This window comes from Hylobates moloch, unplaced genomic scaffold (genome assembly GCF_009828535.3).
Source record: "Hylobates moloch isolate HMO894 unplaced genomic scaffold, HMol_V3 SCAFFOLD_3, whole genome shotgun sequence".
Classification (NCBI taxonomy): domain Eukaryota; kingdom Metazoa; phylum Chordata; class Mammalia; order Primates; family Hylobatidae; genus Hylobates; species Hylobates moloch.
The window spans coordinates 14,516,989-14,589,077 of NW_026652278.1; the positions used below are offsets into that span (position 1 = coordinate 14,516,989).

Below are 72,089 nucleotides of genomic sequence, written 5' to 3' on the forward strand. Positions count from 1 at the left end.
CCAGTGCTGAAACCGCTGCTTTGGGGAGATTGTTGTCATTAGGACCACAAATCTCACAGAGGCCACAATGAAGGGGAACAGTAGTTAGCAACAGTGATATCACTAGGACTTGGCACGGCTCTCTTCTACATTTGCTCCTACCCCAAGCCCTAACCTCAGAGTCACAGAATAGCTGCAGCAGCTCAATCCCTCATATCCCCTCAGCTTTGAGGCCTGGAAAGAGGGGGAGGTTCTGTCCTAGGATGTCCGGTGGATGACCCACTGCATCCCATTGGTGCTTGCCTTCCCTGTCTGTGGTTGGCTTGCCACTGCTTGTTTCCATTTGACACGTAAGCTTTCTCCAGCAGGTGGACTGGTATGAGTTCAATTTAATGGGGAGTGGTAATGGGGGATGTGTGAGGGGCAGTGAGAGTACTGAGTGGGGTTACTGGCGGGAGGAAGGGCCAGTGACAGCTAAAGGGAAGCCCAGTGGAGGAGCTAGGATGTATAACAGCTAGGGGTGAGAACTGGAAAGACTCAGGAGCCACACAGATCCCGTGGCCATCAGCAGAGCCTGGGGAGGGAATACATGCACAAGTTAAAAATTACATAGTGTCCTACAAGGGTTATAATGTAAAATCTGCAAGGCAATGTCCCCCACCCCTCAATCCTGCTGCTCAGTGTTCAGCACTTTTCTGGAAATGTCTTCTGGTTTCTACTTACATATACCAATGTTGATGCTGCTTTTCCTTGAATTTTCTGTTGTAGGCATCGTCTGATGACTTCCTATTCTGAAAGACGGGGATTTCACATTCTTGTACCTCTCCACCCCAGTAGGTAGAATAATGGCTCCCCAAATACATCCATGCCCAAACCCCCAAGACCTGTGAATATGTTATCTTCTGTGGCAAAAGAGACTTTGCAGATGTGATTAAAATTAAGGACCTTGAAAGGAGTAGCCTGGATTATCCAGGTGGGCCCGATCTAATCACATAAGTCCTTAAAAGCAAAAGGCAGATGAGGGAGCCAGAGATGCCAGAAAGAAGAGGGAGGAAAGAGTCTAAGTGTGAGAGGAACTCAACCCACTGTTAATGACTCTGAGGATGGAAGAAGACTCATCTGGATGGAAGATGCAGTCCTTGACTCACAGCAGGTGGCTTCCAGGAGTTGGAAACGGCCCCCAGCCAAGAGCCCACCAGGGAATGTGACTGCAGTCAGTCCTACCCCTCCCTGCAAGGAACTGAATTCTGCCAATTCTGTGAATGAGCAAGCAAGTGGATCCATCTGCCCCAGGGCCTCCAGAAACGAACCCAGCCCTGCCGGCACCTCAATTTTAGCCCAGGGAGACCCTTGTCTGACTTCTGATCTGTAAGTGTAAGATTACAAATTTGTGTTAAGTAATCAAGTTTGTGCTAATTTGTGTTATTTATTTATTTTTTGAGACGGAGTCTCGCACTCTCACCCAGGCTGGAGTGCAGTGGCGCCATCTCGGCTCACTGCAAGCTCTGCCTCCCGGGTTCACGCCATTCTCCTGCCTCAGCCTCCCGAGTAGCTGGGGCTACAGGCGCCCGCCACCATGCCCGGCTAATTTTTTTTTTTTTTTTTTTTGTATTTTTAGTAGAGACGGGGTTTCACTGTGTTAGCCAGGATGGTCTTGATCTCCTGACCTCGTGATCTGCCTGCCTTGGCCTCCCAAAGTGCTGGGATTACAGGCGTGAGCCACCGTGCCCAGCTGAGTTTGTGCTAATTTGTTATAGCAGACGTAAGAACCTGGGCTATACCTCCCACCACGACATACATACTTTCCCTGTGTCCTCTCCTTTTGATATATTTATAACTTTAAATCAAATTTCAATGTTTACATTAATAAGGTTAAACAAATATTGTTCCCAACTGATGCATGTAGTATATGTACTATGGTTACATTTCTTTTTTATACCTTTTATTTTTCCTCTTGGAGTTGATAATTGCCTTTTTGTTTGCTTCATCTTTTGGGTACTTATGAATTCAGCCCTAAGTGTTTGGTCAGACTCTATCCATCAGGTGCTTAGTTGCGCAAGAAAAAAAAAAAAAAAAAGAAAAAAATGCACTCTAGCTAGAAGGAGAATTCATTACAGAATGTTCACTAGCTCCAGAATCCCCAGGAGGAAGGAGAGGCAGCCTTGGAGACTGCACAACGAAGGACAGTCCTCAGACTGAACTACTGGCTGTCAGGGAGATGAATACTGCCACCCATGATGTCCCTGAAGGTTAGATGCCTCCCCCTCTAACTTTTCTTGAAAATGGCTTCCCATTGATACTTGCTTCTTTACATTGTTTTATCCACAAATGAAATCTCACATGGACGCAACTGATTCCTGGAGCTAAGGTCACATGTTCACACCTAGCTGCAAGGGAGGCTGGGAAACTTCAGTTTCATCTGAAAGTTGTTCTCTAGGTCTGCTGCACAGAAGTCATCTGGGATCTCCCTGCATCTCTCTGGATATTTTCTTTGCTTCTCTCCTGGGCTGGACCCTCTTCCTGGGTTCCATGTCTTCCTCTTCTTCATTTTGGTGTAACATCTCCTCCAATAACATTCTGAGACGGGGATAAGAGATAACATTTTGGATTTTTCAAGTCTGAAAATGTCCATACTATTCTTACAAGTAATTGATAATGCAATTTAGCTAGATACAAGGTTCTACATGGGAAATGCTTTTTCTTCCGAAATTTGAATTGTTCTATTGTCTTTTGGCTTCTAATGGGGAGAGACTCAATGCCATTATAATCTCGGTCCTTTGCATGTAGATATTTCCCCTCTTTCCTGTGGGAAGCTTGTAGAATTTTGTCTCAGTCTGAAATTTAATCATCACATGCCTTCATGTAGGTGTGCTTTCATCCATTACGCTGGTACCTGGTAAGCCTTTTCAATCGGAAGCTCAAGGCCTTCGTCTTGAATTATTTCTTTGATGTTTTCTTCCTCTGTTTTTTCTGTTCTCTCTTTCTGGGGTGCCTATTATTTTCATGCTGGACTTCTTGAAGTTGTCCCCTCATTTTCTCTATTTTCTTTACCTTTTGCTCTGCTTATCTTTAACTTCTAAGACTTCTATTGAGTTTATTTCTGCTATCTTAAGGTTATTTTTGGTTCACTAAACGTTTCTTTTTTTGAAAAACAGTGTCTTGTTCAGATTTCCTGGAGTTAATATTTTTGCTATTCTCTTTGAAAATCAAAAACTGAAAAATTAGTGGTTCCTCCTCCTCCAAAGATTTTCCCTCCCTGCAGTTTGTTTTCTTCAAGTTGCTTTTATATACTTGATTTCTTTTTTTGTCTGTCTTTCATGTACAAAGTTTTACTTTGCTATCCTGGCAACCCTTGCCTATCCAGCCATATTTAAAATTATGTACTAAGATGCTGACTGGGCACTCTGATTGCAGGAGTGGGCTTATCAAGTGCAGGCCTCACTGGATGGCAGTGATGTTCAATTTTTGCTGCATGTTGGAATCACCTGGAGAGCTTCTATTTTTTAGGAGAGGGAGCTTTTCAAACCAGGATGTCTGGGCCCTCCCCAGATTAATTAAATCAGAATCTCTGGAGGGTGGGGCACTGGGATTGGTAGTTTTTAAAGCTCCCCAGGTGGTTCTAATTGCAGTCAGTTGAGAACGTTCCTCCAGGGTGATTGAGTTCAGCTGTTTTGAGAAACCACCATAGCAGCAGAAACATAAGCACATTCTGGAAACTTGTAGTCGTACCTGTCAAGTATGGTATACTGATTCCCACCCTCTAAAATAGAAAATGTGGGAAATAATACAGAGTGGGTGTAAGAAATTGTGTTTTCTCTGACAGGAGTTAATTCCAGGTTAAAAGAAAAGCAGAGAAAACTTTTTTTTTGTCTTCACCTCTATCATTCATCCTTAGAAGACAAAAAACAAATGTCAGCACCCATAGCTCTTTTCTTTTGAGTTGGTCATATTCCCCCATGAAGAATTTTCCAGTCTCCTCCTTCCTTGGCCAGCATTCTGAGATCTGAGTGGGGGAAGGAGACGATGGGTCTTGATATCCAATATGTAAGCTTTAATTTAATTTCCTGTTTTCCGTGCAGTTCCTCCCTCCCCACGGGTCCCTGGTGTTCCCCATTGCAGAGACAGCTGCGTTACTTTCTCTAGAGAATCAGGATCCAGTCTCCCGCTGGGGCAGGAGGTGCGTTTGGCCAACCATGAGGAGTGGGAGAAGTAATTAGGGTCTGCCTGCTTGCACAGACTTTCAGCTACTCTTCCTGCTTTCAATCTCACTTTCACCCCTGCCACCACGGGCAGCCAGCACTGCCCATCTCTCCATCATGGTGGGATTTCTTGGTGTAAATCAAGCTGAGTCTCAGCTTCGCCACTCAGCTTTCTTCGTTCATCAGTTACCAGATTCCAAAAAGTTGTTCCTGCTGTTTCTCATCCTTTTTGTTCTCATGTGTTTATTCCTTTAAAGAATCCCTTTATTGTGTTAACGGGACTCAGGGAGGATGGATGTGTTTCGGCCGTTATCTTTCATCACATGTGTTCACCATTACCATATAAAGAATTTGTCCTATCACTTTGTGTGGACACGTGAGTTATTTCAATTTTGGGAAAAGGCTCTTTAACAATTGCAAAGTTAACTGTTCAGATGTAATTTATTTTCTGTGAGGCACAGGTTTCACTGTGAACCTTCCAGGTCATGGCTGATGTCTGAAGACTGTATTGAACATTGATGGGACACACTTTTTTTTTTTTTAATTTTAAGTTCTGGGATACATGTGCTGAACGTGCAAGTTTGTTACATGGTATATGTATGCCATGGTGGTTTGCTGCGCCCATCAAGTCATCATCTAGGATTTAAGCTGCATATGCATTAGGTATTCGGATGGGACACACTTTCTAAGAACCAACTTGGTTCTTGTTTAGCTCGGACATGTAATGGAATGTATCAGAGACGCCGCTGAGTGGTGAGCTTGGGGATTTCTGTCACACTTCTTCCTCTGTGTTGGTTTCAAGTCAAAATGCCTGCTGGTATGTGTTTTACAGACTTTTTTTTTTTTTTTTTTGCCCCCCAGGAGAGCTAGAGTTATTTGGTTTTGTTTGGATGTAAACATTTCTTCCTCTATTGACCAGTGCCAGGATTTATAAAGTTGAACTCTGAACCATGGACTCAGAAATTTATTTAACTGAAATAAAAGAAGACAGAGTCTCCGGGCAGTGGATTTCCAGGGAGGTGTCTTGAAATAGGGATCTATGTGGTTCTATTTTCGACCAAGTGGTTCAGGCAGGAGGAGGGGTAACCGGAGGGGCCGGGGGTCCTTGGGGAAGCTGTTGCCTGTGTGGTTCCCTGGTCTGCCGGTCAAGGAGGGGGTAGGCACAGCTGTGGCCACGTTGAAGACCAGGTTTCTTGAGTAAGACCCCAGACAGCAGGTGGGGAGTGAGACGCCCAGAAATCCGGACTCTTGGCAGGTGGCCAAGCACAGTGAACTTTTCATGAACCGTTCCAGTGTCTCATCCTCCCTAAGGTAGAGGCAACTCTGAGGAAGGGGAAGGAGGCCATGTCACAATTAAGAACCCAGACTTTGCTAGTTAAGAGGGCCCTTGTCTTACTAACTGGGCACACTTTCCTGTAAAGTACGATCTGTAAAGTACTATATGGCAAACATTTTTAGGTTTTGTGGGCCTTAAGGTCTGTGTTGCATTTTCCTTTCTTTCTTTTCTCTTCTCTTTGGTCTTCCTTTTCCTCCCTTTCTACAACATATCCCCCCCCTCGCCCTCTCTCCTTTCGTCAGAGACAGGGTCTTGCTATGTTGCCCAGGCTGGTTTCAAATTCCTGGGCTCAAGCAATCCTCCTGCCTCGGCCTCCCAAAGTGCTGGGATTACAGGTGTGAGCCACTGAGCCTGGCCTTTTCTTTTTGTTTTATACAACACTTTCAAACTATTCTTGGCTTGCTGGCCATATAAAGAGGCTGCAGGCTGGATTTGGCCCGAGGGCTGCAGTTAGCCAATCCCTGTACCACACCGCCCGGTTTATTTCCCTCCCAGAGCCTCTCACAGTCTGAAGTCTTACTCTGTTTATTTTTCTGTTTCTTCTGCCATAATGTGAACTCCCTAAGGGCTGAGGACTGGGCTGCTTTATTCTCTGCTGTGTCCTTAGGCCTATGGCAGTGCGGGGCAGAGAGTGGCCACTCAAATATTGGCTGAATGAGTGGATATGTTATTAGTTCTACATGAAAATCTCTGGTAGCTCATCTGTGAAACAGGAGACCTTGAAGAAGTCATGTTCTGAGATTTTTTTTTTTTTTTTTGAGACAGTCTCGCTCTGTCACCAGGCTGGAGTGCAGTGGTGCCATCTCAGTTCACTGCAACCTCCACCTCCTGGGTTCAAGTGATTATCTTGCCTCAGCCTCCCGAGTAGCTGGGATTACAGGCACCCGCCACCACGCCTGGCTGACTTTTGTACTTGTAGTAGAGACGGGGTTTCACCGTGTTGGCCAGGGTGGTCTTGAACTCCTGACCTCAAGCGATCCTCCCGTCTCAGCCTCCCAAAATCCTGGGGTTACAGGCGTGAACCACCCCACCCAGCCTCGTGTGCTGAGATTCTAATTCCCAGAGCAATGTGGGGATTTGGTTCTTCTATAGTTGGGTGTGGATTTCTTAGACCTCCCGGAGGGCTCCTGTGAGCAGGGGAGAGGAAGACCAAACAGCCCAGGAGCTGTGGGCTGCCCCTCACCCCTCGCCCCTTCTTTCCACAGCCTCAGGCCCATTCTGCCCATGTGCAAAGAGGGATTTTTCTGTAAAAATGGGTCTTACCCTATCAATCTGCTGTTGATAATTTGCTGCCCCAACTGCTGTACAAACACACATGATAGTCCAATTATTTAAAATCAGGTACAAGCACAGTCACTGGCCAATCAAGGTAGGTGGTGGCTACAAGGCCTCTCCGCCAACTTCTCCAGCCTTGGCCTAGGCTCTCCCCTGCACCTGGGCCTTTGCCACGACAAATGTTTCCACCTTCTTTGAATATCCCATGTCTCTCTTCTTTGTTGATGCCCTTTCTTCCACCTGGAATGTCCTTCCACAAGCTTTTTTTTTTTTTTTCTTTTGCCTGGCAAACTCTTATGCATCCTTTGAAGCCCAGCTCAACTGTCAGCTCTTCTGTCCCCCAGGCACTTAGTTGCTCCCTTATCTGTACTCCCATAGCACTTCAACCCTTCTTGGCCATATACTTCTGTGAGATTATTGTCACTGATTTGGGTTTGTCTCTCTTCCGGATTTGGTCCTCAATGTCTGACTCCTAAATGTACTCTATAGATGTTTACAGAATGAAAGGGATGTAGATCAAAAGTACAACAATCGCATGGTAGATTCCAGGGAGCAAGCGTCTGGGCCCAATCGGACACCTCCCTCCTGGGTTTTCTCCCTCCTGGGTTTTCTCCCTCCTGGGTTTTCTCCCTCCTGGGTTTTCGCATTTGGCTTCATTGCAGTTGCAAGTGGGCGTTTTTGTGAGACTCTCACGAGTTGAGAGAATTGGATGGCAGAACCGGGCAGCTGGTCCTTTAAGAACTGGCACCCGTTCTGCCAGTGCCCCAGGTTCACTGCAGCCATCTGGAGGAGGTGGAGCTGCGAGGCTGAGGGCAGGAGGAGGGCTGAGTCCAAATCTGGAGACCCCACTCGGAGGCAGGGGACTCACTGGGGAGCCACCTCACCGCTGTGGGCCTGGCCCCTCCTGTTCCTGCTGAAGTGCCCCACTCTGAGGTTCCCTCTGAGGTCCCTTCCAGAGCAATAGCATCGGGGACTCTGCAAAACACATTTGGTTATCAAATCAGATCCTTTCTTGGCTGATTAAAACCCACCACCCATTCCTGAAATGCTGCCTCCCCTGGAAGTCCCCTCCAGCTCCGAGTCAGATTCCCTCTCTGGGACCTCCAAGCTCCGAGCCACATTGTGCACAGGGTATGGCTGTGACCCAGAATAACAGCAGCTGTGCCCAGAGTACGGGTGAGCATGGGCACAGCACTGAGGGTGCACCTGGCAACGTGTGCAGCTCGGTGCTCACAACAGCCTCCTCACCCCAGCGTACAGTGTGGCTCAGAGAGGGGAGGTGGCCAGCTGTCTGTGAGCTCCCCGGGCCACCCCTGAGGTCACCCACAAACAGTCCCTGCACACACTGGCAGCTTCCTATCTCTCTTCTGGGGGTGTCCTCTGGCTGAAGGAGTGTGCTGGCCTCAACAATGGCCTGGTCTGAAGTGCCAAGTGCCAGGGAGTTGACACCCTGGTGCATCCCCTAAATCCCCAACCACTGAGGGCAGGAGGTGGTAGATAAAAGCCACAGTCCCACCTCAGTGGGACAGCTCGGGGGCGCTCCAGGCTTTCTCCAAAGGGTTCCCTGTGGGGTGAGCCAGCCACGGTGGAGGACACTCATGGCTCCCTGCTGATGGTTGCCCCACTTTCCCAGCTGTGCTTCCCGGGATCATGTCCCAGAGAAGCCACCTGCACCCACATCCTTGTGCCAGGCTTGACTTTTGGGGAACTCAAACTGAGACCCTTGTCTGAGACCCCACAAGTGCAGGGGGTGATTCAATTTGAGCCAGGTCAGGCTGATGCTTAATCTCTCACATCTGGGTGGTGGCTGGGTCAGGAGAAGCTTGTCAGGTCTAGGTCAGAAGCCCCTGGTCAGCAGGGCCACCCCAGCACCGGACTTCAGGGTGGCCTGGGTGGCCTTTCAGTAGGTGTTTGCTGACTGAGGGTGTTTGCTTTCCAGGAAGCCAGAGGAGGCCTGAGGATACTCCCTGCCTCTGGCTTCAGGTCAGGCTGTTGGCAGAAGGGGGAGAGATGGGGGTGGGTAGTGGGGAGGGGGCTTGAGGGGGATGCTGTCCCTCGGCCTTGCTTCTGGGCATTCAGGCCAGGTTCCTCTTTCCCAGGCCCACCTTCGGCTCCACCTAGCATTTAGCGACTGCCCTCAGGTTCCACGAACTTGGCCGGGAAAAGGGGGACTTCTGTGGAAGGTGTGACCAGCTCAACCTGCTTGGGAGGCACTGTGCAGATGGGAAGGGGATGTACATCCTGGTCCCTGCCCCGAAGGGCAGAAACTGGCTTGACAAACCAGATAGGCATCCTTGGAACAATTGCGAACCACTCAAGGCCGAGGACATTTCTGTTCTAAATTGAGGGACAGAGACTCTAAGTGTTGATGGCAGCTCAGGAAGGAGGCTGGGGTAGTCCAGGGAGAATTTCTTGAAGAAGGAAAGATTAGGCTCTGGCAGGAAACAGGGGACACCCAAGTAGGGTCTCTGAGGAGAGACTGGGAACCTTTTGCAAAGGCGAGGTGGGGACACAAGAAAACCCACCTAGGATGGGGCAGGACCTCATCGCTAGCAAAGGGAGTGAAGCTCCTATCACCCTGGCCAGAAGGTGCAGGGACATCAGAGCTGGTATCGGAACTGGTATCGGAGCCTGGAGCTGCAGCAGAGTGTCTCCTATTTTGAACTGCTGGCCGGAAGGCAAGGAAGCAGCCCCTGCCAATCTGCAGCCCATCCGGGAGGGAGCAGATTCCCCAGACACCCTCTCCTCCTACACTCCGGCCTCCAGCTGGCACCTTCACTGGACGAGCCCAGCCAGGAACTGAGGCTTGGAGACATGTCAGCCCTGGGGCACAGAGCTGAGTAGGGACATGGGGGACTCCGCAGAGAATATCTAGGCAGTGGGGATCCTGGGGGTCTGGCCTGCATTTTCCCATGGCAATGTCTGGTACAGAGGGCAGCAGCCTGATATTGCAACCATATGACCTCCTGTTTAATCAGAAAATGTGCCAGGCCCAGAACTCGGTGTGTGGCTTTATTTTCAACTGGCTGCCTTCCTTTCTCTAATTCTAAGGCAACCGAACAGCCCTGCATTTGGAATAATTGCTCTGTTCGTGCCGTTGCTCATGTTTCCCTGACCTTGAAAGAGCCATTTTCCGGGACCGTTGCTAATGGACCTTCACGCAATTGCGATAAAATATCCTGGTGCTTGGAGGAGAAAGGAGAAGCTGCCTCGAGTGATGCTTCGCTTGCCCTAATGTCTTCCTATGAAATCGCTAACGTGACTCATTCCCAGCCTCCCTCCCCTGGCGCCTTGGCTCTTTTTGTTTTGGCCCCATCCAATGCTGCATTTATAAGTCCTTTGACATTTGTGCAAAACCCACCTTCCCCCATTGAGTAACATAATGGCCCACATCTGACCCTTGTTTTAATGTCTTTTCCAACTGAACACAAAATGCCAAGAACCGAGGGTGAATTGGCTCCTTCAGTCTACGGAGTGGGAAGGATGCTGCCAGTGGATGCATCTGGAATGTTCAGTAAATTTTCGGAGACCTGAAGGATGCCTTTAGGAGGCTGGATCGCCGGGCTCTGAGATGTGTGCATTCCCTCCCTTTGCAGCACACAGCCCACCTCGGAGCTCTGCCTGTCCAGATGGCCTGATCCTCATGTCCCCACCTGGCCTGCTGACTCCCTCCTGGGTGAAGGGTGGAAATGAATCCTTGTACAGAATAAGCCTCTCCAACCCGACCTAAGAATGAGTAACAGCTTAGCTGGTGGCCTTTGCCTGGGATGACAGCTCTGGACAGCTGCGGGAGGCTTCGTTGGGATGGGGGTGGCCCATTGTGGGGTGCCTGGCGGGAGTGTCTGAGCCAGGTCTTTAGAAGGTATGAGTGCAGGACACAGTTCTTGTGTGGTCTGAGATCTGTGCTTAGGCAGAGAACTGTGTCCAGAGAGTCGGGCTGTGAAGTGGGGAGCGTCCTGTGAGGGCTGCAGCATTCCCGTGCTGATCCCTCATTTCCAATCTGGACTCTAGAAGACCTTGGTTCTCTTCCTGGCTCTGGCCTTTGCTGGGACCCTGGAGGAGTCTCCTTTCTCCTTTAAGTTTTTCATCAGCAATGCCAGGAGTTAGTAATGACATGAGTCCCTCCTGGCTCAGATAGCCCAGCATCACTGTCACCCTGGGATCCCTTTGCTGACATCCCGGTCCCAGACCAGTAACTGCAGCTCAGAGTACCTGAGGCTCCCCAGCTGTTTCCAAGACTTCCCTGTGCCTCAACCCTTATGACCTTGTTATTCCCCAGAAATTCTGCAGCATGGCAGGCTGGGCTCCCCGCTCCCTGGGGGAGCCTTGTGCTGTGTCACTTCCTCAGACCCCTGCCTGAGCCTGTCCCCTTCTGGGGGACCAGAGTGTACACCTCACCTGAGCTAGCTTTCTGTTGCTGCTATACATATTATCATAAACTTAGTGGCTTAGAACCCCACACTGTATTATCTTACAGTTCTGGAGGGTCAGAAGTTTGACACAACTCTCACTGGCCTAAAACCAAGGTGCTGGCAGGTCTAACTCCTTCTGGAGGCCCTAGGGGTATATTAGTCTATTCTTATGCTGCTTATAAAGACATACCCAAGACTGGGTAATTTATAAAGAAAAAGAGGTTTAATGGACTCGTAGTTCCATATGGCTGGGGAGGCCTCACAATTATGGTGGAAGGCAAAGGAAGAGCAAAGGGACATCTTACATGGCAACAGGCAAGAGAACTTGTGCAGGGGAAACTCCCATTTCTAAAACCACACCATCTATAAAACCACGAGAACAGCACGCGAAAGGCCCACCCCCATGATTCAATTACCTCCCACTGGGTCCTTCCCACAACATGTGGGGATTATGGGAGCTACAATTCAAGATGAGATTTGGGTGGGGACATAGCCAATCCATATCAAGGGGAGAATCCACTTCCTTGCCTTTTCCAACTTCTAGAGGCTGCCTGTATTCCTTGACTCATGGCCCCTTCCTCCATCTTCAAAGCCAGCTTTGGGTCTCTGTCATCCTTCCTGTATTGCATTTCTAGCCAACTCTGCCACCTCCTCCACTTCTAAGGACTCATGGGTTAGGCTGGGCCCATCTGGATAATGCCACATAATCTCCTCATCTCAAAGCCTTAACTTTCTTCACATCTGCAAGTCCTGTGATCATGTAAGGACACCTTTTCATGGGTTCTAGGGATTAGGCTGGGGATAGTTTTGTGGGGAGCATTCTTCTGCCTACTACCCCACCCAATCTGAGGCTTGGGGTTTGGCCAGGGCACCATGATAGTTTTCCTCTGGGGTCTCAGCTCAGGTGCTAGGAGGGCACCTCCTCTCTGGAACCCTCTGTGATTGTACCAGGCAGAGGTGACTGCCCTTCCTCTGGCAACCACCACCCCCAGCACACTTGTCATGCTTGTGTGACAGTGCCTGTGGGTAGGTCTCCCCTGTTAATTGGGGACAGGTGGGTAGTGTCAGGCCTCTGAGCCCAAGCTAAGCCATCATATCCCCTGTGACCAGCACGTATACATCCAGATGGCCTGAAGCAACTGAAGATCCACAAAAGAAGTGAAAATAGCCTTAACTGATGACATTCCACCATTGTAATTTATTTCTGCCCCACCCTAACTGATCAATGTAGTTTGTAATCTCCCCCACCCTTAAGAAGGTTCTTTGTAGTTCTCCCCACTCTTGAGAATGTACTTTGTGAGATCCACCCTCTGCCGGAAAAACATTGCTCCTAACTCCACCACCTATCCCACAACCTATAAGAACTAATGATAATCCCACCACCTTTTGCTGACTCCTTTTTTGAACTCAGCCCGCCTGCACCCAGGTGAAATAAACAGCCTTATTGCTCACACAAAGCCTGTTTGTTGATCTCTTCACACGGACACGTGAGACAGGTAGAGACCTTACCTTCTTTCCCTGGGGTGCCCAGTGTCTGCGGGGTGGCAGATGAGCAAGAGGCTGACCTGGGGAACAAGCTCAGAAGCTGTGGGGGAACCGAGAGCTTCTGGGGGTTCAGTGGGAGCAGAGAGGACCCGCCCTGAGCACACCGACATGGACCCTTTTCATGGGTTTGTGGACTGTCTTGGCAACAGTGAAACACAGATCACTGTCCCCATTTCACAGAAGAAAAATCAGCAGCGCAGAGAAGTTAAGGGGCTGCCCAGGCTCCTGGGGGGCGTTTCGGAGCAGAATTCGGACTTGGGCTCCTCACTTGCCTCTCTCCTACTCTCCCCCATTCTCACCCAGTTATTTTTTTATTCCACAAATGGCCTGTTAAAGGTTGAACTGTGCTCCCCTACCCCACTCCAAATTTACATGTTTTGGTCTAATCCCCAGTACCTCAGAATGTGACTATTTGAAAACAGGGTCATTGCAGATGTAATTAAGATGAGGGCATTCTGCATTAGGGTGAACTTCATAAAAAGGGGAAATCTGGACAGAGACGCACACAGGGAGAAGGCCACACAAAGATGAAGGCAGAAATGAGGTGAATGCCACACATCGCCAGCTCCCCGCAGATGCTAGGAGGGAAGCCTGGAAGGAATTCTCCCCACAGCCCTCAGAAGGAGCCAGTCCTATTGTTAGAGGAAAGGGGGTCCCAATCCAGATCCCAAGAGAGGGTTCTATGATCTCTCGCAAGAAAGAATTCAGGGCAAGTCTGTAATGTGAGAATAAGTTGATTAGGAAAGTAAAGGATTAAAAGAATGGCTACTCCATAGACAGAGTAGCCTCAAGGGCTGCTGGTTGCCTATTTTTATGGTTATTTCTTGATGATATGCTGAACAAGGGGTAGATTATTCAGGCCTCCCATTTTTAGACCATATACGGTAACTTTCTGATGTTGCCATGGCATTCGTAAACTGTCATGGCGCTGGTGGGAGTACAGCAAGAACGACCAGAGGTCATCCTCTCGTGGCCGTCTAGGTTTGGATGGGTTTTGGCCGGCTTCTTTACTGCAACCTGTTTTATCAGCAAGGTCTTTATGACCTGTATCTTGGGCTGACCTTCTATTTCATTCTGTGACTTAGAATGCCATACCTCCTGGGAATGCAGCCCAGCAGGTCTCAGCCATATTTTACCCAGCTCCTATTCAAGATGGAGTTACCCTGGTTCAAATGCCTCTGACACTATGACACCTTGCTTTTGGATTTCTCATCTCCTGAATGGAGACAATAAATTTCTGTCGCTTAAGCCACATGGTTTGTGGTCCCTTTCTTATTGCATCACTAGAAAACTGCAACACTGCTCATAAGCCTAGTCCCAGGGGTCTCTAAAGCACACTCAGCTGGTCCCTCCTGTTCTTCCGGCCTCATCTCTGACTATCCCCTCCCTTCTGTGAGCTCCAGCCACACCTGCCTTCTACATGATCAGTTTTTAAACAGCTTTACTGGGGTGTGATAGACTTCAATAAACTGCACGTAAAGTGTGTAATTTGAGTTTTGGCACATGTACACAACCATGCAACTGTCACTGCTGTCAAGATAATGAACAGATCAGCCCCGCAAGAGGTTCCCCATGCCCCTGTGCTCACTACTGCCCCACCTCCCACCCCAGGCAACTGTTAGATTAATTTGCGTTTTCTAGACTTTTATATAAATGGAAACTTCCAGTAAGTACTCTTTTTGTTTTGTACAGTGGGCTTTTTCAGTTTGTTGGAACTACTCCCCTGCCCTCCATTCACAGGCTCCTGAGAGCCCTACAGGACCTGAGAACCGGGTGTGGCTTCCTGTCTGTCACCTTCCACTCGCCAGTGATCCCGTTGGGCTGCTGGAGCAGATGCCCTTGAATGCCAGTGTGAGGGCAGGCATTGTGGTGGTGAGTGTCCTTGCGCTTTGTAGGAATGAATCTCAGTGATGGATTAGAGGAGGGGCAGGGTGTCAGGTCGGGGCCATGAGGCAGATGGGAGGGGACTTGTCTTAGGGTCCCTCAAGGCCAAGCAGAGACAAGGTGTAGGGCGGTGAATGAGGCAGGTGTTCAGTGGGCTCTTTCAGAGCGGAATGGGACAGGAACAGCCCATGTTGGGGGGTCAGAGGTCAGAGCGAGGGGGTGCTTGGGGGTCCAGGCTTCAGGAACCTCAGTGGACATTTCTCACCTTTCTCCTCAGCATCCCCTCTCCTCTTCTGACAGGTGAGGCACAATTCCAAATCCTGGTGTTACTAAGGGGGATTGGTGGCATTCATGAGTCAGTGAGTCATTTTATTTTTTTAAATAAATGAGATTAAAAAATTCTTTTGCAAAGTACAACATTTCTTCTGTACAATTTATTGTAACCAGGGGGCATTTTAAAGGATAGGTGCTCAGAAGCTGAAGTACCAGAGTGTTTTCTAAACCAGAATAAGGCACACTTCCTCCCCATGGCTGCTGCTGACCTGAAAGCTACCAGTCTGGAGAGCTGAGGGCACACCAAGATCAAGGGGCTGGAGCTGTCGCTTAACAACCTGAGGCCACGGGTGGTAAGTTCCCCCATCAGGTGCACTTCTCACTCAGGGTGGGGGTAATTGGCTCCAGATCCCGTTTTAAAGGGGTGCACCTGCTTAGGATAATCAAATGTCTACCTGAAAAGTGCCCTACCAAGTTTTCCATGAATCTTCATGGGGAGGCCTCGTGAGAAATGCTGCAGGTACACGTGGCCCAGCTTGGGCATCTGCCAGGATGCTTTTTACAGGTGGAATCACCTGCATCACTTCCAGATCCCCAAGGCTTGGAGAGAGGATGCCCCTTGCCACAGGTCCTTCTGCCAACTCCCAATAAGAAATGATGTCCCTACGGCTGGGGAAGAGATGGGTTTCACGTCCACCTCCTGCCATCTTGCTCAGGACCACACTCGGCCCCAAGAAGAGGCAGGTGGGGTACTTTTCCAAACTAGTCTGCTTCATGGTGGGGATAAAATAAAGACGCTGTAGGTTTCCCCTCGTGCTCTGTGTGTGTGTGCACATGTGTGTGTGCACACGCGCATGCGTGTTTCCATTTAGGGACTGGGTGAAACTCAAAGTGAACTTTCTTGGAATTTCAGTGGAATTTCTTGGCAGGGCCTTACCTTGGGAAGGAGGAGGCAACCCGGAGGCCTGGGGCCAGGGCTGGGAGGGCGGATGTTCCTGTGGTCTCACCGGCTGCTTCTCCCCTTTCCTGGAAGCCCCAAGCCTGCCTTTGTACTTAGATGGACCTGCTCTGCAGGGCTGAATGTAACTTTGTGTAACTCTTGCTGAATTGCTGGAGGGCTTGGGCTGACTCCTACCCAGTGATGATGAGGACACCACTTAGTGCTTCCTTGTGCATAGCCAAGTGCTTGATACACAGCAGATCCTTTCACCCACACAACAGCCCTGTGTGGAAGGTACTGTTCCTTTCTGCATTTTCCAGATATGGTAGCTGAGGCCCAGAGAGGTTGTTTAACAGCCCAAGGTCACTCAGCTAGGAATAAATGGAGTCAGGATTCAAATCCAGACTTTCCAACTTACAGCTTGGCTGTGGGTCAGAGAGCTTCCTTGATGGCAGCTGGCTTTGGCTTCTTGCTCTGCTCCTCCCCAAGTTCCCCAAAAGGCCCTTGCTGTCTCCTGGCTTCTAAGTTTCTGCACAAGTGCATCCTTGGGCTGAAACAACCACTCCTGTATCCTCTCATGGGTATTCACAAGGCACACTAGCATATTAAAGTTAGTTCACCTGGCTAACTCCCACTTGTTCTCAGAACCTGGCCTAGAGACTGCCTCCTCCAGGAAGCTCTCCCTGAGTACACCACCTCCAAAGTCCAGGCAGGGTACCCCTACTGGCACTCCCATGGCATCGGGCCTCCTCCTAGCAGGTTGTTGCCAACTGCTGTTGCCGCAGGGGTGCTGCTTGTCCGTCTCCATCAGTGCAAGCTTCTCAAGGGTAGGGTCTGCTCCTGTGTTTGGGGAATGAGTGTCTGGTTAACTCTTGTCTTCTGCTGCAGTGTCTGGGATGATCCACCCTTTGTTTCTGGTTAGCGATGTGGCCAGGTTGCTGGGGCTCCATCCCTCCTCCCTTCCTTGTGCCTCAGTTTCCTATTTGGAATTTCAGGAGACTCACAGTTCCCCCTTGTAGCATTGTCGTGAGGCTTAAAAGAGTGGATACAGGTAGAGCCTGTAGAACAGCCCCGGCCATGTGTGAGCTGCCGTTACTGTGCTGGGTGCTTTTTATGCCAAGGAGGGGTGGGGAGGCTCGGCCCGGGCTGACCTACTTCTCCTCAGGCACTGCTCTCGTGGTGAATGACTCAGCATTTTGAAATCTGACTTCTTTCTTTAGGAGCCAGATCACTCTATTGCCATACCAAAGATATTTGGCAAGGTTAAATGCCAAGTATGTGTATGGAGGGTGGCTGGGGAGGGGAGCGGGGACACACGCGGTCCCTGGAATTCAGTGCAACACAGGACTGGAAGTCACACTCTTGCTGCAGATCTGTAAAGCACCAGCTTGCAGCCCCGTGAACCTAAAGTGGCCCTGAGATTATCCCACAGGGAGGCAAATGCATCTTCCATGTGGGGAACTCTAGACTCCCTGAACACGGGGCCTTTTCCTCTGTTACCACTGGACTTGCTCTTGCGGGATTTTCCCAGCTCCACTCTGCAGGGGCAAATCCCACCAGAGGCTCTGAGAAGAGGCTTCTGTGGTTACGTACATTTAGGACGAAATAAAAAATCAAAACTAAAAAAACAAAAAAATAAAAGTAGGACAACCACTCCTGTATCCTCTCAGGGGTATTCACAAGGCACACTAGCACGTTAAAGGCCCTGAGAAGTCCTGCAAGAAACTGTTCAACTGTTCCCTGATTACTTGACCACTGTATTAGTCTGTTCTTGAATTGCTACAAATACATACCTGAGACTAGGTCATTTATAAGAAAAGAGTTTTTTTTTTTTTTTTTTTTTTCCTGAGAAGGAGTCTCACTGTGTCTCTCAGACTGGAGTGCAGTGGCGTGATCTCAGCTAACTGCAACCTCCACCTCCTGGGTTCAAGCGATTCTTGCCCCTCAGCCTCTCAAGTAGCTGGGATTACAGGTGTGCACCACCATGTCCAGCTAATTTTAGTATTTTTAGTAGAGACGATGTTTTGCCATGTTGGCCAGGCTGGTCTTGAACTCCTGACCTCAGGTGATCCACCCGCCTCAGCCTCCCAAAGTGCTGGGATATCAAGCGTGAGCCACCGCGCCCCGCCGAGAAAAGAGGTTAAATTGGCTCATGATTCTGCAGGCATGTATAGGAAGTGTGGCGGCATCTGCTTCTGGGGAGGCCTCAGGAAGCTTTTACCCATGGCGAAAGACACGATGGGAACAGGCGTCTTACATGGCGGGAGCAAAAGCGAGAGAGAGAGAGGGGAGGTCATGCACCCCTTTAAACAATCAGATCTTGTAAGAACTCACCATCACGAGAACTGCACTGAGGGGATGGTGCTAAACCATTCATAAGAAATCCTTGCCGGGCGCGGTGGCTCACGCTTGTAATCCCAGCACTTTGGGAGGCCGAGGCGGGTGGATCACGAGGTCAGGAGATCGAGACCATGGTGAAACCCCATCTCTACTAAAAATATAAAAAATTAGCCGGGCGTGGTGGTGGGTGCCTGTAGTCCCAGCTACTCGGAGAGGCTGAGGCAGGAGAATGGCATGAACCCGGTAGGCGGAGCTAGCAGTGAGCCGAGATCGCGCCACTGCACTCCAGCCTGGGTGACAGGGTGAGACTCCATCTCAACCCCGTGATCCAGTCACCTCCCACCAGGCCCCACCTCCAACACTGGGGATTATAATTCGACATGAGATTTGGGTGGGGGCACACATCCAAATCGTGTCGACCACAGAACCCCTTTTCACATATTTTTCCAGGTCAACCATCAACAACCGTCAACATCCTGCAGTTGCAGAACACACTTTGGGAAATCCCCCATAAAAGTGGCTGGCACGTGGTTTCTGTTCAAATGGTTAAATCTACCCTTTGAAACCTGAAAAGAAATCAGTGAAAATCTGTCTTAGTGTCCTAGAGCTAATACCAACCAAGTACTCCAAACTGGGTGGCTTAAAACAGCAGAACTTGATTGCCTCACAGTTCCAAGGGCTACAGGTCCAAAATCAAGGTGTCCACAGGGCCGTGACCCCTCCGAACCCTGCAGGGGAGGATCCTTCCTGCTTTTCCAGCTTCTGGCGGCTGTGGGCAGTCCCGAGTGTTCCTTGGTGTGTGGAGGCATCACACAATCTCTGCCTGTGTCTTCACCGGACTGTCTTGTCTCTGTGTGTCTGTCTTTGTGTGTCTTCTCCTCTTCTTATAAAGACACCAGTCATATTGGATTAGGGGCCCACCCTACTCCAGTGTGACCTCGTCTTAACCTCATTCCATCTGCAACGTCCTTATTTTCAAATAAGATCATATTTCAAGATAGTGGAGGTTAAGATGTATCTTTTTGGGAGACATAATTTGAACCATAACAAAAACCCATCCATAGCAGGTGGCTCTGGGCTAGGAGTTACTGTAACCATCCCAGGGGCTTTCTCTACTTTCCAAGACCTGGCAGTGACGCCACTGTGTCCAGTGAGTGTCTACTGCATGCTGACTGCATTACAGACACCATCTGATGGAACCTTACTGCAGTCCTGAGCACTGGGGTCTATCATTCTCCCAGGTTAAATGGCCCAGCAAGTCGGGGTGAGCTAGGGTTTAACCTCAGGGTCTGTGTGCCTGCGCCATCCTGGTTTTTATGCTCTGTGCTGTGTAGCTTCAGATGGGTATGAGCAGTAGGGCTTCAGAGGAAGTCACCATGCTGCTGTCAGATGCCTTTTCCACTGACACCTGGATGGGCCACCCTGGAACTGGAGTTTCCAGCTGGGGTGGGGCCTGAGCTGCTGGAACAGGGAGTCCATATGAACAGTGTGTGCCATATCCACAGGGCATCGTCCCAGGTGACTGTCACAGGAGATCCAGGGTGTTGATGAGAAGGCAGAGCACAGGCCTGGGAATTGGGGAGGGGAACCAGAGGGACTCCCCAGAGGCTAGAGAGCCAAGCAGGGAACCAGGAGCCCAGGGTCCTTGATACGGTCCACAGATGTCACAGCAGCTGTTGGTCCCTGGCCATCTCACCTGTGCACTCACCTTTCCATTGTACGCAGGTGAGTCCTTCTTGGAAGCACCTGCTGCTCTGTTGGGCATGTGCTCTGAGACATTAACAGATGAACAATGCCTCCAGGAGCAGCCCTCAACCCAGGGTGGATGAAATTTGGTGTATAACCCCCCACCCCCACCACGTGCCCTTACCCCCAGGTTTCTTCCCTTTAGGCGGGTAACTGAGGAGTGGTCTGTGCCATCTCCTGGAGGTCCCCAGCAGGCTTGGGCCCCCCTTGGAGGGCGATAACCTGCTCCTTGCCTCAGCTGCGCTTCCTGGGAGTAGCTCCCAAATAAACTGCTGGCACTCACAGCCTTATCTTGGGGTCAGACCCCAGGAGGCTGACTGGAGCCTGTTCCTCCCTCCTGCTTCAGGCAGAGTCGGTCCCAGGGCCTGGGGAAGAAAGGAGTGGGAGCTGGTGAAGAAGGGAGGAGAGACTCACCGTTTGCCACCAGGGAAGGCTCAACATTGGAGGTTGTGAGCAACAGAAACTCAACTGGATTTTTGGTTTAAACCCAAAAGGGAAATACTGGCTTATGTAACGGAAAAGTTCTGATGAGGGTGCCAGCTTGAGGCACAGCTGGATCCTAGGGGCTCAAGCAAAGTCATTGCATCTCTTGCCATCACCCAGCTCTGCTTTCCTTGTGGCTGGCTTCACTCTCAGGCAGAGGGGTTGTTCTCCACCTGGTACCCCCTACCCCAGCCCCAGGTTTATATTCCACCTGCTTAGCAACCCCAACAGAAAGACTATGCCTCTTTTCCGGTAATTTTAGCACAAGTTCCAGTCCTCACTCTCAAAGTCCTGAGTAAAGGACCCATCTCTGAACCAATCCCAAAGGCCAGGCTGCAGAGGTAGTGGGCTGACTGGCCAAGTGAGGTCCTGGACCTGCCCACCATGGGGGATGGGATCAGCTCCTAAGAACTGAACCCTGGAGTCTGAGAAGGGGGCATTGTCTCTTCCTGAAAGATGGGCTTTGTCGCCTGTGGAAGAGGGCATGGGAGGTGAAAGCAGCTGATGAGGATGGGCAGGTTGGATTGACAAGTGCCAAAGGAGCATAGGACAATCGAGGTAGGAAGGCACAAGCCACAGGCAGAGGGGAGGGAAAGGTGCAGAGGGCTTTCTTGTGGGGCCCAGGCTGTCAGATGCCTGTCCTGATGCTCTGTTATGAGAAGGCAAGGCGTTTTTAAAAATTAAGGGGGAAAAAAAGGGTTCGCTTTGTTTTAGGGTTTGTTTTACAACTTTTAATTTTGAAATAATTTTAGATTTATCCAAGAGTTTCAAAGATTATGCAGAGAGTTCCTATTCACCTGCACCCAGTCTCATGTTACCATATTACATAGTACGCTGCATTAATCAAAACTCAGAAGTGATCATCGGTATATCATTACTATTAACTGACTACAGACTTGATGCAGATTTCTCTAGTTTTCCCCACTAATGTCCATTTCTGTTCCAGGAGCTAATCTGCTAATCTAGGATTGCACATTGTTTTTAGTTGTCATGTCTCCTTAACTTCTTTCCTTCCTTCCTTCCTTCCTTCCTTCCTTCCTTCCTTCCTTCCTTCCTTTCTTTTCTTTTCTTTTCTTTTCTTTTTTTTTTTGAGATGCTGGGAGTGCAGTGCTGCCATCTTGGCTCACTGTGGCCTCAACCTCCTGGCCTCAAGCAATTCTTCCATCTCAGCCTCCCAACGTGTTGGGATTATAGATGTGAGCCACAATATCTGGCCCTTGTTTCTTAGTTTCCTCTGGTCTGTGATAGTTTCTCCATCTTTCCTTGCCTTTCATTACCTGGATACTTCTGAAGAGGAGCAGTCAGGTGTTGAATAGAATGTTTCTCAATTTGAGTTGACCTAATGTTTTCTTTTTCCTTTTTTTTTTTTAAGATGGCTTTGTTGCCAGGCTGGAGTGCAGTGGCGTGATCTTGGCTCACTGCCACCTCTGCCTCCAGGGTTCAAGCGATTCTCCTGCCTCAGCCTCCTGAGTAGTTGGGACTACAGGTGCGTGCCACCACACCCAGCTAATTTTTGTATTTTTAGTAGAGATGGGGTTTCACCATGTTGTCCAGGATGGTCTCGATCTCTTGACCTCATGATCCACCTGCCTTGGCCTCCCAAAGTGCTAGGATTACAGGCATGAGCCACCGTGCCCAGCTGATGTTTTCTGATATGTAGACTGAGGATTGGATTTGGGGAAGAAGCTCACAGAGGGGAAGTGTCTTCGGCTCATCGTATCACAAGGGTATGAGATATCAACATGCCTTATCACTAGTGATGTTAACCAGGGGCTCACCTGGTTCAGGGGCGCCTGCCAGGTTTCTTTGTGTTTTTCTCTGTCCATACTCTATTTGGAATGCTGGGATGTGGATGAGTTTTGTCCTCCCTAGGAAGGGAGCAGCCAGCATTCTCTCTCCCCTCCCCCGTTCTTGCTCTTCTCAGGAACAGGGCTCCACTTACATCTGCCACCAGATGTTGGAGCAGACACTAGCCTGTGTTCTCTGTCACTTTCCAGGAAGGCTGGCTGTGGCTTCTTGGCAATGAGGGGCTCTGAATCTCAGCTCTATCCTTCTCCCATGATGGGGAGGATGGGCTGCACTCTCTGCCTTTTAACAGAGCTGGTGTGTTTCAAATGCAGCTGGTTGGGGCTTGAGCTGTGCACATCTGGCTACTAATTGGAAAACCTGACCCAAAACCAGATGTGGTCTCACCCCAACTTCCTAGCAAAAGTTTGTGTTTTCTCAGTGATGAAGAGGGTTTGCTCAAGGAGCTGGGAATAATGGAGTTACCTAGGAGGGCAGCTGGTGGCCTCTCACTTGCTGGGAGGAGATGGATGTCTCTATTGAAATGAAGGGATGGTGTGGGCGGGGGTACTTCAGGTGACCCCAGTGGAGGGCTCACAGTTAAGGGACAAGGATCAGGGCCCATAACACTAGCCCTGGCCCAACTTGGAAGCCATTTGTGACAGCCTGTTTGTCAGGTCATCTGCTGACCTGCGGCTGCTCTGGAAGTGATACAATTTGCAGATTTAGGTCTTGTTTGCAGTTGTGTTCTGAGGATAAGCAATTGTCAGATTGAGTAAGACTGTGCTTTTAGAAGAAGCACAGCCTGTTACAATAACTGTGGTTGATGATCCTGAAAAATTGGAGGTTTGTGCGATTCAAACCTCTGATGGAATTCAGTCACTTTAGTTCATATCAGCATCGAAGGACAGGCTGAGAAGAGAACACTGGATTTGGGTTTGGGGTCAGCTCAGGTAAGTTCAGGCCTTGGCTGTATGTACCCTTTATTAGTCTAGTGTGACCTCGAGCAAGCCACGTGACCTCCTGAGCCTCACATCTCCTCTGAGAAATGGGGATAACAATAGCACAGCCACATAGCCCTGCAGCTCAAGGGCAATTTGGCTTTGAGGTAGGAAATTTAAAAAAATTATGCATGGAGGATATTTTCTGTTTGGTGGAAGGAAGAGAAACGAGGCTTCTTTTGAGGTGTGCCTGGGGCAGAGACGCACACTGGGGAGGGATTATGCTGTCTCCCCCAGCCTTTGGATGGAACAACTGGTTTTGAGCCCTTCTAGAAGGAGGAAACAGAGGTAGCTGCTTTGGTGAAACACTTTGAGATTTAGGGCTTAGGCATCCGCTTTGGGGAGGACCATGTGTGACCCCGACTGAGAGGGCCCCTATGCCACCGGAGCCTGGATACAGAGGGGCCAAGAGAGCAAGGGCTGGCTGGTGCCTGGCAGGTTCTGTGCACTGGGCACGTTGAGAGCTGATGTCTTGAGCACTGTCACAAGGGGCAGGTGAAGCCTGTCACCCGAGTGGCTTGTGGACTGCAGTGAGGAGGCCAGAGTGGAGAAAGGTGACAGATTGTGCCTAAGCCCATGGGAGACACAAGAATGTCTGGGAGCACCCAGGACAGAGGTTCAAGGCGAGGCCGAGACCCTGAGGGTGGTGTCTGGACACTGAGACCATCCCCACCTGCAGGGCAGCCGAGGACACTTGGGCCACTCTATGACCTGCCCTGTTAGGTTGGGGGTCAAGTGACAGCATCTGTGACAAGGCATTCTGACCTCTCAAAGGTACCATGACAAACGCCAGTGCACCCCACTCAGCCACCTCTTCGTGACTCCAAGCCTCAGTTTTCCCATGTGTAAAATGACCTCCTTCACCCAGGGTTGTTATGAGAATCAAATGGTAAATATTATTTCTTCATAGAGATGAAATGACATGTGCAAAGTCACACAGTTAAGAGCATTGGTGGTGGCTCCCGACTGACCTTGTCCTATTCAGGGTTGCATTCCCGCAGAGCCAGTGCTCAGTAAATGTCTTGAAGGAATAAGCAAATGCTCTTTTCCATCATTCCATATTACCTCATTAGTGCTCAAAAGTACCAGTTGGTGAAGTCCTGATATGAACACACTGTCATGGAAATAGAAGACAGAACTTGAACTCTGAGCAATGAGTGGCTAATGGTCGTGGGGGGCTGGCCCTGCCCACTCGTGGATATTGCTTCCTTCCATCTTTGCAATGATCCTATGAAGTGGGACCTATTACTCTCATTCCCATAGTGTAGACTAGGGACCTGGGTCTTGGAGGGGCTAGGTAATTTGCCCATAAGGAGGCTAGAGGAAAAGCTAGGATTTGAACCAGGTCATTTACTGCAGAGCCCAAACTCTCCAACCCTTCATTTTGTGGTTGCTAAGAGCGGGCCCAGTTAACCTGTGGGTGGACCACGCTTAGCCCCCACCTCTGGTTAACCAACCAGGACCCCCACTGCACCACACTGCTAATGAGAAGTTTCCAGGAGGTAGCTGCCAGGCTACACCAGGCCCTAGGCTTCCTCCAGGAATTGCATTAGGGGATTAAGAAGCAGAGATTGTTTCAGACTAGCTATTGGAGCCAACGATTATTATTTTTTGTACAATGGGTAAAATTTTCCTCTTCTTCTTTGCTCCCCTGCTAAAAGACTCAACTGAGTAAGAGAAACAGCAGCATGTGTTATTTGAAAACTGTTTAGTGCAATTACTGCTGCAGATTTTACTGAATTTGAAAATGATAGATGGCAAATCTTAATTTCCCAAGCTCTCCATCCCAGCAAGCAGTTTGTTAAAGACTAGCAGTGCAGCTAATCGCTGGTGCATAATGCCCACGAATACACGTTTTTCCTTTTTATATAACACATTATGCTAATCACCCTGTATTCCATTTTTCAATAAAAGGTCAGCAGAGCACTGTTTGTTCAGAATGTGCAATTTAAACTTCATGTCTGTCATTAGAGATAATCTAGGTTTGCTGTATCAAGTGGGGTTGTCATAGAAACCAGACCCGCAAGCTCTGTTTACGGCCTTTGGAGAATAAACACTTTGCATTTATCTCTGGAAAGGGAAAAAAAAAAACCCCAAAATCATCGCACAATTAAGTAAGGTTTGAAAACAAAGCAGTCATAGCCCAGAAGAGAGAGCTGTATCATTCATCAAAAATCAATAACTGTCACACAGTTGGTATATGGGGCATTCAAGCAGGTGACTGACGGAAGTGATCAAATATTTCCACTGGGAAAAACAAGTCGGGGAGAGAGGATGTGTTATTATGCCAAGTGAAGAATTAATTTAAGGATGCTAATGGGCTTTAAGCTATTATACCCTTGAAAAGTGTTTTGTGTAAATTGCATTGAGCACCTGATCAGGCTTTTTATGCCATGTGCTTGGACATTCATCTCTGAGTCCCATATAGCTCGGATGATTCCCATATTATGGTTTCTCTCATCTTGCTTCTGTCATCGATGAGGACTTTCCCTGGAAGCAGCTCAGGGGTCCTGGACTTCAGCATTTAAGATCCTTCCTGAGTAGCATGACCAAATTTATCAAATGCAAAATACAGGATGCCCGATTAAATTTGAATATTTTTTAGTGTAAGTATGTGCCAAATTTTACACGGGATATACTTATACTTGAAGTTAGCCATTGATTATCTGGAATTCTGATGTGCCCGAGCCCTGTATTTCCTCTGCCGCACTGTGCCTGAAGGGTCTGAGGAGATGGGAGGTAATTCTCTAACCTCTCCCGCCAGCCTCTGGCTTGTGCTTCCTTTAATAGGGGACTGAAGTGTGTGCACAGGATGTGTGTGCATGACTAATACTGTTAAGTCACAGTGTAACTGTGGCTCTAATTTGCTGAAAGCACCCACAAAATCAAATTCAAAAAAGTTGCTCACTTGGAAATGGCCAAACACCCACTTGGCATGTCCACTGCATGGGGGAAAGCTTTTGTTTCTGTTTTTTTTTTTTTCCCCCACTGAAAGAGGGTTTGGACCTCCTTCTAGGGAAAGAACTCCCCATCCCCAGTTCTTTTGGGCGGTGGGCCAGAGGAAAGTCCTGAGGCTTACCTGTGTGGTGTGATGTTCAATCCAGAGCCAAAAAGGTGGGGTTCTGTGAACTTTGACCCTGGCTGAGGGCAACCTTACTGTTGTAATCTCTACTGCAACACAACTCACAGAAATCTGGTAATTAGCAGAAGATGCATTCATTAGACAACTTTATTGGATTCAGGTTGATGGAGCTAGGTAAATACTGAGACACACATTCAATTCAACATGTGGGAATTTAGCATTTGGGGTCGTGGGTCAAGTGTCTTGGGGGACCCAAAGGATGGTCAGTCCTCAAGGATGGCTTTGCCAGTTGGGAGAGTTGTGCACAGATGTCGTCTTAAAACCAGCAGACAGAGCCAAGGGCCAAGCAGAGGCAGAGACAAAATGCCATGGGAATGGAAAGCAAGAAGAGGTGAATTTCATCTGGGGAGTCTGGGATATCTTCTTGGAGGAGGGGGATTCTCAGCTGACCTTTGAGGTGTCTGTGAATTCAATCAGATTAGCTAACATTAGAAAAGCTGCCTGGAGGCTGAGATGTTGGCCTGTCTGGAGTTGGACGTAGCAGAAGCTTCCTTTCAGTTAAAATCAGAAAATCAGAGAAGTGGGGAAGTTCAACCCTATCCTGAGCAAGAAAGCAGAATGATTAAGAATGGACTCTGGGCCTGGCATGGTGGCTCACGCCTGTAATCCCAGCACTTTGGGAGGCTGAGGCGGGCAGATCACCTGAGGTCAGGAGTTCCAGACCAGCCTGGCCAACATGGCAAAAACCAATCTCTACTAAAAATACAAAAATTAGCTGGGCGTGGTGGCACATGCCTGTAATTCCAGTTACTTGGGAGGCTGAGACAGGAGAATCACTCGAACCTGGGAGGCGGAGGTTGCAGTGAGCCGAGATCACGCCACTGCACTCCAGCCTGGGTGAAAAAAAAAAAAGAATGGGCTCTGGAGTCGAGGAGGCCTGTACTTGCATTTCAGCTGAGTGGCCCTGGGGAGCCATGCCACCTCTTTGTGCCTCAGTTTCCTCACCTGTATAATGTGGATGTTGGTTGTATTTTGCCTCATAAAGTGGTTGTGAGAATTACAGAGATAATGTAATTAATTTCTTAACCCAGTACCTGGCATGCCCTAAGGGCTTGAAAAGTTGTGTCCTCATTATTTCTCTATTGCTTTAAATCCCTCAGATTCTGATCCTGCCTCCAAGCCTTTATCCAATGTGAGCTTGATGCCAGGAGTGCCTCTCCTTGCCAGCTGCCACCCCTGTCACTCCTGCCTTCTCTGTCTTGGCTTGTCTGCACCCCTGCAGCCTCTGCCCCACCCCTGAGCTGATCCTGGCAGGGGGCTGCGAGTCCTTGGACTTGCCCTCAGGTCTTAGCTCTTGTCACTGCTCCAGATCCAGGTCCTAGATTCTGGCATGGACTACAGTGACCCCTTGCACAGCCTTGCCCTGTGCCCTGGGCCCTGTTCTTTGGCTGCTGGTTTGGCTTTGTGTTCTCTGCTAACCCCTTGTCTTCTGTCTCTTTGGGACTGGAGTCCTTCCTCAAGGAAGGATTAGAGCTGGATTTGCAGAGGGAGGGAGGGGGAAGGCCTTCCAGGTGGGAGGAGCAGTTGAGCAAAGGTAAACAGATACAAAAGCAGGTGGCAGGTTTGGGAAATGACAAGTAGTTAGAATGAGGGAATCCAAGATGCTTATGGAGGGAGATCCAGGGATAAGGCAGAGAGGCAGATAAGAGAGAGGGTTGGAGTGCAGTGGTGTGATCTCGGCTCACTGCCTCCCGGCTTCAAGTGATTCTCCTGCCTCAGCCCCCCGAGCAGCTGGGATTATAGGTGCCCACCACCACGCCTGGCTATTTTTTGTATTTTTAGTAAAGATGGGGTTTCACCATGTTGGCCAGGCTGGTCTTGAACTCCTGACCTTAGGTGATCCGCCTGCCTTGGCCTCCCAAAGTGCTGGGATTATAGATGTGAGCCACTGTGCCCAGCCTCATACAGTTCTTGTGAGGTTGTCAATCATGGTGACCCACACTCCTGGGACCCAGCATGTTCAACCAAACCTTGTGATCCTCTTGTTCAGCGTCTGGGCATGGGGTGCACGCAGAGCTAATCGGTGCTCCCTGAGATTGCTATGTAGGCAAGGAGAGAAATTCTCTTTCCAATGACTTCACGAAATGTATCAGTTATTTGCTGCCACAATAATGCTGTGTAATGAGCAACCGCAGAACCTCAGTGACATACAACAATGAACATTTATTTAGCTCCCAAGTCTGTGTGGCTTGGTGGGGCTCACTCACATGGCTCAACATTGGCTGCATGTCTGCTGATCTGCGCTGGCTGTGGCTGGTTTGGCTGGAATAGCTCAGTGCAGCCCCATGTGCACCATCCTCATTGCGCTAGCCCAGCATGTCCTGATGAAGCAAGTGGAAAGGCACAAGTGCTTTTTCTTTTCTTTTCTTTGCTTTTCCTCTCTCTTTCTCTTTCTCTCTTTCTTTCTCCCTTTCTCTCTTTCTTTCTTTCTTTTGAGACGGAGTCTCGCTCTGTTACCCAGGCTGGAGTGCAGTGGTGCGATCTCGGCTCACTGCAAGCTCCGCCTCCCGGGTCCACGCCATTCTCCTGCCTCAGCCTCCTGAGTAGCTGGGACCACAGGTGCCCGCAACTACGCCTGGCTAATTTTTTGTATTTTTCATAGAGACGAGGTTTCACTGTGTTAGCCAGGATGGTCTCGATCTCCTGACCACGTGATCCGCCTGCCTTGGCCTCCCAAAGTATTGGGATTACAGGCGTGAGCCACCGCGCCCAGCCCACACAAGTGCTTTTTCAAGGCTCTCTTACTAACATCTCATTGGCCAAAGAAAGTTACATGACCAAATGCAGACTCAAGGAATGAGGAAATAGACTCCATGTCCTCAGTAAGAGGAACTGCAAAGTCACATAGACAAGGCATGACTTTAGGAGGGTTGAAAGATTGGGAAGATGAAGGCAATTTACTCTGTCACACTATACTGAGCTAGGAGGATGTGATTCAAGGGCAGCTGCTGGCCATTTTGCCTCCCATAGGGAGAGAATGATACCAGAGAATGAAACCAGGCAAAAAGAGGATAAGCCAAGTAGTGGGGAACAAGCCAGAGACCTGATCCAGCTTTACCTGCAGTCTCATTCCCCTTGGGCTTCTATGAATTAGCAGGTTCCCTTTTTGATTCAGCTTGGTGAATTGGGTTCTTGCCAGTTGCAATGGAAAGAAGCCTAACTATCATTGCTCTGATAGCCAGGAAAAGAAGTTTGGATGCTAAAAATGCTTGAGGAGAGAACCAATATAATCTAACTCCCTGTTTGAGGAATATAATTGGGGGTAGGGTGAAAATTATGAAACCGTTGTAGTAATTCAAACACAAGAGTGATGAGACCCGAATTAGGAGGAGCAGGGCAGTGAAAGCAGAGAGAATTTGACACAGGTAATGCTTTGCAGAGAGAGAATTAATGGGATTTGCTGGCTGGGTGTGAGGTATAATGAGAGAGTGTGAAATAAAATAGAAGTGGCCTTTCTCACCTGGAAGATGGGGTGGAAGTTTCGGTGGTTTGCTGGTGAACTGGTTTTCTCCAAAAACAGAGCCCCTTATTGTAGTGTTTGCCAATTTTTGTGGCATAAATATTGCCACCATGGCAGGTTTCAAGGGACCAACAGTTTAGCAACCAGCAGGGAAAATTCCTGAATATTTCACAGTTGACTCTTGGGAGCCAGCACAACCTGCTCCAGCACACCAGTGGTCCAAAGTGGTGGCGATTTCACACAGTAAGGAAGGCAGCTGGATTTTGGATACCTTAAGTTGGAGTTGCCTGCAGGTCCTGCAAATGAAGATGTCCAGGGGATGTAGAAATATGGCTCCGGGACTCAGGAGAGGTTCAGTCTACACCGAGTTTTTGGGGAGGCAGCAGCATCATTTTTGGAGAAAATAATGATGAGAGAATGATGACATGGCGTGAGTGTCCTTTGACTCTAACCGGGGTGAGGATGACTGGCAGGCCTAATCTGCCTCACAGGTTGATTTTCCTGGCTCAAGTGGTATTACTAAAAATTAAAGTTCATTGCTCTATTACTTTCCTGGGGTTGTAAAAAATTACCATAAGCCAGATGGCTTGAAACAACAGAAATGTATTCTCTCATAGTTCTGGAGGCCAAACATCCAATAATCTGAAAGGAAGGTGTGGATTCCTTCTGATTCCAGCAGGGTTGGTTCCTTCTGGAGGCTCTGAGAGACCACCCCATGCCTCTCTCCTGACTTGTGGTGGCTGCTGGCATCCTCGGGGTCCTTGGCTTGTACATGCATTGATCTCATCTCGATCCTTAATTAGTTTAGCAAAGACTCTATTTCCAAATAAGGTCACTTTCCGAGTTTCCAAGTGGACATGAATTTTTGGAGGATACTGTTCAACCCGCTACAGTTGCTGGTGGTTACAACTTGATGGATTTCACAAAAAATAGAGATTTCTAACTTCTCTTGAACAACGCATCTGGCCCATGGGCCTGCAATCGTCTGGGGTGGAAAGGCAGCTGCCCCCTTTCCCTGGGTACTTTGCTCAGTTCTTCACCTGCCCAGCCCCTGCCTTAGTTCAGGTGGAGCCAAGTCCTGGGGCCTCTGAGAGGCTGGAATCCTCCTCCTGCTCTTTCATCTTCCTGATGTCTCCTTAGCAACAGACACTTATTTATTCTGTTCACAAGCCACTGTTTAACAGTATTTATTTCCAGAGTCAGAAATATTTGATTCCAATTAGGGACACCAAATTGAAACCCATGCAGCGTCAAAGATGCAGGTCAGGCAATAGTTGAGAGCCCTGTGACAGTGGAGCGGGAGGGAGAGCGCAGGCCCCTGGAGGGAAGCCGTGTGAGCCGTGCAACCACTGCCCTGATCCCTGTGTGCTCTTGGATTAGTAACTCAGTCTTAGCTGACCTCAGTTTCCTTCCTGTGCAATGGGTATAGTAACAGTTCCTTTCAGGACTGTGAGGGCTTGAAATACTATGTGTAAAGTGGCTAGCACAGTCCTGTCATGTGGTAGAGATTTAGTAAGTGTATGGTGCACAAATGAGTGAGTTAGTGATTGGAACTTTGTATCACTTCCAGCTGAAACAGGAGATAGAGTTCAAATGCAAATAACATTCCCCATGCCACAAGGATGTAATCAGAAAAGAAGGTGATGCAATATTTCCAGGTCTTCCCTGGCCCTGCTGTCGAATAAACTATGCATTTTTCAGTCAGAAGGAAATCTACTCTGAAATGAAGTAGTAATTCCAAAGGTAGTAATAATGACAGACATAAAAATTTCAGATCCCAACAGATATGAAATTTATCTAATTAGGGAACAAAATAAGATATTTTTCAAGCATCTAGGATAGCATTTCTAATTGGATGTGTTCTAAAAGAAGTTAATAGACGCTCTATGAAAAAAGGGTTCCTGGTTACATAAGTCAGGAAAATATTCAAGTATGAATGTTGTCTTTACTGTGGGACTTTTCATAGCCTTTATTATGTTAGTATACAGTGTAATTTCCTAAGTGGAGATAGAACATGGAGTCTTTTTTTTTTTTTTTTTGAGTCGGAGTTTCCACTCTTGTTGCCCAGGCTGGAGTGCAATGGCACGATCTCGGCTCACTGCAACCTCCACCTCCCACGTTCAAGCAATTCTCCTGCCTCAGCCTCTGGAGTAGCTGGTATTACAGGCATGCACCACCACACACGGCTAATTTTGTATTTTTAGTAGAGATGGGGTTTCTCCATGTTGGTCAGGCTGATCTCAAACTCCCGACCTCAGGTGATCCGCCCACCCAAAGTGCTGGGATTACAAGTGTGAGCCACCATGCCTGGCCACTGGAGTCTTTTACAAATATATTTGGCCATAACAACCCTCCCATGCCTCTTTTAGGGGGAACTAACATTGCATGAACACAGCACTGAGTAACACAGCATGACTGTTGATGAATATGGTCCCCCACCAAAAGCCAGACATTCTTTTAGGTTTCAGGGGGCTCTGATCCTGGATAAGATGTCAGACCGCTCAGTCTTGTGATTTGGATTATTAAATGACAGGTTGATCAAGGCATTTGATATGGAAGGCAAGACAGTAGGCATTGCGCCTATCTGGGAGATGGCACCTAATTTAAGGCAACTGGTGAGATTCCTGTAGGCAGCCTGGGGACTGCCTGGAGAGGAGGGGTTGGGAAAGCCCCAGGGAGGCGGAGCTGCCCATTCAGGCTCTCATCTCCCTCTGCTTCCAGGTCCTCCAGGGCCAAATCTGATCTGCAGAGGAGCTTCCATCACACCTTCCCAGGTGCTTGAGCTCAGCTGGGCTCCTGGGGCCTAGGGCTGGGAGTTGCCTGTTCCTGGAGCCATCACCTTTAATCTCCTTACCTTTCTGCCACCAAAACCCACTGGCTAACTCTGCCCAGCAACCACCCTCCCACTCAGACCCAAGGACTCAGGCAAAACTCATCATCTTTTTTTTTTTTTAGATGGAGTCTCGCTCTGTCGCGCAGGCTGGAGTAAGGTGGCGTTATCTCGGCTCATTGCAACCTCCTCCTCCTGGATTCAAGAGATTCTCCTGCCTCAGCTTTCCAAGTAGCTGGGACTACAGGTATGTGCCACCATGCCCGGCTAATTTTTGTATTTTTAGTAGAGACAGGATTTCACCATGTTGGCCAGGCTAGCCTTGAACTCCTGACCTCAAGCGATCCACCTGCCTCAGCCTCCCAAAGTGCTTGGATTACAGGCATAAGCCACTGTGCCTGGCCCCTATCAGCTTTAAACCCCTTTACCTATAAGGCTCATACATCTTGACAATTCAGTCACATGACTCTCCCAGCTGCAAGGGAGGCAGTGTGGTAAGTCTTCTAGCTGGGTGTTCTTGAGCTCACCTGAACATCAGGCTCTCTTCCAAAGGAAGAAGGGGAGAATGGGGACAGGGTACTGAGAGGTCACCAGCAGTCTGCCACAGTGCCTCTTACTTTTTCACTGTATATTTTTGCATGTCATTGAAAATCTTCATAAATATATATATATATATAATTTATTTATTTATTTATTGAGACAGAGTCTTGCTCTGTCTCCCAGGCTGGAGTGCAGTGGTGCGATCTCCGCTCACTGCAACCTCCACCTCCCAGGTTCACACCATTCTTCTGCCTCAGCCTCCTGAGTAGCTGGGACTGTAGGCGCCCACCATCATGTCCGGCTAATTTTTTGTATTTTTAGTAGAGATGGGGTTTCACTATGTTAGCCAGGATGGTCTTGATCTCCTGACCTTGTGATCCTCCCACCTTGGCCTCCCAAAGTGCTGGGATTACTGGCGTGAGCCACTGTGCCCAGCCCATGAATATTTTTAATGATGACATAAGATTCTGTCATAGCTATAATTACATGTACCATAATTTACTTAGTCATTCATCTCTAGCAAATATTTAAATTGTTAACAGTTTTTCATTATTAACAATAAAGAACATTTCCTGGGCTTTGACCTGATTTTGGATTATTTCCTCAGGTTTGGTTCCTAGCAGTGAAACTACTGGTTTACATGAGCTGAAATATTAACATTTCTTGCTATACAATGCTGAATTCTCTTTCTAAAAGTAGATTCACCTCACTCTCTCCTGGATTAAGAAGAAACAGAGATTTAAAAAACATCATGGGCTGGGCGTGGTGGCTGATGCTTGTAATCCCAGCACTTTGGGAGGCCAAGGCAGGCAGATCACCTGAGATCAGGAGTTCGAGGCCAGCCTGGCCAACATGGTGAAACTCTGTCTCTCTTAAAAATATAAAAATTAGCTGGGTGTCTTGGCACACACCTGTAATCCCAGCTACTCAGGAGGCTGAGGTAGGAGAATTGCTTAATCCTGGGAGGCAGAGGTTGCAATGAGCTGAGATTGCACCACTGCACTCCAGCCTGGGAGACAGAGCGAGACTCCATCTCAAAAAAACCAACCAACCAACCAATCAACCAACCAACCATCCAACCAGACAACATAACGTCATGTCTGCTTTCACTTTGATGGTGATAGAATGGTTGTTTATTGAAACAACCTCCTCGAGCCTCCTGGCTAACCAATGTTTGACCACTTGGCTGATGTCACGTGCTGTTGAGAGGATGGGGCCATGGGCATTGTAGCCCACAGATTGGGCACAGCACCACCCCTGCCATCTTATTGTTTCAGAGAAGATCTTCAGCCAAAGCTCTGTGCCTCATGTGTTGGGTGATGCTGTCTTGTCAGCAGTAACATTTCTACCTTCTCAATATTTTCCTGCTTCTCTCTGTCACTGGATGCTTCCTTGAAGGCTCTGAGGATCAGAAAAGAGTCCTGCTTATCCAATTCTGAAGGGTTAACTTCATGGCTGTTCTTACTATCTTACTTTTCTATCATCAGTTGCCTTGGTGATGTCACCAACCCTTTTTGGAGTAGAAGTAGGAGGTACAATCTTTGGAGCCAGGACAAACATGGGATCAATTCCCTATGAATGGCAGCAGCAGCTGGTGTCAAATTAACCTGGATATGGGCTGACTCCCATGAACTGAAAGTTTGTGTCCCCCAGAATTTGTTGAATTTATGTTGAAACCATAATCTCTAATGTGATGGTATTTGGAGATGAAGTCTTTGGGAGGTCACTGGGTCATAAGGGTACAGTCCTTATGATGGGATCAGTCACTTTATAAGAAGAGATAGGACAGAACCCCCCCATCACCCCTGCCACGTGAAGACATAACCAGGAGCTGAATCTGCTGGTGCTTTGATCTTGGACTTCCCAGCCTCTAGAACTGTGAGGAATAAATGTTTGTTGTTTAAGCCACCCATTCTGTGGCAATTTGTTATAGTATCCTGATCTGACTAACACAGATCACCAAAGAAAGTTGAAACTTTGCCTTCTGTGAGGCTAAAGAGGAGAGCTCTCTGTGTTTTCTTTTTTTGTAAAAAAGGATATTTTATTTGAAAACAGTTTAAGATAATACAGACAAATTTCAAATGTAGTATAGAGAGTTCTCATATACTTTACACCCAGTTTTCCCTGTTACAAACGTCTTACATTAGTATGGTACATTTGTCACAATTAATGATCAAATATTAGTATATTATTGTTAACTAAAGCTCATACTTTATTCAGATCTCCTTAGTTTTTTCTTGATACCTTTTTTCTGTTCCGAGATCCCATATAGGATCCTATGTTACATTAGTTGTCATATATCCTTAGCCTCCTCTTGGATATGATAATTTCTCAGATTTTTCCTTTTTTTGATGAGCTTTACAGTTTTGAGGAACACTGGTCAGATATTTTGTAGACTGTCTCTCAACTGGGAATTGTCTATTTTTTTCATAATTAGACTGAGGTTATGCATTTTTGGGAAGAAGACCACAGAGATAAACTATTGTTCTCACCATATCAAGGGTACATGCTATCAGCATGATGTTGACCTTGATCACTTGGTTGAGGTTCTATTTGTCAGATTTCTCCACCACAAAGTTACTTTTTCCTCCTCCTTTCTATACATACTCTTTGGATAGAAGTCACTATGTACAGCCCATGCTTAAGGAGTGGAGCATTATACTCCACTTCCTTGAGGGCAAGTATCTACATAAATTATTTGGAATTGTTCTGCACAGAATATTTGCCTACTCTCCCCCATTTATTCATTCATTTGCTCATTTGTTTATGTCAGTATGAACTCATATGTTTTTAGGCACAAATTCTACATACATATTTTTATAACAGTTTTATTGAAATATAATTTGCATACCATGGCCAGATGCAGTGGCTCACGCCTGTAGTCTCAGCACTTCGGGAGGCCGAGGTGGGTGGATTGCCTGAGCTCAGGAGTTCTAGACCAACCTGGGCAACATGGCAAAACCCGATCTCTACAAAAAGTACAAAAATTAGCCAGGCATGGTGGTGCATACCTGTGGTCCCAGCTACTTGGAGGGCTGAGGTGGGAGGATCCTTTGAGCCAGGGAGGTCAAGGCTGCAGTAAGCTGAGATTTTGCCACTACACTTCAGCCTAAGTAACACAGTGAGACCCCACATCTAAATAATAATAATAACAATGATAATTTGCCTAGTATACAGCTTACCCATTTAAAGTTTACAATTCACTCGTATTTAGCATATTCATGGAGTTACACAACCATCACCGCAATGAATTTTAGAATATTATCATTACCCTGAAGAGACTGCTCATGAGCAGTCACTCCCCATTTCCTCCTCATCTCACCAGCCTTAGGCAACCACGGATCTACTTTCTGTTTCAATAGAGTTGCCTACTTTGCACATTTCGTATGATACATACAGTATGTGGTCTTTTGAGATTGGCTTCTTTCATTAAGCGTAATGTTTTTAAGGTTCATCCAAATTGTAGCATGTATCAGTACTTCATTTCCTTTTATTGCCAAATATCCCATTAAATCGGTATACCACATTTTATCTATTCATCAGTTGATAGATATTTGTATTGTTGCCACTTTTTGGCTATTTTGAATAATACTGCTATGAATTACCATGTACAAGGTTTTGTGTGGACATATGCTTTTAATTTCTCTTGAATATAAACCTAGGAGTGGAATTGCCAAGTATATGCTCGGCATAGTCATAGTCTTATGACTCGATGCTTAACTTTTTGAGAAACTGCCAGACTATCTTCCAAAGTGATTGCACCATTTGCATTCTCACTAGCAGTGTATAAAGACTGTAATTTCTCCACATCCTCACCCACACTTGTTATTTTCTGTTTTTTTTTTTTTTTAGTAGCCATCCTAATGGGTATGAGATGATATTTCATTATGGTTTTGATGTGCATTTTCTTGATCACTTAAGATGTTATCTTTTCGTTTGCTTATTGGCCACTTGGATATATCTGAAGAAATGTCTGTTCAAATCTTTTGCCTATTTCTTAGTTGGGTTACTTGTCTTTTTATTATTGAATTGTAGAAGTTCTTTATATATTTTGGATACAAATACCTTATCAGAGATATGATTCGAAAGTATCTGTTCCTACTCTGTGAGCTATCTTCTCACTTTCTTGATGGTATGCTTTAAAACACAAAAGTTTAAAACTTTGATGAAGCCCAGTTTACTTATTTTTTCTTTTGTAGCTTGTGCTTTTGATGTCAAACTCAAGAAATCATTGTGTAATCCAAGGTCCTGAAGATTTTTGCCCATGTCTTCTCCTACGATCTTTATAATTTTAGCATTTACACTTAGGTCTTTAATCCATTTTGAGTTCATTTTTGTATGTGGGTTGGGGCAGAGGTCCAACTTCATTCTTTTTTACATGGATATCCAGTTGTCCCAGAAGTATTTGTTGAAGAGACTATTCTTTCCCCATGGAATAGTCTTGATCAAAGATCAATTGACCATAAACATGGAGGTTTATTTCTGAGCTTTTAATTCTATTTCATTGATCTGGATGTCTGTTCTTATGCCAGTACTACACTGTCTTGGTTACTGTAGCTTTGCTTTAAGTTTTGAAATCAGGAGGTGTGAATCTTTCAAATGCATTATTTGTTATTTTTCAAAGTTATTTTGGCTATTTAGATGTTTTCCATATGAATTTTAGGATCAGCTTGTCAATTTCTGCAAAGAAGTCAGCTGAGATTTTGATAAAGATTGTGTTAAATCTGTAGATAACTTTGGGGAATATTGTCATCCGAACAATAATAAGTCTGATTCACAAACATAGGATGTTTTTCCATACAAATTATATTTTAATTAAAATACGCTTTCATACTAAATAAATAATAGTATGCAAAGCAGTATATAGTTCAGTGTCCAATGATTGTTTCCATTGACATGATATCCAAAATAGCTTTCTTTGATATGAATTGAGAATGTAGCATGTCATGTCACTATAATTATGAACATCTGTTTATTTTTTTTGAGACAGAGTCTTGCTCTGTCACCCAGTCTGGAGTGCAGTGGCTCGACCTCGGCTCACTGCAAGCTCCGCCTCCCAGGTTCAAGTGATTCTCCTGCCTCAGCCTCCCGAGTAGCTGGGACTACAGGCGCGTGCCACCACGCCTGGCTAATTTTGGTATTTTTAGTAGAGACGGGGTTTCACCATGTTGGCCAGACTTGTCTCGAACTCCTGACCTTGTGATCTGCCCGCCTTGGTCTGCTGAGATTACCGGTGTGAGCCACCGCGCCCGGCCCATCTGTCTATTTATCCCTTGATACCATCTTAGGCTGGGAAATATCACAAAAAGAGCGTATGACAACATCTGTATATTCTTGGACTTTACTTGTATCATTGAAAATGATGTAACATAAAAGTTAGAAGTTATCTTTTGTGTCAAGATTCTTCATGGAAATAGGGAGTCAAGGAAGCTAAGATAGTTCCTTATGTCCCGAAAATACATGGTCTGTCTCTTTTGTCTGAGTAAAAGTTCAACTGAAAAAATTTGGATCTTTACCAAAATTGGATTTTCTCTAATATGGGAGTATCGTCTTGAGCCATTCTACAAGATTGCTTGTTGCGTCAGACAAAAAACCTTGGTAAAGCAATATGCTCTTGAAATTCTTAAGCTGTTTTTTGCCTTGGAGGAAAACTTAAAAATGAAAGCAAATGCCTCTGTCCAATGTTCTCATCCATCCCAGATTCACTAAACTCTACTGCAATGTTTGAAGCAGATCATGGAGAAACTACCATTTCCCTTCATTGGAATGAAAGTATTGACAGCCCTTAGCTGAGCAAACTCCTGGTTTCCATTTGTTATTTGCACAAGGGCAGCATCAGATTTTATTTTTTGAGCCCTTTTGGAAAGTGCAAAGACCTCCTATGGTTTTGTTTTATTATATGTATTTTTATTTTGAGACAATTGTATATTCACTTGTAAGAATTGATACAGCCTGATCTCACATATCCTTTATCCAGTTTCCCCAGACAGTAACATCTTGTAAAACTATAGTTTTACATTACCAGGATATTAACATTAATACAGTCAAGATACAGAACATTTCCATCCCCACAAGGATCCCTCATGTGCCCTTTTATAATCACATCCGCTTCCCTCTTGTCTCCACCCCTCCCTTGACCCCTAGCAGCCACTAATCTGTTCTCCATTTATGTACATTTTTTCATTTTAAGAATGTTATATAAATGGAACCATATAGTATATAACCTTTGAGATTGGCTTTTTTCAACTAAAATAGTTCTCTGGAGATTCATCCGTGCTGTTGTGTATATCAATGGTTTATTCCTTTTTATTACTAATTAGTATTCCATGGTATGCATCACAGTTTATTTACCTGTATATCCATTGGAGGAAATCTGGGTTGTTTCCAACTTTTAGCTATTATAAATAAAGCTGCTATAAACCTTCATGTATGGTGGTGTGAACATAAGTCTTTCTCTGGGATAAATGTCCAGGAGTGCAATTGCTAGGTCTTATGGTAATTGCATGTTTAGTTTTAAAAATAAACCATAATGGTGTTTTCCAGAGTGACTCTGCCATTTTATATTGGCAGCAACAATGTATGAATGATCCAGTTTCTCTGCATCCTTGTAAGCATTTGGTGTTGTCACTATTTTTTATCGTAGCCATTTGATATGTCCTAGTGATATCTCATCATAATTTCAATTTACCTTTCCATAATGTCTAATGATGTTGAATATCTTTTCATGTGCTTATTTGCCATTGTGTATCCTCTTAGTGAAATGTCTGTTTATATCTTTTGCTCGTTTTCTAATTGGATTTTTTTCACCCTTGGTTCTTTGTATATTCTAGATGCTACTAGATCCTACTCTTTAGCTTGTATTTTTTTTTCTCTTAACAGGATATTTTTGCAGAGCAGAAGTTTTTAATTTTGATGAACTCCAACCTATCAATTTTTCCTATTAGTGTTAAACCTGAGAACTATTTGCCTCCTCCTAAATACTGAAGATTTTCTGTTTTTTCTTAAAAGTTTTATAGTTTTTATATTTTATGCTTAAGTCCATAATCCATTTTGAGTTAATTTTTATATAAGATGTGAGACTTATCTTGAGGTTCTCCTTAACAACCCCCCCTTTTTTTTTAACCTATGGATGTACAACTGTTTTAGCATGATTTGCTTAAAAGACTGTCTTTCCTCCATTAAATTGCTTTTGCACTTTTGTAAAAAATCAGCTGGACATTCTTGTGTGAGTCTATTTCTGAGTTTTCTATTATATCGCATTGATCTATGCATCTATTTATCCACCAACAAACACAGTCTTGATTATAGTAGCTTTGTTCTTTTTCAAAACTGTTTTTAGCTCTTCTAGTTCCTTTGCTTTTCCATATAGATTTTATAATAACCTTGTCTATGTCTATAAAATTCTTGCTAGGGTTTAGAAAGGAAACTGTACATAAATTTGAGGAGAATTGACATCTTTATTGTGTAGTTTTCCAATCCATTTACATAGTATATCTCTCCATTTATTTAGACATCCTTAGATTTCTTTCATCAGTATTTTGTAGTTTTCAGTATGGAAGTTCTGTTTATGTTTTGTTAAATTTACACTGAAGTATTTTACTTTCTGAGCAATTTTAAATGGTACTGTATTTTAAATTTCCAGGTCTACATGTTTATTGCTAGTATATAGAAATACACTTGATTCCTGTATGTTTATCTCATGTCCAGTAACACTGCTGGCCTCATTTATTAGTTCTAGGAATTTTATGTAGATTTGTTTGGAATCTGTTTAGACAATCACACCTGCAAATAGAGACAGTTCTAGATCCCTTTCCCTCTGTATGCCTTTTGTTTCCTTTTTGTTTTGTTTTGTTTTGTTGCACTGGCTAGAACTTCTTGCACTATGTTGAATAAAAGTTGTGAGAGTGAATACCTTTGCTTTGTTCCCAGTCTTAGTGAGAAAGCATCCAGTCTCTCACCGTTAAGTATAATGTTAGCTGTAGGTTTTTGTAGGTGTTTTTAGCAAGCAGGAGAAGTTCCCACTATTCCTATCTTTCTGAGAGTTTTTATCATGAATGCATTTTGAATTTTGCAGAATGCATTTTTTTGCATCAATTGATAAGATCATATGATTGTTCTTTAGCCTGTTATGATGGTGAATTAGATTGATTGATTGATTTTAGAATATTGAATCAGCCTCATATCCATGGAACAAATCACACTCGATCATGAAGTATAATTCTTTTTATATATTGCTGAGTTCTATTTGCCAATATTTTGTTAAACATTTTTGTGTCTATATTCATAAGGGATATTGGTCTGTGGTTTTCTTTTTTGGTACTGTCTTTGTCTGTTCTTGTATCAAGGTAATAATAGTTTCATAAAATGAGTTGGAAAGTGTTCTTTCTTCTTGTATTTTCTTGAAGAGATTGTATAGAATCAGTGTCAGTTCCTCTTTAATAATTTTGTAGAATTCTCCAGTGAAATCATCGGTTCTAGATAGCTCTGTTTTTTTGTTGTTGTTGGGGTGGGGGTGGTGATTTAAAATTATACATTAATTTTCCCTAATAGTTAGAGGGCTATTCACTCATCTGCTTCATATTGGATGGGTTGTGGTAGTTTGTGGTTTTTGAAGAAGTGGCCCATTTCATTTAAGTTGTTAAGTTTACGTGTTTAGAGTTGTTCTTAGCATTCCCTTTGTATTCTTTTGATATCTTCAGGGTCTGTAGTGATGTCCCCTCTTTCATTCCTGACACTGATAATTTGTGCCTTCTCCCTTTTCTTTGTCAATCTTGTCAGTGGTTTGTTAACTCTATTGATTTTTTTTTCAAAGAATTAGCTCTTTGTTTTATTGTTTTTTTTCATTGCTTTCCTGTTCTCAATTTTATTGATTTTTTCTCTTAGCTTTATTATTTCCTCCATTCTGCTTGCTTTGTGTTAATTTTGCTCTTTTTTAACCTGGGTTATTGAGGTGGGAGTTTAGATTATTTATTTGAGACCTTTCCTCTTTTCTAACGTATGCATTTAGTACTACAAATTTCCTTCTCAACACAGCTGTGTCCCACAAATTTTGTTTCTATTTTTTTTTTTTTGAGATGGGGTCTTACTGTGTTGCCCAGGCTGGTCTCAAACTCCTGGGCTCAAGTGATCCTTCCACCTTGGCCTCTCAAAGTGCTGAGATTACAGGTGTGAGTCCCCATGTCTGGCCACAAATTTTGATATGCTGTATCTTCATTTTCATTACATTCAATCTATTTGTTTATTTTTCTTGAGGCCTCCTCTTCAACCCGTAAGTTATTTAGAAGCATATTGTTTAGTTTTCAATTGTTTAGATATTTTGTTGTAATCTTTTTTTGCTAGTGATTTCTAGTTTGGTTCTATTGTGGTTGGAGAACATGCCCTGGATGATTTCAATTCTTTTAAATTTGTTGAGGTTTGTTTTATGGCCGAAAATATGGTCTACTTTGGTATATGTTCTGTGAGTATTTGAAAAGAATATATATTCTGCTATTTTATGTGGAGGCTTCTATAAATGTCAATTAGATCCTGTTGTTGAGTTAATCTATAACCTTGCTGATTTTCTATTTAGTTGTTTTATCAGTTGTTGAGAGAGGGGTGTTAAAGTCTGTGATTAAAATTGTGGATTTGCACAGCCCGAACTGCAAGTTGCTTACTGTTTCAAATCCAGTGGATATCTTGACCTACGTGGCTTGGAAGATAAATGGCTTTCCCAAAAACTGTATTATTGGAAGTGGTTGCAATCTGGATTCAGCCCGATTCCATTACCTGATGGGGAAAGACCGGGAGTTCACCTATTAAGCTGTCATGGGTGGGTCCTTGGGGAACATGGAGATTCCAGTGTGCATGTATGGAGTGGAGTGAATGTTGCTGGTGTCTTCCTGAAGACTCTGCACCCAGATTTAGGCACTGATACAGATAAGAAACAGTGGAAAGAGGTTCACAAGCAGTTGGTTGAGAATGCTTATGAGGCAATCAAACTCAAAGGCTACACATCCTGGGCCATTGGACTCTCTGTAGCAGATTTGGTAGAGAGTATAATGAAGAATCCTAGGTGGGTGCACCCAATTTCCACCATGATTAAGGGTCTCTATGGAATAAAGGATGATGTCTTCCTTAGTGTTCCTTGCATTTTGGGACAGAATGGAATCTCAGACCTTGTGAAGGTGACTCTGACTCCTGAGGAAGAGGCTTGTTTGAAGAAGAGTGCAGATACACTTTGGGGGATCCAAATAGAGCTGCAATTTTAAAGTCTTCTGATGTCATAGCATTTCACTGTCTATGCTACAACAGGATTTTAGTTGGAGGTTGTGCATGTTGTCCTTTTTATCTGATCTGTGATTAAAGCAGTAATATTTTAAGATGGACTGGGAAAAACATCAATTCCTGAAGTTAGAAATAGAAATGGTTTGTAAAATCCACAGCTATATCCTGACGCTGGATGATACTAATCTTGTATAGTCCTAAACTGGTTTGTGTGAAATAGTTCTGCCACCTCTGAGGCACCACTGCCAATGCTGTACATGCTGCATTTGCCCCTTGAGCCAGGTGGATATTTACCATGTGATATATAACTTCCTGGCTCCTTCCCTGAGCATGCCCAGTCCAACATTTTTTCCCAGTCAGTCACATCCTGGGATCTAGTGTACAAATCCAATATCGCATGTCTTGTGCATAAATGTTCCAAAGGATCTTATTTTGTGAACTATATATATCAGTAGTGCACATTACCATATAATGTAAAAAGATCTACATATAAACAATGCAACCAACTATCCAAGTGTTATACCAACTAAAACCCCCAATAAACCTTGAACAGTGAAAAAAATTGTGGATTTACCTATTTTTCCTTCCATTTTATCAGGTTTTTAAAATTAAAGTTTTTTGAGATAGGGTTCTGCTGTGTTGCCCAGGCTGGTCTCAAACTCCTGGGCTCAAGTGATCTGCCTGCCTTGGCCTCCCAAAGTACTGGGATTACAGGCATGAGCCATCATGCCCAGCCTAGTTTATCAGTTTTTGCTTCACATATTTTTCAGTCCGTTGTTTGGTGCACACAGTTTAGGATTGCTAGGTCTTCTTGGTCATCATATAATATTCCTTTCTGTTTCTGCTAATTTTGTTGGATCCGAAGTCTACTTTATCTCGTAGTAATGTAGTTACCCTTACTAATGTTTTCATGATATATTTTTTCCATCCTTTTCTTTTAACCTGCCGATATTTTTATATTTGAAGTGATTTTTATGTAGACAGCACATTGTTGGGTAATGTTTTTAATCTACCTTACCAATCTCTGTCTTTTAATTGGTATATTTAGATGATTTATATTTAATGTGCTTACTTATTTGTTATGGCTAAGACTGTTATTTTATTTTTTAATTTTCTGGGGTTATTTTCTTTTTTGTTTCTCTGTTTTCTTGTTTCAGCCTTCCTGTGAGTTACTTGAACATTCTTTAGAATTCCGCTATAGATACTTACTTATCTATAGTGTTGAGTGTATCTCTTTGTTTAGCATTTTTAGTTGTTGCTGTAGGTATTACATTACATAAACATAACTTCTCATAATCTACTGGTATTGTTCCTTTACCAGTTTTAGGTAAGAAAACCTTACTTCCCTCCATGTTTGTTTTTTACCCTTTCTCATTTATAATACATTTGCCTTAAATTTTTCTTCCACATACATTTAGAAACACATCAGAAATGGTTATAACTTTTTCTTTAATCTCCAAAAGGAATTTAGATAACTCAAGAGAAGGAAAATCCATTGTATTTCTCATGTTTTTGCTTATCATTTCCTTCCCTCCTTCCCAATGCTCTAAGGCTTCTTCTTTTCTTGTTTACTTTTTCTTCTTTTTCAAAAATGGTTGATGTTCTTTAACTATTCATTTAGTATAGGTCTGCTGGGGACAAATTATCTTAGTTTTCCTTTATCTGAGAATGTCTTGATTTCCCCTTTATTCTGGAAGAATATTTTTGCTGGGTATGAGATTCTGGGTTAACAATTTTTCTCTTTCACCACCTGAAAAATATTATGCCACTTCCTTCTGGTCTCCATGGTTTCTGATGATAAACCCACTCTCATTCTAATTGTTTCCTCCCTAAAGGTAAGATGTCATTTATCTCTGGCTGCTTTCAAGATTTTTTTCTTTGTCTGTAGTTTTGAGAAGTTTAATTATGACATATCTTCATGTGGATTTCTTTGGGCTTATTCTGTTTGGAGTTCACTCAGCTTCTTAGAGCTGTAGGTTTATGCCTCTTGCTAAATTTGGAAAGCTTTCATCTAGTATTTCTTTGAGTACTTTTTTAGCTCCCTGTCTTTTCTCCTCAGGGACTCTGATGACATAAATGTTAGACCTTTTATTTATAGTACCACAAGTCCCTGAGGCTCTGTTCCTTCTTTTAAAAGATTATATTTTCATTGTTAAAGTTGGGTATTTTCTATTGTTCTATTATCCAGTTCACAGATTCTTTCCTCTGTTTGCTCCATTCTGCTATTGATCCCAACCATTGAGCTTTTAATTTCAGTTATTGTATTTTTTAGTTCTAAGGTTTTTGTTTGGTTCTGCTTTATACATTCTGGTTATTTGCTGAGACTTTGTTTCTCCTTCCCCCCCCGCCCCCAGCTTTATTGAGGTATAATTAACAAATAAAAATTATTTATTTGTATATAATATGATGTTTTGATGTATGTATACATTGTGAAATGATAATCACCATCAGAGACTTACTAGTTTTTTTACTTGCTTCAAGCACATTTGTAGTTTCTTGCTTATGCATTTTTATCATGGCTACTTTAACAAATTTTAAACATAATCCTAATATCTCTGTCATCTTGGTGTTGGCATCTTTTGACTCTTTTTTTTTTTTTTTGATAGGGTCTTGCTCTGTCACCTGGGCTGGAGTGCAGTGGTGCAATCATGGATCACTGCAGCCTTGACCTCCTGGGCTTAAGTAGTTCTCCTGCTGCAGCCTCCCAAGTAGCTGGGACTATAGACACGTGCTCCCATACCCAGCTAATTAAAAAATTTTTTTGGTAGTAATGGAGCCTTACTTTGTGACCCAGGCTGGTCTTGAACTCCTAGACCCAAGCAGTCCTCTCACTTTAGCCTCCCAAAGTGCTGGGATTAGAGGCATGAGCCACTGTGCCCAGCCTTGACTGTCTTTTATTTTATTTAATTAATTTATTTTTGAGATGAAGTCTTGCTCTGTCACCAGGCTGGAGTGCAGCGGCGCAATCTCGGCTCACTGCAACCTCTGCCTCCTGGGTTCAGGTGATTCTCCTGCCTCAGCCTCCTGAGTAGCTGAGACTACAGGTGCCCGCCACCACGCCCTGCTAATTTTTGTATTTTTAGTAGAGGTGGGGTTTCACCACGTTGGCCAGGATGGTCTCGATCTCTTGACCTCGTGAGCTGCCCACCTCAGCCTCCCAAAGTGTTAGGATTACAGGCGTGAGCCACTGCGCCCAGCCCCGACTGTCTTTTAAATTTAGTTTGAGCTCTTTATGGTTCTTGGCATGTTGAGTAATTTTTGACTGAAAACTGGACATTTTTGCACTACTATGAGATTCTATACCTTATTTAAACTTTTTGTTTTAGCTGGATTTCTCTGATGCTGCTTCAGTAGGGGAAACTGCAGCACTGCCTTACTGACAGATGGGGGTGGAAATCCAGGTTTTCCACTTAGCATCCATTGACATCTGAGGTGGAGGGTTCCTTATTACTGATGGATGGGAGATCTGGTACCCCATCTGGTCGTCACCGGTGGGCAGACGTGAGGGCTCATTACCACCTGGTAGGGATAGATAAAAGTCTTGGCTCCCTAGTTGGCCTCCTGTGGTACCACTTGGGCTGGGGTAATGGGACACCTCATTACAGCCTAATGAAAGTGGAAATTCAGGTTCCCCGGTTGGCCTTTGCTGACATTATAGGGGTGGGACCATCATTTTTACTATGGTATGGAGTAGTGTGGCTGTTGGCCACAAGTTTTTTGTCTTGCTAGATGGGTTCTTTCATGGCCTTTGGCTGGAGAGGGTAGGCTTTTGTTGGGACTTTTTGTTTGTTTGCATTTGTTGGCACTTCTGTGTTGCTGGTTGCTTCCCCTTCAAGGATGGAATGTATGAGGCAAAAAGAAAACCCAAGAAACTCACCACTGTGTAATTTCTTGGATCTTGGGGTCCCTAGCTAATCTCCCTTCCTCTCTTCACTTTTCAAATTCTTCTTATATGTGCTTTATACATAATGTTTAGGAGTTTTAGTTGTATTTAGTGGAAGAAGTTGGGAAAATTATGTCTACTTTATCTTCCCCAGTGTGGAAGTCTCCTCTGGACTCATGGACATTTATTCATACTTTGGGTTCTAATCCAATACTACATTTTTTTTTGCTAAAAAGTTTCCAGCTATGGTCGTTAGAAATGTCTATTCTTTTCATGTTAGAATCCCCTTGAGTTGCTTCAAGGGCCAGGGAAGGAAGGGACCTCATGAAAGGGCCAGGCATCCACTTCAATGTGGAAGGAAAGATTTGACTTCCTTCGTTGGGCTTCTGAGCCCTTCTTCCACCTGACAGCTTGAGTAAAAGTCTAACTTGAAGCCATTTCTGTAGCTCCCCCAATAACTGTCAGACATGAATTGGAGGTGGGCTAATTAACTGATTGCAGGGCCAAGGTCTCAAACCTCTGCCTCTCCTCCCTTGCACCTTGATCTTGCCTATTACATTGTGACAATTCTTCCTCCCGCCTTAGCTAGTGAGGAAATGGGATATAGCCAAGGCGATCACTTATCTGGGGTGACAGCAAGTAAACATGAAAAATGTGCTGGGGAACACAAAAGGACAGTGATCAGAAAGGCTTTTTCTTTTAGCCTAAATCATGATGTTTTGGGCGTCAGCTAGAGTTTTACAAGTTATTTATAACTGTCCATCCCTGTTAGGATATATATGTTTTATCTAAAAATAGGTAATCTTTCCTAATCAAATGATAAATGTGTGTGTCCCAAATGGAACCCTCATAGTTAGCCACCTCATTAACAGAAGTTCAGGTGAATAATGGAAATATTACCAGGATGACACTGGATCAGATGCCTCAAGATGCTCAGTGCTTAGACATTAGGGCTCTTTGAATTTTCTTGGTGGAAGACCCTTCACGTTAGCAGAGGTAGCCTTCACAAGCCATGTCTTTTAGAATGATGTTCAAGGTACTTCTTAATCCTAGCAGCTAATTATTGTGCATGTAGGGGGTTTTAGGGTGTGTGTCTTCTTGGAGTTTATGTTGTGTAATGTCAGCATCTGGCTGTTTCTCTCCAATTCTTTTTGAGGGATCCCAACGGGGCATCTAGGCCCCAGCCTTAGTGGGTGTTCAATACTCATTTGCTCTTCCCACTTAAGGAAATTCCCAGCATGTTAGAGCCAACAGGAACCTACTTACTGTTTCTCAATCCTGGCTGCTCATTAGTAACGTCTGGAAACAAAACAAAACAAAACAAAAAAACCTAAAGCCTGGGCCCCACTTTGAGAGAAAAAAAAAAACCACTTTTTTTTTTCTTAACACCAATTCAATAAAGGATGTAGTGTTTTTATCTCCATTTAACAGCTAGAGACCCTGAGGCCCAGGTTAAGTTTCTCCCAGACCCCATGTTTGCCTGAGGTTAGAGTCCTGAACCTTAATCAACCTGGAGATGGGCCTTTGTTGGTTTCCTTCTTTTACACCAGTGTTTCTCCAGCCTGACTGAATGTTCAAATCACCTGGGGAGAATTTTTTACAAACATGGACACCTGGGCCCCAACCCTGTGCTTACAGCTTAATTGGCCTGGGAGGGGGTCAGTGCACTGATGAGCTTTTTTAATATCTCCAGGTGATTCAAATGTGCACCCAGGATCTAGAACCACTGTTCAAGAGCAAACAAATATGGACAACCACTCATTTTCTAGAAATGGGCCTCGACGCCCAGGGTTGGGAGGTGAGCTGGAGGTAATGCCCAGAATCCTCCCAGGCTGCCCAGTTTTTGATAAAGCAGGGGCATCTGGCTGAATACGACCCTCAATCTTTTAATTAATTAATTTCAATATATATTGTGTTTAAAATATTTTTCAATTGGGTGAGAAATTTAGAAACTGGGAGATTTCACAAAAAAGTCCAGATTTCAGAATTCCCTAAGTATATCATAGTATCTGGTAATACTTGGCTGGACCGAGCTGGGGACAGAGTTGTCCTTTCCAGTTAGCCACATCCTCACCGCCTTCCCGGCGTTCCCATCGCTGGCCTCTGACGCCACAGGAGTTTGCAGCCAGCACATTTCCTTCATTACTGCCCCACGATGTCCTCCACCACAAGCACACAAAAATTGTGTACTTGTCTTAGTTGCTTTTCCAGATTGCAAACACCTTAAGGCAGCGATTTTTAACCTGAGAGTAATTCTGTCCCCCCGGGGATATTTGGCAATGTCTACAGATAAGTTCAATTGTCACATCTTGGGGTGGGAGAGGGGTGAGGGACAGTGCTCCTGCATCTAGTGGGTAGGGGCTAGAGATGCTGCTACACATCCTGCCATGCACAGGACAGCCCCACAAACAGGAATGATCCTGCCTTGAAGGTCAACGGTGCTGAGGCTGAGAAACTGCCTTAAGTGTAGCATCTGTGCCTCTTGCTCGTTTCTGTATCCCTTGGCTGGTTTGTGATACATAGTAAGTGGTCAATTAAACGCCAGTTGGCTGCCTGACTCAGGTTCAGGCACGTTGGCTTTTCCCCATGTCCCTGCTGAGTTCAGGTCTAACACACCGTTGCTTGGCTCTGAGTGCACCATACGGCCCCACAATAAATAAGAGAGTCAATAAAGAGCCTGCCATATTTTAAGTGATCTTATGAATGAAATCCAGAGCAGGGACACAATTATTTCATCTGAAGAAAGAGACTAATTAAACACAAGATTGAAACAAGTGCATTTATTGGGAGAACCAGCGGCATTCTGCTGTGGGAAGACTCATTGCTCATTCCTAGAGTAGGATAATAGGGAGGGAGTCTTAATCATGCTTTTAATGATCAAAGGTGTTCTTAAGATCAATCCTTTCATTAACTGGGTGAAGAGCGATACTGACCTAGTGGGACATTTCAGGCGGCATAAATTAATTATGAACTGCTGCACACAATCTGCTGGGTATTGAGTTCATAGGCCTTTGCAGGAAAAGGCCAGAGGAAATTCTGTTAACACTCTGAGGAGCGGATGTTAAGGAAAGAAAGCCGGGGCTTGCTGAACTAAGGCTCCATGTCACCCTTTCAGTGACTGCTTGGGAATGAGACCATGGAGTGTGCTTGACTTAATCTGGCCACCACCGTGTCTGGCCTTTCAGCTATGTCCAGGATGAGGTTGAAAAACTTACAGTGACCAACCATCCAGGTTTGCCTGGGACTGTCCCGTTGTAGTACCGAAAATCCTGTGTCCTGGGATGTGAAAAATCCTGATTTCCAGTGATGGGTAGGGTATAGACAGTTCTGGCGAAAGTACAAAACCCATACTACAGCCCAAAATAGAGGGCTGAATTCAACACTGATTTAGTGTTAAGTGGATATCAAATAGGTCATTTACCCTCTATAGCGGCAGTTGCTGTTTTTAACCCTGTTGACTTTGGGTGGGCTTTTGAAGGTGCCCTTTGTTACCCTTGTTCTGTATCTTGTCTGAAATGAATATGAGCAAGGCATGGCTTCTGGAGTCAGGTATCTCCCCCTGGATCTTAATAACCTAGATTTAAATCAGGTGTCCCATATGAACTTGCATTAGCCATGCGGCTTGGGAAAAGCCATCTAACCTCTGAGACTTGTTTTCCCATCTATGCAGTAGAGATAATAAGAGCACCCCTAGAGATTTGTAATGAGGAGCAAATGGGAAAATGCTGCAAAATGCCTATAGAAGGGCTTGGTTCAGAGTAAGAAATTAATACATGTCACTGCCATTAATAAATAATGTCACAGCTCTGATTATTACCATCATTGTTGGTGCAGGCAGCCCAGTGGGTGTGACCAGGCTGGATGGGACAGCACAGGGCTGTGCTCTGAGCAGCTTTCCTGCAAGCACTGTGAAAGCACAGAGATGACAGGGACTTCTCTTGTGCACGGCAGAGAGACATGGTATGGTTGTCTTGGACCCTGTTCTCTGGCGGGCCTGGACTTTAGTCATCTGGGGAGGGTCTTGGGAGTGGTGGTGGGAGGTGGAAAGGAGACCAGCTGGGGTTTCAAAACCCTGTTTAGAAACACAGGTGTTTCGCCTGCCCCTCTCCCTAGAGAGCTCCTTTCTATGCAGAATGGCATCATATGGGAGAGGTGGACTGTGTGGACCCCTAAACATTTGGGGTACTATCTTCTGGGCCACTGTCACATCAATGAGGCACTCAACAGGTCTGTGGGGCCTGAAGTCTTAGAGAACACAGGCTCCACACCGCCCAATTCTAGCCCTCTCTGTTCTTCACAACCCCTTCCAAGTTCCTTACTGGCAACTCCCCCAGCCCCCACCTTCTGGGTGGGGCCAGCCAGGTCCCTGTGACCATTTTTTTACATTTTCATGAGCTTTTTTCCCCCCATTAAAACATGAACATAGGAAGAGGTACCTAGGGCAGTTTAGTCTCAGTCAAACCTTTTTTTTTTTTTTTTTAAACAAACACAAGTTTGGCCAGGTGCAGTGGCTCACATCTGTAATTTCAGCACTTTAGGAGGCTGAGGCGAGTGGGTCACCTGAGGTCAAGAGTTCGAGACCAGCCTGGCCAATATGGTGAAACCCCGTCTCTACTAAAAATACAAAAACTAGCCGGGAGTGGTAGCACACACCTGTAATCCCAGCTACTCAGGAGGCTGAGGCATGGGAATTGCTTCAACTCGAGAGGGGAAGGTTGCAGTGAGTCGAGATGGCACCACTGCACTCCAGCCTGGGCAACAAGAGTGAAACTCCATCTCAAAAAAAAAAAGCACAAACTCTGCTCAGCTGCCCTCTGCCAACATAAATGTCTTCTTACAGTGCTGAACCAGGGCCCGGGAGGAGAGCAAAAGCTTCATCCTTCTGAGCTCAAGTGATCTCCTGCCTCAGCCTCCTGAGCTGTCAAGTAATTGGAACTGGCTCACCCTTTTAAGGTTGAGGAAGTTCCCTATATTCCTAGGGAGTTTTCTTTTAATTAAGAATGGATGTTAGATTTTTTCTTTTTTTTCCTTGAAATATGTGGCACAGAGAAGGATGTTAGATTTTGTCAAATTTCTGAGTCTATTGAGGTTTTTCAATTTTTACTTTATAATATGATGAATTATATTGATTGACTTTTGAATGTTAAGCCAATCTTGGATATTAAGCCAATTTCTAGGATAAATCCCGCTTGATCAGGATGCACATCCTCTTTATATATTGTTGTAACTGATTGGTTAAATTTTGTTTAGGATATTCGTGTCTATGTTCATGAATGGCTGTTGCTCTTTGGTATATTTTCTTGTCATATCTGTTAAGCTTTGGTATCAAGATAATGCTGGCCTTGGAAAATGAATTGGGAAGTGTTTTCTCCTCTGTAATTTTCTGAAAGAGTTTGTATAGAATAAGTGTTATTTCTTCCTTGCATTATTGGTGGAATTCACCAGTGAAACCACCTGAGCCAGGAATTATTCTTTGACTTTTCATCTTTTCTTTTTTCTACTTACTTTAGGTTTAGTTTGCTCTTTTTCATCTACTTTCTTCAGGTGAAAGGTGAGGTCATCAATTTGAGACTTTTTTTCTTTTTCAATATAGGCATTTAGTTCTGTAAATTTTTTCCCTAAATACTGCTACTTTAGTGGCACCTAACTCATTTTTACATGTTATATTTCATTTTATTTTTATTATTTATTTTTTGGAGACAAAGTCTCACTCTGTCACCCTGGCTGGAGTACAGTGGCGTGATCTTGGCTCACTGCAACCTCCGCCTCCTGGGTTCAAGCAATTCTCGTGCCTCAGCCTCCCGAGTAGCTGGGATTACAGGCGCACACCACCATGCCTGGCTAAGTTTTGTATTTTTAGTAGAGATGGGGTTTCGCCGTGTTGGCCAGGCTTGTCTTGAACTCCTGACCTTAGATGATCCACCTACCTCGACCTCCCAAAGTACTGGGATTACAGGCGTGAGCCACCACGCCCGGCCTATATTTCATTTTAAATAACTACAAAATACTTTCTATTTCCCTTATGATTTCTTCTTAGACCTAGGAGTTATTCAGGAATGTATCATTTAGTCTCTAAACATTTGAGGACTTTTCAGAAATCTGGAGTTTACTGTCCTCTCTCCTTTCTGGTACATTGTCCTGTGAATTCCAACTGCTGTGACCTCCCTGGACTCTCAGCTCTGTCCCCTCAAACTCGGAAATTCTCCCAGGTGCTGCCTGATTCTCCCTCTTTGTGCTGCAATCTGGAAACTGTCCCAAGGTAACAAGCCAGGGCAATTGTAAGGTTCATCTGGTCTGTTTTATGACTCTCTGGGATCACAATCTTTTATTGCCTAGTGTTCAGCCTCTTGACAACTGTAGTTTCAAATATTTTTGTCCAGCTTTTAGTAGTTTCAGGCAAGAGGGTTTTATGTGGTCAGATTCCATCTACTTTCTGCTTTAAACTCACTGTTGTGATTGCAAAAATCAGAACATATTGCCATCTTTCTCTCCTTATCCACTTTTCCACAATGTTTTGATTACCTCCATGTTCTCTCTAAATTCTGTGACTTCATGCATCCTTTTACTCACTAATCTTGATTGGCATTTATCCTCCAATGCAATAGATTTCTCTTTGATCAGTGCTATGCGATATGCACACAATGCATTTCTTCTTCACGCTCCCACCCGTTAGCCAAAGGACAAGGAACACTGCTCTGCCATCTTCATGCACACATTTGCTCTGTCTTCCTACCCAGAGTGCTATTGTGTTTCTGCCCTTGAAGCTCTTCTATAACCTTCACTCCAGAGTATTCCTTCATCGCCTTCTTTCCCTGCACTATCCTAGACCAAATTTTCCTCAACACTGGCTTATAATAGCCTTGTTCTTTCTAGGCCCGCTATTCTACACATGATGTCATCATAGGTATTTCTGTAAAGCACAATTTTGATCATAGCACACCTCATACATCTTCTGTGACTCCTGCTGTACTCAGAAATTATGCCCAAGGTTTTTGAGTTCCTTCCTTCATAAAGCCTTCATCCATCTTCCAGGTGAATGTTTTCTCTCCTCTGGGCCCCTGTGGGGGGTTTGTTTTCTCCTCTAATCACTGTACCCATCACTTTCTTCCTTGAAATGAGCTGTGGACTGCTGACTCCTTCCCAGCCCATAATCTCCGTGAAAGTGCACTGGAATCAGGGCACTTCGGAGAGCCTTGTATGTATTGGGTGCGCACAAAATATCCCATGTGCCATCTTGTCTCTGGTTGGCACATTCTCTCCAGCTGAAACAGGCCCTTTTCTCCATGTTTCAGGGCAAGTGGCTATGGACAGACTCACCAGTGTTCTTCTAGCACCAGGTTCTTTAGCTCCAAATTAGTAAGTCTAGGGGTTGGGTGCGGGGACTTATTGGTCCAGCCTGGGCATCATGGCTTCCTTTGGACCAACCCTACCCAGTTTTTAAGAGAACTAAATACTATAATGGGTCACAAGTCCCAGGTGTGGAGGTAAATAGCAGAAGAAGGAAGACTGAGAAACTCGCATGTCAGACAAACAACTGTGTTCTACACAGTGGGGGCCACTCCTTCCTGCATCCAGGAAATGGCTGCTCATGTGGGTAACTCGGTTTTGAATTGGTGCTTCTCTGGACTTCACTCCCAATTGTAGGTCATTAAAGCCCATTTACCTCTCTTAAACTCAGGTGTCTAAACATTTTATGCTTTCTTCTGAAAATCATATTGAAATAAACATGATTGTATGATCCATCAAATACTAACACAAATTGAAAGTAGCACATTTCTACTTCCTTGTGTAAATAGTATTAAATCTCTAGGTATCCATTTCACACAATACCCCTGTATATGATCAAACATGTCTAATCTGAACTGCTTGTGCATGGAGCAGTCTGGATTACAGAAATAGCTGAACCCTGATATTTATTTTATATCATTCATGTTTCCTTATTACTGATTAGAGTTCTCATCTTAGGCCGTTCTCACATTGCTATAAAGAAATACCAGAGGCTGGGTAATTTAACAAGAAAAGAGGTTTAATTGGCTATGGTTCTGCAGGCTGTATAGGAAGTACGGCCCTGGCACCTGCTTGGCTTCCGGGGAGGCCTCAGGGAGCTTCCAATCATGGCAGAAGGCAAAGGGGAAGCAGGTACATCGCATGGCCAGAGCAGGAATGAGAGAGAGTGTGTGGGAGCATCACACACTTTTAAACAACCGGATCTGGCATGAACTCACTCATCATCAAGGAGATGGTGCTAAGCCATTCGCAAGGGATTTGCTCCCATGATCCAAACACCTTCTACCAGGCCCCACCTCCAACACTGGGGATTACATTTCAACATGAGATTTGGTGGGGATACAGATGCAAACCATATCAGTTCTTCTATAGACAAACACAATTTAATCTGGTTTAGATAGAAATAATCTATTAAGGAATTTAGGGCCCAGCGCCGTGGCTCACGCCTGTAATCCCAGCACTTTGGGAGGACAAGGTGGGTGGAATGCCTGAGGTTGGGAGTTCGAGACCAGCCTGGCCAGCATGGTGAAACCCCGCCTCTACTAAAAATACAAAAATTAGCCGGGCATAGTGGCAGGTGCCTGTAATCCCAGCTACTCGGGAAGCTGAGGCAGGAGAATCGCTTGAACCTGGGAGGTGGAGGTTGCAGTGAGCCAAGATCGTGCCATTGCATTCCAGCCTGGGCAATAGAGCAAGACTCCATCTCAAAGAAATCTAACCAGTCTACAGAATGGTTGGGGTAGCTGAAGAGACAGACTCTGCCAGGATCCATCCCAGTACCCTTCTCTCTCATGTAATTCCTTCCCACAAGTCAGAACCTTGTGAAAGCACCTCTCTATGCAAAGAGTGTTGTAGGCCAGGTGCAGTGGCTCATGCCTGTAATTCTAGCACTTTGGTGAGGCTGATGTGGGTGGATCACTGGAGCCCAGGAGTTCAAGACCAGCCTGGGCAACATAGTGAGACCCCATCTCTACAAAAAAAATTTGAAAATTAGTCAGGCATAGTGTTGCATACCTGTAGTCCCAGCTACTTCGGAGGCTGAGGTGGGAAGATTGCTTGAACCTGGGAGGTGGAGGCCACAGTGAGTCATGATCACGCCATTGAACTCCAGCCTGGGCAACAGAGCGAGACCCCGTCTCAAAAAAAAAAAAAAATTAAAAAAATTATCCAGGTGTGGTGGCACACACCTGTAGTCCAAGCTACTCAGAAGGTTGAGGCAGGAGGGTCACTTGAGCCTAGGAGTTTGAGGCTGCTGGGAGCTATGATCATGGCTCTGTATCCCAGCCTGGGCGACAGGGTGAGAGCCTTTTTGAGCGAAAGAGAGACAGAGTGTGTGTGTACACATGCACATGCATGTGTGGGTGATATCATGACCAGTGGGTGCCATCATGACCAGTGGGTAATTCTGAGTAAGTCCTCTCCTCTATCTAGGCATCACTTTGTTCATCTGTCGGGTTATGGGGTTTGACTAAGATTTTTTTTTTATTTGAGACAGGGTCCTCACTCTGTGAATGCAGTGGCACAGTCACTGCTCACTGCAGCCTTGACCTCCTGGGTGCAAGTGATCCTCCCACCCCAGCCCCCTGAGTAGCTGGGACTATAGGTATACACTACCACCCCTGGCGAATTGTTTTTTTTGTTTGTTTGTTTGTTTTGTTTTTTTGTATTTTTGTAGGAACAGAGTTTCACCATGTTGCCCAGCCTGGTCTCAAACTCCTGAGCTCAAGCAATCTGACCATCTCGGCCTCCCAAGTGTTGAGATTGCAGGGGGCGTGCCACTGTGCTTGGGTGACTAAGGGTCTTAAAAGTCCCTTCCAGTTTGAATAGTTCATGACCCTCTGAATTTTTGCACAATAGCAGATTCAGAGAAGGAAATCAATGAGTCAATAGAAGAAGCTTTTATTTTTGATTTACTGATGGCTGCCTGTTTCCCTAAAAGGATCTGAGGAGATGAGTGCTCTAGATATTCCATATGCATCCATATGTGTTTTCCCTAAGGGAGATTGGTTGTTCTTTTCAACATATAAACTCATTAGTGCCTTAGAAAAGCCAGGGAAATCCCCTTCTGTCACTGCTGCTACCTATTGCAAAACAGTTCTGGTTTTGGGGCTCAGAATATCTTATGCCCTTAAGCTGGATAAAATATGTAAAGAAAATAAGATTTAGGGGCACAGTGCAACACGTGCCCTGAATGATCTCATGGTAGAAATCTAATTTTGCTTCTAGTTATTTGGGGTTATAGATAGGATTATATCTCTCAGGCAGAGAAAGTCATTAATCAAGAAAGGGGCCTCTTAATCCTTCTCCCTATTTTAATGAGACACTTTAAAATGCCTTGCATTGGTGAATGGCAAGTGTCACCTGGGTGTGATTAGCAGGCTTTTGTGGCAGGTTTGCTGTGGTACTGTGTGCTCAGGTATTCACCAGCCTAATCCTGCCTGACTATCACGGGGGCAGAAATGGACAAAGATGGCTTTATGGCCTCCCTCAAGTTGCAGGCTGGTGAGTGGGCATTTGAGAGCTTTGGTGCCACAGCCTGGAAAGTGGCATATGGGATACGTTCTTAGAAATCAGCCCCCCAGTATTAGCGTAGCCCCTAAGCAGAATCTCCAAAGTAAATAATATGTATCAGCAACAGAGTTTCACCATCAGTGTATGGGTGGGTCCCTCCTTAACTGAAATCAGAACGTCAAACCTGGTAGAAAGGTGCCAGAGAACTGGGAGTCCCCCTCTTCCCTCTGTCCCCTCTCTTCCCTCCCTCCTTCTTTGCTTTCATGGCCAGCAGCTGTGCTCATCACTGGGGAGATAGCAATGTGTAAGACACCGGTTCCTGCCTTCAAGGAGCCCAAAGGGTAGGAGTGACAGATATGTTGCATTGATCAGTTATGCAGCACAGTAAACAACCTCAAGAAGAAGTTCAAGAGTAAGTGCTGGCGGGCTAGGTTCGGTGGCTCATACCTGGAATTCCAGCACTTTGGGAGGCCGAGGCGGGTGGATCACTTGAGGTCAGGAGTTCAAGACCAGCCTGGCCAACATGGTGAAACCCCGTCTCTACTAAAAATACAAAAATTAGCTGGACTTGGTGGCGCATGCCTGTAATCCCAGCTACTCAGGAGGCTGAGGCATCAGAATAACTAGAACCTGGGAGGTGGAGGAGGCAGTGAGCTGAGATCACACCATCGCACTCCAGCTTGGGTGACAGAGCGAGACTCCATCTCAAAAAAAAAAAAAAAAAAAAAGTTAAGTGCTGGCCAAGTACAGTGTCTCCCACCTGTAATCCCAGCACTTTGGGAGGCCAAGGTGAGAGAATCACTTGAGTCCAGGAATTCAAGACAAAGCTGGGCAACATAGCAAGACTCCATCTCTAAAATACGTATATATAAAATATATATTTATAATATATAATATATACATATATATATGTAAAATATATTAGCCTAGCATGGTGGCATGTGCCTACAGTCCTAGCTACTCTGGAGGCTGAGGAAGGAGGATCGCTGGAGCCCAGGAGTTCAAGGCTGCAACGAGCTACGCTGGTGCCACTGTACTCCAGCCTGGGCAACGGAGTGAGACCTTGTCTCCAAAAAAAAAAAAAGAAAAAAGAAAAAAAAAGAATAAGTGCTTATTTTGTTCATGCTTCTGAGAATTGGCTGGAGGTTGGTTGATCTAGGCTGGGCACAGATGGGGTGGCTTGGCTGGGGCAGGTCTTCTCCGTGTGCCTTTCGTTCTCCTAGACTGGCAGGCCAGCCAGAGCATGTCCTCCTCATGAGCAGAAGTTCACCAGCGTGCGCAGAATCAAGCCAGGCTGCTTAAGGCCTAGGCCTGGACCGGGCATGCTGTGGCTTCTGCATTATTCTATTGGCCAAAGTAAGTTACATGACTCAGCTGAAAAATCAAAGGTCGGTAAATATGCTCCTCCTTAATGGGAAAAATCCGAAAGTTACATGACAAAGTGTGTTGATATAGGAAAAGGGTAAAGAATTGGGGCCAGTAATGCAACTGATCACCTATGTTAACCAATTAGAGCAATAAAGCATTGTATTAGCACTCTTTTAGTTGCAAGCATCAGAAACACTTCTCAAACAAGCCCAAGCTAAAAAGGAATTGTTGGGCTCACATAGCTGGGAAGCCTCAGAGCTGTCTGACTATGTACAACTGGAGTCAGAACTCAGATGATGATTTCATGGCTGTGATTCTCTTTTGTCCTCTTGGCCTGGCTTTTCAGTGTGTTGGCTTCATCCTGCAGTTGACTTTTTTAATGCATTTAGGTAAGATGGCTTCAGCAGGCTGGGCAAGGTGGTTCACGCCTGTAATCCCAGCACTTTGGGAGGCTGAGGCGGGCAGATCACCTGAGGTCAGGAGTTTGAGACCAGCCTGGTCAACATAGTGAAACCCTGTCTCTACTAAAAATACAAAAATTAGCTGGGCATGGTGGTGTGTGTCTGTAGACCCAGCTACTCAGGAGGCTGAGGCAGGAGAATTACTTGAACCTGGGAGGCAGAGGATGGAGTGAGCCAAGATTGAGCCACTGCACTCCAGCCTGGGCGATAAGAGTGAAAACTCCATCTCAAAAAAAAAAAAAAAAAAAAAAAAAAAAAAAAGGAGAAGGTGGCTTCAGCAGTTCCAGGCTTCTCCGGTCTTTATTGCTGTCACTGGAGGAAGAGAGACCCTCTCTCACACTAGGAAGCATACACCAAAGTCTTAGAGAAGTCTTTGGCCCTGGTTAGGCCACGTGTGCATCTCTGAGATGGAGTATTGTGACTGGCTGGTCTGTGTCATGTGTCCAGCCCTGTGTTGAAGGGGCAGAAGGACCTGAAATATACAAACCAGGCACAAATAAAGTGGGGGAAGGTCGTTCTCTCAAAGGAGCAGCAGTGTGTTTTTACCAGATGGCAGAGGAAAGGGTGCTGGGCACACACAGGTACCAGGTGTCACTTCAGTAAAGGGTCCTGTGGGGGCAAAAAGGAAGGCGTAGAAAGATCCTACTATTTGTTCCTCTATGGCAGACACATCCCATTGCTGGTCCCAGACAGCCTTTAGTGCTGTTTAGTGACAACATAAGAGCCAGTGATGTTTGGAGCAATATGCCACCACCAAGAAAGACCACTGGTCTGGCAGGCAAAGGGGTTCATGACCCAGCTCTGCTACCCAAATTAGGATGAATGGACTATGCCGGCCAGGACGAGGCAGACACCAAACTGGGTCACTAGATGATCTGTAAGCTCCCTTCCAGCTCTCATGCTTTGTAATTCTGACTTTGACCTTGATCACAGGTTGAGCCGGAGCATCTCAAAGGTGACTTTTCCACCCCAACCATGGCTTGGTGCTAAGACCCTTACGTGTGGTTGAGGTCAGGCAGAGAGCTGCCAAGGCTGCCAATGGCATTTGTATGGATGCATTTTCTGATGCAGCGTTTTGGCTTTCATCAGAGAAGGCAGCAAAGTTTGCTGGGGGAGTGTGGGAGGTGAATGCTTTAACTCCACATCCTATTGAGCACACACACCTCTGTGTGCCTGCCCCGGGCAGGCAGTGGCATTACAAGCACATAAGCTGGACATGGCCCTGCTCTCAGAAAGAAGTCCTGGGATTTAGTCTTGGGCAAGTCACTTAGCCTCTTCCAGCCTGTTTTCCCATCTGTAAAATGGGAATGATATATACCCTGCTAACATCACAGGGTTGGTTACGGGAGTCAGTTTACAGAAAAGCAAGTGCATGAGAGTATTTTGTAAAAATGTCATACACCGGCAAGGGATTATATTCAGAGAGAATCCCTATCTAATTGGAGCAGTGATTGCATCTGTTTTGTAGTGACAGCTGTGCACTCTAGGGATTCCCAGAAGGCACTCACCAAGTGACGGACTTTTATATGGGCAGCTGGGCTACAGAGGAGCAGTATAGCAGAGGCGGGCCGTAGGGCATGTTGGAGACAGCCTCGTGATCTCATCCCTGAGACAGAGTTGCTCACAACCCGGTTTGGATGTTTGTCCCTGCTCAAGTCTCATGTTGAATTGTAATCCCTGATGCTGGAGGTGGGGCCTGGGGGGAGGTGTTTGGATTATGGGGGTGGATCTCTCATGGTGCTGTCTTCATGATAGTGAGTGAGCTCTTGAGAGATCTGGGTATTTAAAAGTGTGTGGCATCTCCCCAACCCGTTCTCTTGCTCCTGCTTTCGCCACATGAACTGCCTGCTCCCCCTTCACCTTCTACCATCATTGTCAGCTTCCCTAGGCCTCCTCAGAAGCCCAGCAGATGCCGGGGCCATGGTTCCTGTATAGCCAGCAGAACTGTGAGCCAGTTAAACCTCTTTCCTTTATAAATTACCCAGTCTCAGGTATTTCTTTATAGCAGTGCAAAAACTGCTTAATACACTCTGTTTGTGTAAAACTGTTGGTCTGAGGGTCAGACTAGGTCCCTAGTCTTAGATGCATCAGAAGGCATTCCTGACATCTCTTGGGCATCAGCTCCTTTAGCCCCTCTGCTTCAAGCAGTGATGAAGGGAAGAGCGGCTTGACGGTGAGTCTCACCTAGAAGCTCCCTGCCCTGACCTAGGCTTACCCCTGCCCCAGCCTATCCCTTATATGATGTTTCTTTCTCTCATTCTGCTTTTTGTTAAGGCTCTGGAGGTCTGGCCTCTTTAAATAGCACATCTACCACCCCGGAGGAGGGAGGTACAGCCAGGGCTGCTCATGTCCTTGAACTCTGTGGCTGGCTAGGGGTGGAGGCAGGAGGAGGCCTCAGACTGCAGAGTGAGTGCTGCTCTGGAGGCACTGGGCTGGGACAAGGGTGCCATCTCCTGCTGGGGCCAGTCGGGAAGGGGTCACTGCATGTCGAGCCTCTGTTCCACCTGCTTCCATGAGGGATTGGCAGGTAGGGGTTAAGGTAAAAACATATTTGTGTATACAGGGGTATATACAGGTATACAGGGGTATACAAATTAAAGATAAAAGAGACCAGGCATTGTGGCTTACTCCTATCATCCTAGTGTTTTGGGAGGGCGAGGCAGGAGGATAGCTTGAGGCCAGGAGTTCAAGCCCAGCCTGGCCAACATAGTGAAACTCTGTCTCTAAAAAGTAACATAAAATAAAATAAAAAATTAGCTGGGCGTGGTGGCATGCACCTGTAGTCCCAACAACTTGGGAGGCTGGGGTGGAAGGATCTGTTGAGTCTAGGAATTCGAAGCTCTAGTGAGCCATGATTGCACCATTGCAATCCAGCCTGGGTGACAGAGGAAGAACCCCACTCAAAAAAAAAAAAAAAAAAAAAGATGAAAGAGAAACTAGCTAGATAAGGAGAGATGGTGACAGAAGCCAGAAATTACATACTTCCTTGTGACTGAGGTCTAAATTTGGCCCTGAACTTTTTGGCAGACAAGACAAAAAGAGCAATATGACAGCTTTCTTAGTCTCTTTGTTTAATTGAAAGAAACAAGTGTTCAGTGAGGGCAAAGTTTCCCCCTCTGGCACAAAGTTGTAGAAGGAATTTATCACCTAGGGCCTTATCTAAAGAATATTGGGTAACATAAATTCATTCATTCCGCAAACAGAGGAAGTATGCAAGATGTTGGTCTCATCAGCTGATGCCTTGTGAGCAGAAGCATTTGTGCTCTTTGCTGTTTCTGTTTTTTTCTTTTATATTTCTCCTCCCATTCCTACCTCTCCCTCCTCCTGCCCCCTCTTTGGTCTTTGTTGTTTTAATATCTGTGTTTCCTGCTTGACTCTATTCCCTGTGTAGACAGGGGTCTGGTTTCTCTTGCTATTGTTGGTTTTCCACATATCAGGGAGGTTTCCAAAAATGTTTGTTGAGAGAATTTAATAAGTAGTGGTTTAAGGGGAAAACAAGTTATTTTGTGGGTAATTGGAAGGACATCTAACCCAGAACTGGGGGCAGTTGAGGGGGGAGATAGTTTCCTAGGGAAAGTGACACTCAGCCAAGATTTGAAACACTCATAGAAATTGGGTAGAGGTCAGCTGGGCGCAGTGGCTCATGCCTGTAAACCCAGCGCTTTAGGAGGCTGACATGGGCAGATCACTTGAGACCAGGAGTTCCAGACCAGCCTGGCCAACATGGTGAAAGCCCATCTCTACTAAAAATACAAAACATTAGCCGGGCGTGGTGGCGGGCACCTGTAATCCCAGTTACTCGGGAGGCTGAGGTGGGAGAATTACTTGAACCCAGGAAGTGGGGGTTGCAGTGAGCCAAGATCATGCCACTGCACTCCACCTTGGGTGACAGAGCGAGACCCCATTTCAAAAACAAAAAAAGAAATTAGGTGGAAGGTGAGGGGTGAAGACTGTTCGGGGACAGAGGATGTCACATCAGCCATGGCCTCTGTGCAGAGGGCCGGGGTGAATGGGGAGGGAGAAGGCTGGAGAGAGAAGTGGGAGCCTCTGAAGAGCAGTTACACTTTGGCCTGAAGACAGTGGGAGCCCTTGAAGGGCTGGATATGATCAACTGGGCTTTGGAAAGATGACTTTAGCTTGAACTGGAGGGGAGACCAAAACTACAAGCGGTGAGACCCAGGAACCTGGGTGAAGAATGATGATGACATAGACTAGAGTGAGCCTCTGCTTGGAGAAAAGTGGGCAGCTTGGGGGAAAAGAGAGAGAGAGAAAAAACAGAGTGTGTCTTCAGCTTCTAGAATTGATGGGATGTGGGGGGTAAAGGAGGCATGAGTCTAGAGTCATGCCCAGGCTCCATGCTTGGGTGACACAGGGTGGTTGATGGGCATTCATTAGATGGGGAACCCAGGAGGAGAGGCAGGTTTTATTAGGGGAAAATAAAGAGTTCGGTGTAGAAAGGTTGTTCTTGAGATCCTAAAGAATAGCCCAGAACAAATGTCTGGTAGCACATGGTTCTGCTACCAGGAGACAGCCGGCAACTGAGATCAAGTTTTGGAGTCATCGGTCTATAGAATATAGGCAAAGTCAGGAGGCTGCCTGAAAGCCCCAGGGAGAGACGGAATGGGAAGAGGACTCAGACTGGACCCTGAGAACTTGAACATCTCATGGCCTGGTGGAGGAAAAATAATCAGCAAAGGCAGATGGATACACAAACAAGTGTAGTGTTATGAAGGCCCACGGAAGCCAGCTGTCGAAACCGGCCATTGGGATTTCAAGAAGGCCAGCTAGGCCAAGTGCCACTAAAAGGTCAGCAAAGATAAGGACTGAAAAACATCTTTGGCATTTAGCAACAAGGAAGTCACTGATGACTCTTGCAGGAACAATTTCAGTGGGAGGTGGTGGCAATGGTAGTGGTGGCATTGAAGCCAGAGCTAGTGGATTTAAGCATGAGAGGGAAGGTGAGGAGAGAGAGGAGTGGGGACAGTTCATTAAAAGAAGTTTGGGTGTGAAAGGAAGAAGAAAGAAAGAGAGGAAGTTGTAGAGAGAGGTGGGACAAGGAGGGAGAGTTATTTATTTATTTTTTTAAAGACAGGAGAACACGTTGGTTTATGGACAGTGTTTTCAGCTGCAGTTCTGTCCAAGATATAGAAATGGTCTTTGGGTAGTTTCATCCGTGAGTTCTTCAAAAATTCCAGGAAGATACTTCTGGATAAACAAATATGGTCCAAGAATTTTGTGGGAATCTCACCCAAGAGGGGACGGAGCTCTGTAAACCCAGAGTGGAGAGAGGTAATGTGTCCCTCCGGGAGGATCTGGGGTATCTCTAGGCTTAGTGAGAGGAGCAGGATGGCTGGCAGCCACTCACCCAACGCAGAGCTCGTTGGCCTGCAGTTGTCAGTGCCCCTAGCCCCACTGCCTGGCGTGGCTCCTTGGAGGTAGCGGGGGGCTGCAGTCCTTCTGTATAGCAGTTGCCTGGTATGACCCAGGAGTCACCCTCCATGGCATCCTATTGGTGTGTGTGTGCTGAGCGCAGCCAGCTACCAAAGCTGGCCCTTGGAATCCATGTGGGTCTGATGAGAAGGGACAAATGGCAGCCCTCGTGTAGGTGGCTGGAAAATGCCTCGTGATGAGTGGATTTGCAGCATGAGGGAGGGGAATCATCAATATTCATGTCCTTGAATTTAATCTCTGAGCTGCATCCAAACTTTTCCAATCTCCCAAAGATAGGACATTGAGAAAAGAGGGGAGACACCCCCCTACACACACACAAATCAGTCAATGAAGACTAAACCTTGGAGCTGGGGACACAAAACTCTTGTGTTTCGGGACCTCCATTTCTGGACCCAGGGACTTGGGAGGACCAGTGGGGGGCCTGTTTCCTTCCTGAGTCTACCAGGTGCTGAGAAGCCCTGGGAGCTGGCCTGGGCCTGGCTTTCTGCAGAAGTTGCCTACACTGGTCACTCGCGTGTGGGGATGGGAACAGCTCCAACTAGACAAGTCCTGAGGCCACATTTCCTACTGATTGGCCAGAGGCGGAGGAGAGGGGCAGGGGTCGAGGGAGAATTTCTACGGTCTGTTCCTCTACCCCCAGGATTATAGAATGGGGGTGTATGAATTTCCTATGGATGTTTTAATAAATTACCACAAATGTGGCGGCTTAAAGCAATACACACTTATTATCTTGTAGTTTTAAATGTCAGAAGCCCTAAAGTCACGTTGTCAACAGCGCTGCTTCCTCCTTGGAGGCTCTTGGCGGGGGTGTTCCATTCCCTGCCTCTTCCAGCTTCTAGAGGCCACCTGCAGTCCTTGGCCCCTTCCTGCATCCTTCAAGCCCTCAGCACCGCATCCTCCAGCTCCTGTCTCTGCCTCTGTGGTTACATCACCTCCTCTTCTCTCACTCTTCTCCTCCCACCTTGTGAGGACCCCTGGGATTACACCGGGCTCACCGGGATGACCCAGCAGAATCTCCCCCGATGAAGACCCTGAGCCACCTCTGTAAAGTCCCTTTTGCCATGTAGGTGACATACCCACAGCTTCTGGGGAGTAAGACCCTGACATCTTTGGGGACCACAGTTCTGCCTCCCGCAGTGGGTATCTGGCTCAGGGTTGTTTCTGAGTGATCCACGGCACCCAGGAGTTCTGTGATGGTTCATAGGGTATGAGGAGGAGCCTGCTCTGAAGCCCACCTGCCTTCCACCTGGGAGGCTGTATTTTTGTCTCTGCTATATATTGGAGTTATTCGGAAGGTTTCGTTTGAAGAAAAACAGAAAACCATGGATGTAGTGCAATCCCTACAGAATGAGGCCCAGAGAGGGAAGGTGATGGCCCAGTAATGAGAAGTAAATAACGGCAGAGCCAGTGCTAAACTCTGGGCTCCTGTCTCCCAGGCAGGTGTCCTTTTTACTGGCCCTTCTCAGGGATAAAACGACAACCAAGAATGGTGTGTATGTCCTCATTTATTGTCACAGTAATCCTGAGCGAAAGCAGAGGGTCATTTTTATTTTGCCTTTTTTTGGGCCCCATTTATGGTGAGAAAGGCCCCTGTCTGGTGAGGACAGGTGAAGTTCCTGGTGTGTCACCAGGAAGGGACCAGTACTTTGGTGAGGCCTTCAGACAAGCTCCCATCCCCCCAGACTTGGCCTTCTCTCTCGTTCCCTTCTGTCCCTTCCTTGGCCTCTGGCTAATTGAAATGGCTATCAAGTCAGACACAGCCTTGTTCCTGCTCTGGGGATTCTGGGCTGCAGACTGTCATTAGATTAACTGTGAAGGTTTTCCATGCATGCTGGGAGGCAGGGGTGCACAGGACGTGGCAGGACTCGGGGGCCACTCTCCTGAGTGCCTGGAGATGCAGTAATTCAATCGGGGGTACAATGCCTCCCCCAGCCTGGACCGGGCCCAGACACACGGTCCACCTGCCCGGGAGCCAGACGGATTCTCGAGATGGAGCAATTACATTTAAAGCAATTACATTAAATGTCTGAACTGATTTTTCCCCTTCGTCCTCATCCAGTTCTGCAAACTCTCTTTCCAGCATCGTCTTGGTTAGTGGCCCAGACAGCCTGGACAGGACTCAAATGGCTGGCTCCAAATTGTGTCCTCTGTACCCTGAAATGCCAGCTTCTGTCCATCTGCCACTTGCCTGCACAGTCCCTCTCCTGGCTTCCCCAAAGTCAAAGACACTGGGACACACCCTCTGATCTCAGGGGCTGGGCAGCCACGCCCAGCCACACACCCGTGCAGGGCCAGACTCCTGGGTTGGAGTTTACTTCAGCCCCATGTGAACGGCACCCACTGGAGTTGTGCAGGTGGTGCCTGGTTCAGGGCAACCCTGAGGGTCAAAAAGAAGGGATTGTTCACAGGACAGTTACTTACATTCTGAATCCTTTGTGCCTGGTCTACAGTGGGGGCTGGGGGAGGGAGGAAGGGCTTCTCCCTCTAGGAGATGAGAAAGCCCATTTCGTCAGTCACTTCCATCTGACCCGATAAATGGACACCAGGATGGTGGCCCTGTCATCAAGTTCTGTCACATTTGTCTGGGTGGAGACCCCAGGTGCAGGAAGAACAGGGCAAAGAGAGGAGTCTAGAAGCGGCTCTGGGCAACATTCTGGTGTAGCTTCTTAGAATGAACAAATGTCAGTACTCAAGCTAGAGAAACAGGCTGAGTGGGGCAGGGAGGGCTCACACGCACACAGCGAGAGGAGGTGAGGCAGTCTAGCCTCTTGCTGTTCCATGAGCTCCTGGGCACAGCTCTTGGGCTCAGGCACAGTACCTGGCTCATAGTGGATGCTTAATACCTGTTGGTGGAATGAACCAATGGGAGCAACAGTGATGAATCTTAGAAGATATAGTATATTTCTTCTCACCACCTCCCCGGGACGCTTCTTCCTCCTCCTCCTCCTCCTCCTTTGGCCTCCTTCTTTGGCCACTAACAAGTCATGTCTTCATTTCTATAGCCCCAGTGCCTAGAACAGGGTTTGGTATGCAGTGAATGAAGATGCTCAATGAAGATGTGTTAAACAGGTAAATATAATTGGGGACAAGGTGGCTGGTCTTGAAATAGAGTCTACCCTCCCCCGTTATGAAAGGGAGCCATCTTTACCAGGACTTTGGCACAGCTGAGGGAAGTTCTGGGAGTGAGGAGTCTGTACCAGCACTGGGTTGGGTGCCAGGAAACTCAGGTTCTAGCCCCTGTTGTGTGTTGTGGGTAAAGTTCCCTCTTTTCTCTGGGCTGCAGTTTCCCCTTAAGACTTTCTCAAGATGTTGGAGCTGAGTGGGACCCTGGGGACCATCTAGCCCAACATCTTGCAAGATGTTGGGCTAGATGGTCCCCAGGGTCCCACTCAGCTCCAACATCTTGAGAAAGTCTTAAGGGGTTCTGATGAAGCCCAGGGGCCCCAGGATCATGGGCCCGTGGCACTAGTTTCTCATCCTGATGGATCTGGGGAAGGTGGAGAGTATCCATTTTTTTTTTTTTTTCCCCAAAGACTTCCAGGCAGAAGAGACTGGAGCAACCTGGGTCTCAGGAACAGAAATCTAGAAGGAAAGCAGAAAGTCAGGCCTTGGTCTTCGGCGTCCCTAGGGAACGAGTCCCCAGCTGCCCAGGGAAGGAGGGCCTCTGTAGAGGGGTGGAACTACATCATCAACTGGAACTTGACGACATGCAGCAGATGACATCCCAGCCTCACCGAGACGTATTGCTGATCTTGAGACACCAAGTGGCATCGCAAATGCCATGTTGCTGGTTCTATGGCGGGGTCACTTCTGGGGAGACAGGTTGGGGCCTAGGGACATTAATAAGCTGATTAATGTCCTCAATGGCCATTAGGAGGGCCTTGGTTATTTGGAATTTCAGAGTTAACCCCAACCTGGTCTCCAAGTGCTGAAGGAGAGCAGGGAGCCCCAGGGGTGACCCATAAGTTTGTCCCTGGAATTGCTGAGTAACCCAAATGACCTGGTGACATGTGACGGCTCTTATGTCTTCTCTAGCACTCTTAGGGTCTGCTTTTCTCCTTTAACTCATTCTTGGACCTTATTTCAACCTTTCTTAGGTTATAGTCACGTGAGCTCTCTTAACGGTGTTCTTTCTTTTTTTTTTTTACTTTTAAGTTCAGGGACACATGTGTAGGTTTGTTACGCAGGCAAACTTGTGTGTCATGGGGGTGTGTTGTACAGATTATTTCATCACCCAGATATTAAGCCTAGTACCTATTAGTTATTTATCCTGACCCTCTCCCTCCTCCTACCCTCCACCCTCTGATAGGCCCCAGTGTGTGTTGTTCCCCTCTGTGTGTCCACGAATTCTCATCATTTAACTCCCACTTATAAGTGAGAACATGTGGTATTTGGTTTTCTGTTCCTGCATTCGTTTGCTAAGGATAATGGCCTCCAGCTCCATCCATGCCCCTGGAAAGGACATGATCTCATTCCTTTTTATGGCTGCATAGTATTCCATTGTGTATATGCAGCATATTTTAAAAATCTAGTTTGTCATTGATGGACATTTAGGATGATTCCATGTCTGTGCCATTGTGAATCGTGCTGCAATGAACATATGCATGCATGTATCTTTATAATAGAAAGATTTATATTCCTTTGGGTATGTACCCAGTAATGGGATTGCTGGGTCAAATGATATTTCTGTCTTTAGGTCTTAATGTTATTTCAATAGCTGTGAATGCTAAAGTTTAATTATTGGGGTATATACCTATACACAAATATATGTGTGCATGTGTGTGTGTATACACAAGAGAAAAACACACAAGCTCTCAGTGCACAGGTAAATATCTGTAGTCACATAAGCCAGTTTTTCAGGGAAGCTTGGGCTGTCTCCAATGAGCCTGTTCCTCCCCTCCTTCTGTATTTTGTCTCCATGAACAACAAATTCACTGAGAAACCCAGAGTCCTCTGTGACTCCCTCACACGTGGAATTAACCACCATGCCCTTTTGATTCTGCTGCCCAAGTGGCTCTGGGTTCCCCCACCACCTCCTGCCTGGAGACACAGCCTCCTCCTCACAGTTTTCTGGTCCATGGGCCTCTGCTCGGCACTTCAGCTGCAGCTCTGACTGCTCCCTCTGGTCTCTGTGCCTTGGCCCTTCCATGGCCTCCCGGTTCCCTGAATATGCCAAGCCCCTCCTCTGCCTGCATTCCTCTGCTTGGGACACTTTTCTACACCACCCCCACCTCCAGCACCTGAGTATTTCTATAATCAAATGATTATTTTTGCTGGTTCCTTGGATTCATCCCAGACGCCCCCTCCTCCTTGCAGCCTTCCACATTGCCTGTGATGTGATACTGTCTCCACTAAAATCCGTTCCAGACCTGCACAGGAGTCTATTGGCTGCATCTCCATAATGCACCTTATATCTAGATCTAGATGTATTTTTGAGACAGGATCTCGCTCCGTCGCCCAGGCTAGAGTGCAGTGGCGTGATCACAGTTTACTGCAGCCTCTACCTCTTGGGCTTAAGTGATCCTCTCACCTCAGCCTCCTGAGTAGCTGGGACCACAGGTGTGCATCACCACGCCTGGCTAATTTTGTTTATTTTTTGTAGAGATGGGGTCTTCCTATATTGGCCCAGGCTGGTCTTGAACTCCTGGGCTCACGTCATTCTCCCGCCTCAGTCTCCCAAAGTGCTGGGATTACAGGTATGAGCCATCATGCCTGGCTACTCATATATATATTGTTTATAAATATATAAATGTTTTCTCTGTTCCACAGTTATAGATAATGCTATATAGAATTTTCTTGATCTTTGGGAGGCAGCATTGGGTAGTGACTGAGGAGGCTGCCTCCGGATTTGGATGCTGCCTCTTTTACTATATACAAATTGTCTAAACTCTTAGGGTCTCAGTTTCATCATCTGTAAATTGGGTGTAATGATAGGATCTACTTCAAGGGTGGTGAGAATTAAACGATAAAATACACATTTTTTTTTTTTTGAGACAGAGTCTTGCTCTGTCCAGGCTGGAGCCCAGTGGTGCAATCTTGGCTCACTGCAACCTTCACCTCCTGGATCCAAGTGACTCTCGTGCCTCACCCTCCCGAGTAGCTGGGATTACAGGGGTGTGCCACCACACCTGGCTAATTTAGAAAATACACATTTAAGGTGCTTGAAATAGCAGCTAGCATAGAGTAGGTGCTCACTTATTATAACCTATTTTTTCTTATTATTGAATTCATTCCTTGCAGCTATATTCCCTGGAGTAAGCTTATTGGATCAAAGGTTAGAAGATTTTTATGGCTCTTGAAATGTTTTGACAAATTGCTTTTGAACAGATCGTACCTCTTTCACTCCCATCAGCAATGTGCGAGTCACAGCTGGTTGCTCTCTCCTGTCTTCCTGCACAGTATGCGCCGGAATTCAAAACACAGGTTTTAGAAGATGGGAACCATAGTGAACTCCCCGCTGGGCTTCCAGACCTTCCACCTAGCCACACCCGTCTAGCTCTCTTCCACGACTGGTTCCTATGACCTCTCTTTCCTTGAGTGTGCTCTATGTCGCTTGGCCCTGCGTTTTTCTCTGGTCATTTTGTGGTACAGTGATGTATCGAGATATTAATTTATTTTTGTTCTCACTGCAATTAGTGTCTTTCCCTCTTCATTTCAAGATGGCAGCCAAGCCTAGTTCCTGCACATTGCCAGGCTTTGTGTTGCCTAAGGCATTGTGGGACCAGATGGCAGTGTGGGGATAGGCAGCGCTGGGAAGGAAGACTGTTGGGGCTACCTGTCTGAATTCAAGCTCCGGGTGTTGAAGCACTCAGGATCAGGGTGGCAGATGGCAATGCCGAATCAGGTAGAGCTGCCTCCAGGGTCTGGGAGGGCAGGGACTTTATCTGTTTCACTCCCTGTTGGATCCTGAGCACCCAGCACAGGGTGGGGCCTGCTTTGTAGGGAGCAGAGGAACTGGCAGATCTCAGGGTAGGG

General features: G+C 46.0%; 1 pseudogene; it reads left to right on the forward strand.

Moving 5' to 3' along the window:
• The first annotated feature begins 13,668 nt into the window (after nucleotides 1-13,668).
• Nucleotides 13,669-43,566, forward strand: LOC116478412 (L-lactate dehydrogenase A chain-like; annotated as a pseudogene).
• Nucleotides 43,567-72,089: the final 28,523 nt, after the last annotated feature.